The 72,089-nt window shown below is 43.6% G+C and overlaps 2 protein-coding genes and 1 long non-coding RNA gene across 3 annotated transcripts; all 3 read left to right on the top strand.

Annotated features, from left to right (window-relative positions):
• The first annotated feature begins 39,485 nt into the window (after nucleotides 1-39,485).
• LOC145795593 (uncharacterized) lies at nucleotides 39,486-40,471 on the top strand. The gene is made up of 4 exons (XM_082880423.1): nucleotides 39,486-39,879; nucleotides 39,977-40,006; nucleotides 40,095-40,303; nucleotides 40,448-40,471. The coding sequence occupies exons 1-4, from the start codon at nucleotides 39,486-39,488 to the stop codon at nucleotides 40,469-40,471; spliced, it is 657 nt and encodes a 218-aa protein (XP_082736549.1).
• A 25-nt stretch (nucleotides 40,472-40,496) lies between these two features.
• On the top strand, nucleotides 40,497-40,984 carry LOC145794589 (uncharacterized). The gene is made up of 3 exons (XR_014334504.1): nucleotides 40,497-40,632; nucleotides 40,712-40,801; nucleotides 40,897-40,984. It is a non-coding gene; the product is annotated as an uncharacterized LOC145794589 (long non-coding RNA).
• A 75-nt stretch (nucleotides 40,985-41,059) lies between these two features.
• On the top strand, nucleotides 41,060-45,307 carry LOC145794588 (uncharacterized). The gene is made up of 3 exons (XM_082877007.1): nucleotides 41,060-41,438; nucleotides 41,527-41,610; nucleotides 45,126-45,307. Exons 1-3 carry the CDS (start codon nucleotides 41,109-41,111, stop codon nucleotides 45,138-45,140), a joined length of 429 nt encoding a protein of 142 aa, XP_082733133.1. The 5' UTR covers nucleotides 41,060-41,108; the 3' UTR covers nucleotides 45,141-45,307.
• Nucleotides 45,308-72,089: the final 26,782 nt, after the last annotated feature.

The following is a 72,089-nucleotide window of genomic DNA, read 5'->3' as shown; positions in this document are numbered from 1 at the left end:
TTGAACAAATTATTTGTGCAAAATATTATGTTAATCAAATATTAATAGTTATGTAATAGATTTTTAAAAAATGATTTATTCTCACAAATATATATATATTTTTAAAAAATAATTTGATCATGTAATTATCAATATTTAATAAATATAATTTTTGATGTAAATAATCTATTTAAAAAATCTTAAAAAATAAATAATTAGCCTCATAAAATTAATCGGACATAACTTATATGGTTTGGGCACACCATTGACTTTTTCTCCAGTCAAATTTTGGTCCTCAATCTGTTATGTATGATTTGAAAAGGTGTCAAAAACTAAAAGAGAGAACAATGCATAAAAAAATCTAAAAGAGAGAACAATGCATAAAAAAATTACACAAAATAAAACATATGTATCTAATATGTAAATCCGATTTTTTTTGGTCTCACATTTGTATCTTATTTTATAAAATTTTTCTACTCTTAATCCAATTGAAAACTGAAGTATTGAAGCATATGACATATGACTTTGCGTACCTTATAACCAAATGCAGGCTAATATTGGAGAAGTTATTCGGTGGTATTGGAGAAGTTATTAGTTAGTCTTGGAGTGCAGTTATGTGGTGTTCTATGTATGTTTTAATTGGTAGAAAATAGAGCTTACGATTTTGTATTTAGTGATTAAAAAATATGAAAAGAAATAAAAGTTTATAATTGGCCTAGGACATGGCTACGTGGTGCCTTAGGACTAACCAATAATTTTTTTTTCAATATTGGCCTCAAAGCCTAAACAGCAATCACAAGGCAAAAGATGTTACCATGTGTAAGTTATTTTGGAAAAGTTTGAGCCATGAACAATTACATTTGTATATCATATTATATTTATTATACGCGTCATTGTTACATGAATAGTAGATATAAATAGTGAGATTCATTACAATAATAAAATATAAGATAATACGAAAAGTTAATATTTTTTTTAGAATATTAATCTTTATTAACATTAAATTGATCAAAATGTTACACTAATTATTTAATAAATTAACCCCATTGATTCAATAAAATCAGAAAGAAGAAGAAGAAGAAGAAGAAGAAGAAAAAAGGATCCAGGGGTTCAAAAAGAAAATGGAGTCTTACACTATTGAATTGCTATGGTAATTGCATCACTCAAGATGACTACGCTAATTTAGTTAAATTTATTAGATTTTTAATACAGTACAATATTTGATAAAAAAAAAAATGAGTATATATAATATTATTTTAATAGCAACTTTACCATTGCATAAAACGTATTCTAAAAATCAGCTAAATCAAATAGTACAAATCAAGAGGCAACTAAAATGACACAAATTACATATTGTAGATACTCCATTTTTGACCGTCCTCAAGACTTGAACGTTATCGTTTGAACATTCAATGATCATCCATGTTCGTGTTCGTTTTGAGTTCTCGGAGGTCTCGGATGCGCGTCTCGCCTCAAGATCTCTCAACTTGTCTATTTTGTGTTTGGTTATGGACCAAACACTTGTGCTTTTGCTTCTGACGGAAGAGGGTGGTGTAACAACCCTCATACTGTTTACTGATTAATGACCGATTGATCACCGATTACTGTTAAACGAGACTGATAATGGAACTGATAACTGACTGAAATTGAAACTGAATTGACTGAGTATACGTTAGTTAATTGCATTCTATCTGTTTAATTGTCTGATTATCTGTTTATGTTTATATGTTTAAACTGCTAATTGAAGGCCTTACCGACGGCCGAATCCGAAACCGATTAGTGTTCTATGATCCTTAGAATTAAGGTGATTTTATAGTATATTTATCTGAAAATTGATTAGGTATGATTAAATTAGATTAAATTAAGCTAATTAAAGAGTTTGCCATATTTACCATTTTGCCACATGAGTGGCCCACTCAATACACATACTTGAGCCTTGTATGTACACACTTGAAGAACATTCCCAACAGCCATATCTCTTGTTCTAGCCGACCTTGAGGAAGAGAGAGTGAGAGTTTGTGTAGTTCTTGGGATTTGGCTTAAACAACTTGGAGAATTGAAGGTTGATTGTTGCTTTGTGGTCCTACACTAGTAATTGAGGCTCTAGGTAAGAGAACTCAACCTTTATTGATGTGTTTGAGCTAGTTCTTGCATGATTCATGCCTCATTTGTAGAGCTAAGCCATGATTTGGTTCATTAATGGTGGATTGAAGCCCAATCTTTGCATGCATGGTAGTATTGTTGGATTTTGAGTTGTTTTCATGACAAAATGTTACATGCATGTTCATGTCTTGAGTGTAGTCCATGATTTCATCATGTTTTGAAAAGAATTGGCTCTTTAGAGCATCAAATTGAAGCTTTGAAAATGATTTAAGATCATGCATGTCATGTTTGAAGATTGTTCTTGGAAAATGATTTGAAATTGGTTTGAAATTGGGTTTGAATTAAACACCCTTGGGCTTTGATTTCTCGAATTGAGCTTTGAATCATGTTACTCCATGTGTTTATAAGAGTTTTCCAGAAAATGGGCCCAAGAGGATTGGTTTTGATGCTTTTGAGCTTGGTTTTGGACCTGGAGCTCGAATCTGGGATTTCCAGATTTCCGTCGTCCGCTCGAGCGGGGGAAGTGCCGCTCGAGCGGGAAAATCGAGCTTCCAGCATCTTGCACTGTTTTACAGTCCGCTCGAGTGGAGGATTGGGCGCTCGAGCGGAGTCATGTCTCAAGCTCGAGCGGGCGTCGAGCGGGGATTTCACCCATCCAGTACCTTTACAGTACGCTCGAGCGGGAAAGTTTGCGCTCGAGCAAGTACCTTTGTTTGCCTGTACGCTCGAGCGGGGAAACATGAGCTCGAGCGGGACTCTGTTTTTTCTGAAAATCCTGAAAATGCTTTTAAATGTGCATTTTTGCATCCTCATCCCATCCTAGGTATTCTTAGGCCTAGTTTAAGGCATTTAGATGAGGATATCGTTGTAGAACACACCAAGGCAAATTAGGGTTTAAGTTATGATATTTCCCAACTGTGTAGCTTAGTGTGTGTTCAACCTGTGAACTGTGTAGGGTTGGCAACTGGGGAGACACGCTCTAGCATACTGTAGCCCAGAACTCTGTGAGTAACAATTGTGTAAAGATATGTTCAACTGATATCTTTTGAATACTGAACTGAACTGTTTACTGAACTGGTATTATTTACTGAATGAATGTATGTCCTTTATTTCTGAACTGTACTGTGGCATCCTTAGTACTTACTGTTTACTGTTACTGTTACTGCGACAGAATTCTCTGTCGATTCCCTCGTGGAACCACTACTGTTTACTGACTGATGGCCATCATTACTGTTCGGTCTTTTAAGACCTACTGTTACTGTTATGCTAATGGATGTACCACATATGACTGTTTACTGTACTGAACAACTGAAATACTGATTGAATTGAACTGTTTTCATCACTGTAAGGACATTCATTCTAAACCCCTTTACGCATTATGTTATTCACTGGGCTTTAGCTCACTGCTCATATATATATGTAGGTGTACAGGCACCAGATCGGAGCTAGGAGCGTCAGGGTAACTCCAGTTTTGTCAAGCCAGCCTTTGTGCCTCACTGCGAGGTTCCGAGTTGCCATGCTATGGCTTGGGGGTGTTTTGTTTGTTTTCCCCCGTCTGTCTCCATACTGTTTGGACTACTGTACTGTATAGACTGACTGTTTATCGTACTGCTATCAAGGGATTAGGTCCCCGTACTGTGTGACTGTAAATTTTGTATAGACCGTACTGTTTTGTACAGACGGAATGTTTCTGTACTGTTATGTAGGGTTGAGTCCCTAGTTTGAATGGATGTCAATATTGTACATACTGTTCTGTACTGTTTATGTATGAATGCATGAAAAATCTTTTTGGCATACTGACTGTCACAGCTCATTGGACATTGTTTAATTACTGTATTGGCTTCCGCCAGGCCCTGTACTCTGTTTTACTGTATTACTGTTAAGCAGGCCTTCGGTAATCTCGGATTACTGGCCAGTTACGGTGCTAAACCCATAGGGCCGGGTTTGGGTCGTGACAGAGTGGTATCAGAGCGATACTTACCACGAGTTATACCGCACACACGTGTCCAAATGAGCTATAGGGTGTCCTAGAAAAGTGATTAGGGCATCGCATGAGCATGATAAGTGTGTGGTTATGTTATGATTGAATATCTGCTAATGTGTTAAACTGGTAAACAAATGACTGCCTATGTTTAAAACTGTTATAACTGCTTATAGTGAAATGGACAATGCAAATGAACCTGAGTCCTCATCTACTGAGGAAAGAATGGAAAGAATGATAGAACTGATAACTGCTAGACTTGAACAACAACAGAACCAACCGCCCCCACCTCCTCCTCCTCCGGTTCAGCCGGAACCTAATGTGAATGTGAATGATGGGGATATTATTGCTCTGACCCAGAAGTTCGGCAAAATGAAACCGCCATCCTTTCAGGGAGGCCTCGAACCGTTAAAAGCTGAAGCTTGGGTTCTGGAAACAGAGAAACTATTTGAAGTATTTCCGTGCTCAAAAGCAAACAAAGTATTGTTAGCTACCTTCACCCTATAAGAAGAGGCTAGAAGGTGGTGGATGTTGATCCGCGATACAACTACTGTTATGACTTGGGCTCAGTTCAAGGAGTCATTCTTTGAAAAGTACTTCCCGCAGTGTGTTAGGGATAGGAAAGTAACTGAGTTTGAACAACTGAAACAGGGCACCACGTCGGTTGCCGAATATGAAACAAAATTTACTGAACTTGCCCGTTATGCACCGCACATGGTGGATACTGAGTATAAGAAGGCCAGGAAATTTGAGGGCGGCCTTAATGTTGCAATTCTTGATCGAATAAACGTTTTGAAACTACCAACTTTTGTGGGTGTTCTCGACCGGGCATTGATGGCCGAGTCAAACATTGCAGCAGTGAAACAATCTGAGACACCAACAACTGAATGGCATGGTAAAAGGCAGGGTTTCAAATTCAAGAAAGGCAAGCACAACCCAGCCAACAAGAAACAGAATACGGGGTCGACAACTAGCCCCAGTCAAGGGAGTGGGTTCATACCACCCTGTTCTGAATGTGGCAAGAAGCACAAAGGGGTCTGTTACAAACTATCTGGAGCCTGTTACAGGTGTGGCAAGGTGGGCCACATGGTTAAAGATTGTCCTTCCGCTCCTCAGGGCAATAGCAAAGCTGCAGCCAGCGGCGCGGCATCAAATGCTCCACTAAAACCGAATCCTAAAGCTACCGGGAAAGAGCCTGTGAGGCAAGGCCGAGTGTTCGCACTAGTACCGGGAGATGTGCAGAATACCGAGACCGTTGTGTCAGGTATTCTCTCTATTTGTACACAAAATGCATATGTATTGATTGATTCGGGGTCTACACATTCTTATGTATCGCATGCTTTCTCACGGAAATTGAATAGACCCTTAGAACCTATGAACTATCTGCTAGCCGTATCATCACCCGTAGGAGGGTCCATGACATGTGCTTATATGTACCCTGCATGTGAAATCATTGTTGGGGATATGCATCTGTTTATTGATTTACTGCCATTGAACATTGATCATTTTGACGTAATATTGGGGATGGATTGGTTACAAAAATATCATGCCACTATTGACTGTGTGACCAAGCAAGTTGTTTTCCGTCCACCTGGTTTGCCTGAATTTGTGTTTAATGGGAGTGGAGTAGTACCTCCTCCGTATTTGATTTCATCTGTGAAGGCTGTTAAACTGATTAGAAAGGGCTGTAAAGGATATCTGTGTTCTGTACTGACTGTGTCTACTGATGATAGTATTAAAACTGATGTGAATTGTATTCCTATAGTCAGAGAATTTCCAGATGTTTTTCCAGAGAATTTGCCAGGGGATTTGATTGACAGGGAGATTGAATTCACCGTGGATGTGATTCCCGGAACACAGCCAGTTTCGAAAGCTCCTTACCGAATGGCTCCAACTGAACTGAAGGAGTTGAAAGTGCAACTGCAAGAACTGTTAGATAAAAAGTTCATCAGACCCAGTACCTCACCATGGGGTGCACCAGTTTTGTTTGTAAAGAAGAAAGATGGCTCACTGAGACTGTGCATTGACTACCGTGAACTGAATAAGGTAACTGTAAAGAACAAATACCCATTACCGCGTATTGATGACCTGTTTGATCAGTTACAGGGTGCTAAAGTATTTTCCAAGATTGATCTCAGATCCGGATACCATCAGTTGAAGGTTAAACCGGAAGACATTGATAAAACTGCTTTTAGAACAAGGTATGGACACTACGAATTTTTGGTTATGCCTTTTGGAGTCACGAATGCCACTGCTGCCTTTATGGACCTTATGAACAGAATTTTTAAACCATACCTTGATGACTTTATCGTTGTATTTATCGATGACATATTGATTTACTCCAAAAGTGTAGAACAACATGAACATCATCTGAGACTTGCCCTGCAAACCTTAAGAGAACAGAAACTGTATGCTAAACTGTCTAAATGTGAATTTTGGCTTGACCATGTTATGTTTTTGGGGCATGTTGTTAGCAAAGATGGAATTTCTGTTGATCTGCAGAAAATTGAAGCTGTAGTGAACTGGCCTAGACCAACAAATGTGACTGAAGTCCGAAGCTTTTTGGGATTGGCTGGATATTACAGAAGATTTGTCAAGGATTTCTCCAAAATTGCCCTACCATTGACTCAGTTAACTCAGAAGGGGACATCATCTGACTGGACTGACCAAAGAGAATCTGCTTTTCAGGAGTTGAAAACTCGATTAGTGACTGCACCAGTTCTTACCTTACCTTCAGGTACGGATGGTTATACTGTATTTAGTGATGCTTCTCATAAGGGTCTGGGGTGTGTTTTAATGCAGAATGGGAGAGTTATTGCTTATGCTTCCCGACAGTTGAGACCACATGAAAAGAACTACCCGACCCATGATCTGGAACTTGCTGCAGTAGTATTTGCACTGAAAATCTGGCGTCACTATCTGTACGGGGTGACATGTGAAGTATACACCGACCACAAGAGTTTAAAGTATTTCTTCACACAGAAAGAACTGAACATGAGACAGCGGAGATGGCTGGAACTGATTAAAGACTATGACCTACAAATTTTGTACCATCCGGGAAAAGCCAATACCGTTGCCGATGCATTGAGCCGGAAATCGATTGGAAACTTAGCCTGTTTGCTTACAGGACAGAAAGAGTTGCTTTGTGACCTTGAAAAATCTGAAATTGAAATTGTTTTACGAGAACAAGGTGGAACCTTAGCTGCTATTTCTGCTCAACCGGCACTGATTGAAGAGATTAAAGAGAAACAGCAACTGGATGACTTCTTGAAGAAGATCATCGAAGGAAGAGAATCTAAACCGAGACCGGGATTCAAATTTGAGAACAATGTACTGAAATTTCATGAAAGACTGTGTGTACCAAATGATACTGAACTGAAAAGAAGAGTTCTGCAAGAAGGCCACAATTCGAAATTGTCTATCCACCCGGGGAATACGAAAATGTACCAAGATCTGAAACAGAATTTCTGGTGGCCGGGAATAAAGAAAGAAATTGCTGATTTTGTATCCAAATGTCTTCATTGCCAACAGGTCAAAGCTGAACATCAACGACCTGCCGGACTATTGCAACCCCTACCCATACCAGAGTGGAAATGGGAGCATATCACGATGGATTTTATCGTTGGATTACCTCGCTCCAGAAAAGGTATGGATTCCATTTGGGTTATTGTTGATAGACTAACCAAATCTGCTCACTTCTTACCTGTCAAGACGATTTATAATGCGGACAAATTGGCTGTCATCTATATTGATGAAATTGTTAGACTGCATGGAGTGCCTGTGTCTATTGTTTCTGACAGGGATTCGAAGTTTACATCGAGGTTTTGGCAAAGCCTACAGACGGCACTGGGTACTGAACTGAGACTGAGTAGTGCCTATCATCCTCAGACAGATGGACAGTCAGAAAGGACCATCCAAACTCTGGAGGATTTACTGAGAATGTGTGTCCTTGATTTTCAGGGAGACTGGGAAAGTCATTTGCCCTTAGCTGAATTCGCCTACAATAACAGCTACCATTCGAGTATTGGTATGGCGCCTTTTGAGGCATTGTATGGCAGAAAATGTAGATCTCCAATTTGCTGGGCAGAAGTTGGAGATGGGCCTTTGCTTGGGCCCGAGATTGTGTATGAAACAACTGAAAAAGTGAAACTGATACAGCAAAGACTGAAAACTGCACAGAGTAGACAGAAAAGTTATGCAGATGTCAGAAGACGGGACAGAGAGTATGAAGTGGGTGATCACGTTTTTGTGAAAGTGACACCAATGAAAGGCCAGACTCGTTTTGGAGTCAAAGGCAAGTTAGCACCGAGATACGTCGGACCATATGAGATCATTGAGAAAATCAATCCGGTGGCGTATCAAGTTGCGCTCCCTCCTGAAATGGAGCACATGCATAACGTCTTCCACATCTCTATGTTGAGAGACTACCTTCGGGATCCTTTCCATGTAATAGAGCCTACTCGTGTAGTGCTGAGTGATGACTACACTTACGAGGAACGGCCTATACAGATTGTTAACAGACGGATCAAGAAACTGAGGAACAAAGAGATCCCGCTAGTGAAAGTTGACTGGCAGAACCATGGTGGTGTGTATGCCACTTGGGAAAGGGAAGATGACATGGCCAAAAGATATCCTGAACTGTTTCCACTGAATCCTGTTTTCTTCCAGAATGAAGGTAACTCGAGTTTAGAGGACTAAACTCTTTATAAGGAGGGGAGACTGTAACAACCCTCATACTGTTTACTGATTAATGACCGATTGATCACCGATTACTGTTAAACGAGACTGATAATGGAACTGATAACTAACTGAAATTGAAACTGAATTGACTGAGTATATGTTAGTTAATTGCATTCTATCTGTTTAATTGTCTGATTATCTGTTTATGTTTATATGTTTAAACTGCTAATTGAAGGCCTTACCGACGGCCGAATCCGAAACCGATTAGTGTTCTATGATCCTTAGAATTAAGGTGATTTTATAGTATATTTATCTGAAAATTGATTAGGTATGATTAAATTAGATTAAATTAAGCTAATTAAAGAGTTTGCCATATTTACCATTTTGCCACATGAGTGGCCCACTCAATACACATACTTGAGCCTTGTATGTACACACTTGAAGAACATTCCCAACAGCCATATCTCTTGTTCTAGCCGACCTTGAGGAAGAGAGAGTGAGAGTTTGTGTAGTTCTTGGGATTTGGCTTAAACAACTTGGAGAATTGAAGGTTGATTGTTGCTTTGTGGTCCTACACTAGTAATTGAGGCTCTAGGTAAGAGAACTCAACCTTTATTGATGTGTTTGAGCTAGTTCTTGCATGATTCATGCCTCATTTGTAGAGCTAAGCCATGATTTGGTTCATTAATGGTGGATTGAAGCCCAATCTTTGCATGCATGGTAGTATTGTTGGATTTTGAGTTGTTTTCATGACAAAATGTTACATGCATGTTCATGTCTTGAGTGTAGTCCATGATTTCATCATGTTTTGAAAAGAATTGGCTCTTTAGAGCATCAAATTGAAGCTTTGAAAATGATTTAAGATCATGCATGTCATGTTTGAAGATTGTTCTTGGAAAATGATTTGAAATTGGTTTGAAATTGGGTTTGAATTAAACACCCTTGGGCTTTGATTTCTCGAATTGAGCTTTGAATCATGTTACTCCATGTGTTTATAAGAGTTTTCTAGAAAATGGGCCCAAGAGGATTGGTTTTGATGCTTTTGAGCTTGGTTTTGGACCTGGAGCTCGAATCTGGGATTTCCAGATTTCCGTCGTCCGCTCGAGCGGGGGAAGTGCCGCTCGAGCGGGAAAATCGAGCTTCCAGCATCTTGCACTGTTTTACAGTCCACTCGAGCGGAGGATTGGGCGCTCGAGCGGAGTCATGTCTCAAGCTCGAGCGGGCGTCGAGCGGGGATTTCACCCATCCAGTACCTTTACAGTACGCTCGAGCGGGAAAGTTTGCGCTCGAGCAAGTACCTTTGTTTGCCTGTACGCTCGAGCGGGGAAACATGAGCTCGAGCGGGACTCTGTTTTTTCTGAAAATCCTAAAATGCTTTTAAATGTGCATTTTTGCATCCTCATCCCATCCTAGGTATTCTTAGGCCTAGTTTAAGGCATTTAGATGAGGATATCGTTGTAGAACACACCAAGGCAAATTAGGGTTTAAGTTATGATATTTCCCAACTGTGTAGCTTAGTGTGTGTTCAACCTGTGAACTGTGTAGGGTTGGCAACTGGGGAGACACGCTCTAGCATACTGTAGCCCAGAACTCTGTGAGTAACAATTGTGTAAAGATATGTTCAACTGATATCTTTTGAATACTGAACTGAACTGTTTACTGAACTGGTATTATTTACTGAATGAATGTATGTCCTTTATTTCTGAACTGTACTGTGGCATCCTTAGTACTTACTGTTTACTGTTACTGTTACTGCGACAGAATTCTCTGTCGGTTCCCTCGTGGAACCACTACTGTTTACTGACTGATGGCCATCATTACTGTTCGGTCTTTTAAGACCTACTGTTACTGTTATGCTAATGGATGTACCACATATGACTGTTTATTGTACTGAACAACTGAAATACTGATTGAATTGAACTGTTTTCATCACTGTAAGGACATTCATTCTAAACCCCTTTACGCATTATGTTATTCACTGGGCTTTAGCTCACTGCTCATATATATATGTAGGTGTACAGGCACCAGATCGGAGCTAGGAGCGTCAGGGTAACTCCAGTTTTGTCAAGCCAGCCTTTGTGCCTCACTGCGAGGTTCCGAGTTGCCATGCTATGGCTTGGGGGTGTTTTGTTTGTTTTCCCCCGTCTGTCTCCATACTGTTTGGACTACTGTACTGTATAGACTGACTGTTTATCGTACTGCTATCAAGGGATTAGGTCCCCGTACTGTGTGACTGTAAATTTTGTATAGACCGTACTGTTTTGTACAGACGGAATGTTTCTGTACTGTTATGTAGGGTTGAGTCCCTAGTTTGAATGGATGTCAATATTGTACATACTGTTCTGTACTGTTTATGTATGAATGCATGAAAAATCTTTTTGGCATACTGACTGTCACAGCTCATTGGACATTGTTTAATTACTGTATTGGCTTCCGCCAGGCCCTGTACTCTGTTTTACTGTATTACTGTTAAGCAGGCCTTCGGTAATCTCGGATTACTGGCCAGTTACGGTGCTAAACCCATAGGGCCGGGTTTGGGTCGTGACAGGTGGTTTGTTGGCCATTTTCTCAACCCATCCGCCAAGGCTTGAGGCCATTGGCCCCTTTTTCTTGCCATCGGCCAAGAGTGTTGGCCGATCGGCACTATATTTGGTTGGTTGGCCACCTTTGTTGGTCGATCGACCATATTTTCGGCCAATCCCTTTTCATCTGCTTTTGGCAGATATTTTTGTGCCAGCTGGCACAGCTGGCACGCACAATTCCCCCCTTCCATACACGTGTATGGAGGGATTTGAGCCTTGCTTAGTTTCTCCAAGAAGCTTGGCAAAATTAGATTTCTATAAAAGGAGAGCCTCATCTCCCTTTCCAGGGGTTCTAGAAATCTGATATACAAGTTAGATATCTCTCTCTGTCTCTCTCTCTATATCTCCCTCTCTCTAGATTTGTATGTGTGTTTGAGCTCAAAAGTGTGTTTTGTTCTTACTATTGCACACAAACACCTAGCACTACACTATCCTTGGTTGCTGAGGCACTAGAAGGTTGATTTTAGAGTTCTTGGGCTGCTTTTGATCCAAGAAGATTGCTGGAGTTGTGTTCTTGAAGTTGTTCTTCAAGGGTGAGTCAACTTGCTTTTGATACCCCATTTTGGCTTAAGCTTTTACACATACTTCTATATTGTTTTAAGCTTGAATCTAAACTATAAAAAGCTCTGATTTTGTATGCTTGTTATGGTTGTTTAAGGTCACTTTTTGGTTGAGTGTTGTCTACCCCCTCTTAGGCCTTGTTTGGCCTTGTTTTGTGCCTTTACTTTTGAGCTTTGGGATCATCTTATTTTAACCTTCCCACCACTAAAATCCAGAGGATTTTTAGTGGTGGAGAAGTGGTTTTGAGGTCTTGAATAGAGGAGGGACACCCCTCTCCCTTTGTGTCTCATTTGCTTGTGTTGTTGGCTTATAAGAGTAGCATGTTTACTTAGCATGTCTTGGTTCTATTTCAGCACTTTTTAGTGGCTTTTAGGACCTGCCTTAACTTTATTCCATGTTGGTTTGATGGCATCTTGCATGCTTCACATACTTGTAGAGTAATCTTGCATGTCTGCATAACATGCATCTTGTGTTTGGACCACTATTCTTGCATGTTTTGGCTCGACTCCATGGAGCTTTTCCTCATGTTTTACCACGTTTAAGCTCTGTTTGGTGTTGATTTGATCATATATGCATTGTCTTGCATATGCTTGGTTCATTCTAGCTTGTAAGCTTTGTGCCTTGAGTTCATTAGCATGTGTTACTTGAAGTATTTTCATGATTTGGCATCATGTGAAATGTGATTTCAGTCCATATTTCATGGTCACACACTTGCCTTTATCACCTATTCCATGCTTTGGATAGTTTGTGTTTCATGCCTTAAGAATAGGTCATTGTGCATGCCATCATACTTAGATCTTTGGGATGCCATCTAAGTGGGTTTTTGAGCTCATTCTAACATGCCATAACTCTGATTTTATTGGCCTAGGTCATGCCATGTTTGGTTGTAATAGGTGTAGTGCAATTGCCCCTTTTTGGCCTTGTATGCGTCTTGTTTTGTGCTCGTCTTTTTAGCATGTTTTGGCCTCATCCCATGCATGTTCTAGCCTTGTTTTGGTCCGTCTTGGGACTGTTTTGGGTCACCTTGGTCCTTTGGGGCTTGGTTGATATGGCCATGGTTCAAGTACCTCGGCTAGTTTTGAATTTGAAGTCTATTAGCATGCCTTGCTTGTGTTGTGTGTTTGATTTGGCATCACTTTTAACATAATTTCAGAGTTTATGGTGTCACCGTATTGCCATGATTGTTACCCCTCGCTCATGTTTGGGTGTTGTGACCTTGTGCTTTAACTCTTGGACCATTGCATGTGCATGCTCATTGTGCATTTCATCGTGTCATTCCATCACCTTTGGCCATTGTTTTTGGTACGGCTGAGGTCTATCCATCTTTAGTGTAAGTCCATGGGTCATGCATTTGTATATTGTTGTATGCTTATCGCATCGCATGTTGTTGCATCCTTATGGTTGGTGTCATTGTTGCATGCCTATTATTTTGTGTATTTCCATATCTAGGTTGCATTGTAGCATTACATACTTGTTGCATTGCCATGCTATTTGCGTGTTAGGTTGCATCACATTGCACTTGACATGCTCATGTTACATCGCCTTACATTCCCATGTTGCATTGTACTTGATTGCATGCATTGCATTGTGTTTGGCTTGGGGTGTCAAACCAAACATGAGGGCCAAGGGACGTTTCGTACTTGAAGTGACGAAACGTGCCTCAACCCTTGGTCGCCGACGCTCTTGATCAAGCATGATAGAATTCTAGGCATTCATATGTTTTGTTGCATTCATTCCACATTGATTTGCACACATGGCACCTTTGGCCACCATGCATTGAAATGCGTGATTGGTGGTCCGAGGGTCGAGAGCCATACTCCCTTGAGTTTATAGCATGATAGGGAGGGTGGTTGTGCACACATTATCTTGTAAATGCCTTGCCATGCACTGTCTGTCCTCTGTTGCAGCAAAAGCAGGATCCTGCAGGAATATATGGTCGGTTGGCCATCTTCAGTGCCAGCCGGCTACCAAAATCTGGCCGAGAGCCTTACAAATGGTCGATAACCATTTTCCAATGGCCGGTGGTCCTATCCCTTGGCCGGTGACATCCCACAGTGCTTAGGGAGTGGTTCAGAAGCATCCTTGAGACTTAGCAATTTTCAGAGGCATAAAATAGTGCAAACAGAGGCAACATGTGGCATGGCAACGAGTTTCCGAGCGAGGCGATTGAGCATGCATCATTTAATCATTCCAAGGTGGAGCTATGGCGGCCTCCTTTTGTAATTAATTTGTTAATTAATTAAGGGTTTGTAATAATTAATTAGCTAGGATAGTTGATCAATTATTCAGTTTGTATTATTTATTCGGACCCTCCGTCGAGAGGGCGAATTTTGTAATAAGCGTGCGTGCGTGTGTGAATGTCTTTCAACCCCACGTTTTTCTCCCTTTTACTTATCTACTTTCAATGGATAGTTTTAGGCCATGTTTCAATTAGCATACTTATGATAGCATGTTTGCATACATTCATTCGTATTGCACGCACCGGGCTCAGCGCATCATACTAATTGCATAGTATCTCAATTCCAACTTGAATATGTGTATCAAGTTGTCGCATTTCACATGCCATTCTTAGATTAGCCGAGCTTATTCTAGTTGCATTTTGCATGTGTTGCATTAGCCATCTTAACATGAGCCAGGATCATGTATTTGATTACTAACTAGCTATTGTTTTGGCACGGAGTACTAGGTAAGCGTTTATGCTTTAGTATACTGCATGCGTGTAAGTGTTGCCATGATAGCATGCTTGCCATGAGGCAATTTGCTTATGTGCCTGTGGGTGAAGGTTGGATTACTTGAATTGGGACAATTCATTGAAATCCGCGTTTTAACCTACTTGTGAGTAGCAAATTCTAAACCATTTCCGAACAAACGGATATGCGATGCTTTGTTCCAAATTAGGCGATCTAGTTTATACTTGCGTGTTGTATGCATCACATAGTAATTCTAGATAATTAACCGGAATAAGAACGCATGCGTTTTAAAAAACAAGATATCATGCTTAGTACAGGTCGATCTTCGGATCAGGTGAGCGAGGGTGCTCATAGATGACCTTCCCCAATTGTACCCAAGTTCCCGAGCCGAGGTAACTTTGGTGATGACGAACACGTGGCCTTAGGCAACGAGTCAGGGTTTCCTAAATTTCCCTAAAATAAATATTTAGGTGGTGACTCTGTATTTGGCAAAGCAGTCCATGTTTGGCACTTCTTTTTTAAAAATTAGTTTTCTAAAATGATTTGCCGGATTTGGACTCTTTGGTGATTTATCAGTCTTGCATTGCACTTTGCAAGATCAGATTAAGAACCGTGACATTTGAGTCCAAACTGTCCAAATGAACGACGCGAGATTTTTTTTCCTGGGACATTCGGGGACGTCTACAGTTTCTGGCGACTCTGCTGGGGAGTTAGAGAGCTTGACTCGAACTCATAATATCTTGTTTTGTTCACACTTATGTGTTTCTTTGCATTGCATGTGCGCCTAGGACACCGTGTTTGCCGTATGCTATTCCTGAACGGTTTGTCGGAGACTTGCTTTGAGAAGCGTGCCATAAGGCTGACCTGTTGCGGGCTCTGCCACGGTGGGAACACAAGCCCCGATTTTTACCGGGGCACCCTTTTTGACCATTCGACCTAGTGCATATTCGGAATCCATAGTGACTATTCCAAACTAGGACAGGTTGCTTACCTGATTATAGGTTGTTTGAAACTACTGTGTGCGTAGTGAAACCCTAGTTCTTGACGAAACTAGGACAGGGAAACCCTACCCCAACATAGGGGTGTTTTGGCTCTCATTTGCTTGTTATGTGCTTTTTTGAGTTGGCCTCTACAGGGGTATGCACGTATCAGTCTGCAAGTCTAGGTATCAGGCTTGCGGGCATCAATATCAGTGTTTTGAGAATCAGTTATATCTATGGGTATTAGATTCAGATTTTAAGCCAGTGGCTTTCGGGAACAGTGATCAATGGTTGAAAACAGTTCATTCAGCTTGTGTTTACCAACTGCGTGTTGTCTTTATTTAAGCTGTTATGCTATCCGTTTTTCTGTTAATTATTTCCTTATTATGCTTTATTTATCTTTTTGCAAGGTAGTTTAGCACCATTGATTCCGACCAGTTAGATATCCCCTAAGCACTCTAAATCAGAGGTCGTAGACTTAATTAATCTAGGGATCTGATAGACGGACAAGCGGTGTTCCTTTCTCTACCCCCGGTTACCAGATGGAGGTCAAGAAAACGCAGTGCATCGTTACAGCGGTTGTCAGATCAGTGGTCTACCCCATCACTGGATAGTCAGGTTGAGGCCACAGTTTTTACTACAGGAATAGATATACCTGTTGTTTAGCCAGATCAGTATAACATGGCAGGGATGGAGGAAATGATGTGTCAATTCCAGGAAAGTATGAGGGTCATGCAGCAGGACGCTGCCCGTCAAGCAGAATTTGCCAAACAACAGGCCGAGGTCATGGCTCAACAGGCAGAGTTGATTGCCAGGTTACAACAGCAAACCGGGGCATCTACTTCACACCAAGTTCCTCCCCCACCAAGAGTTCCAATACCCGGGAGGGCACCAAATGTCCAGGGAGACACAGACATTCCGACAGGGCCGGCTCTGCCCCCAGTCCTACCCTAGTTATCCAAAACACCCACCAATTTACCGGATTCTCCCTTTGAGTTCGAGGTGGATCCCACAGCATTGAAAGTGAGCAAGCTTGAAAAGCTGTTCAAGAAATCTCAAGGTGTGAAGTTCATTCCAGATATTGAGGATGGGTACACCGACTCGGCCGTGACACTACCAGATCGATTCAAGATGTCACATATCGATCGCTTTGACGGATTCGGGGAACCTATGGTGCACCTACGACTGTTTTCAGACATACTAAGGCCAATGGGCCTTACTAGATTACAGAAGCTTTCTCTGTTTGGTCGAACCCTGTCGGGTGTAGCGGCCATTTGGTATGCAAAATTGGAAGATTCCGTCAAGAGGAGTTAGGAGGAGATGATCGAGGCCTTTATAGCTCAATATTCTTATAATACACAGATCGAGATTACGACCCGTGATCTTAAGACTACTAGGCAGGAGCCAAGGGGAGTTTCTCCGATTTTATGACCCGGTGGAGGGCTAAGGCTTCGATGATGACCATCAGGCCTGTGGATAAGGATCAGATTAGGATGGTTGTGCGTAACCTCCAGCCCAAACTTATGCAGAAGATGATCGTTCTCCTCCTTCCCACCTTTTCAGATTTACATGAGATAGGGGTACAGATCGAGGATACAACGAAACAGGGTCTGATTGACCAAGACAGAGAGCAACTATAGACGTCCCCGAACGCCCCGGGAGGACGAGTCCCTTTCCGTTCGTATTGGGCTCACTACAGTTCGGAATCACAAATTGTCACGGTTCTAAATCTAAACTAAAGAGTCTAAATCCGGCAAATCGTTTTAAGAAAACAGATTTTGAAAGAAGTGCCAAACATGGACTGCTTTGCCAGATACAGAGTCGCCACCTAAATGTTTTATTTTGGGAAAATTTAGGAAACTCTGACTCGTTTGCCTAAGGCCACGTGTTCGTCATCACCAAAGTTGTCTCGGCTCGGGAACTTGGGTACGATTGGGGAAGGTCACTTCGTGAGCACCCCCGCTCGCCCGATCAAAGATCGGCCTCTACTAACCATGATATCTATTTTTGAAAACTTTATGCGTTCTTATTCCGGTTATTAGCCTAGATTTACTCTGTGATGCGCACAGCATACAAGTATAGACTGGGTCGCCTGAATTGGAACAAAACATTTCATGTTTGTTTATTTGAAAATAGTTTGATAGTGCTACCCGCAAGTAGGCTAAGACGTGGATTTGCCACCCTCGGGTGGGCTTAGAAAAACATGATTTTGCCACTATCTAGTGGGCTTAAAAAAAACTCACAGTTAACGAATTGTTCCAATCCAAATAACCCAACCTTCACCCACAGGCATTCAGGCAGATATATCACATAAGCAATTAGCCTCATGGTAAGCATGCTATCATGGCAGTCACTCACACGCATGCAAGGATGCTAAAGCATAAAACTTACTGAGTACTCCAAGCCAAAACAGAAGCTAATTAGAAATCCATGCATGATCCTAATTATACAGAAATGCCTAATGCAACACATGCAAAAGTGCAACTATAGCAGGCTCGACTATTCTAAACATGACATATGAAATGCTACAGCTAACATGTATGCAACTTGGAATTGAAAATACAATGCAGTTAGTATAATGCGCCGAGCCCGGTGCATGCAAGACAGATGAAATGAATGCAAACATGCTATCATACTGTATGCTAATTGAAACATGTCCTAATCTAACCATCATAAGCGGATAAATAAAAGGGAGAAAGACGTGGGGTTGGAAGACATACATCACACACACGCACACGCACACTTATTACAGTTGTGCCCTCGCTCGGAGGGTCTGAATAAACAGTATACAGTCCCAAATGAATAATTACAGTCCAAATATGTACAAAACCCTAATTAATTAACAAATTAAATTAGGAAAGCAATAAATTGGCATGCAAGCCAGGGACTGCCTTAAATCTGCTTCGGATGATGAATGATGCATGCTTGGGTTGCCTTGTGCGGAGAATCCCTCGCGATGCCCCGGTTTGCCTCTGTTTGCAATTGTTCTTGGAATGCGTGTCAAGCTCCGGAAGGCTGTCGATTTCTGATTTGCAGCAACAGAAAGTAACAAAGGGGTATGGCAAAGTATTTTCACATATGTATGCATGACTACTCTTCAGGGAGTGTAGACATCGATCCTCGTGCCACCAATCACGCATATCGATGCATGATAGCCGAGGAGTCGAATTGCACGACTCAATATGAAATGAATGCACATATAAACACAACAAGACCTAAACTCCATCATGGATAATCTGGAGTGTCGGTGACTGGGAATTGAGACACGTTCCGTCACACGAAGTACGAAACGTCTCTCGTTTCCCGTGCTCGGGCTAACTCCTATCCCAAACACAATGCAATATGCATGACATGCATGAATGCAATTCTAACATGCAACCTAGCATACACAATGCTATGAAATGGCATACACGATGTACGAGGTAACATGGTATACACAATGCGCTAACATACAACCTAGCATACACAATGCTATGAAATGAAATGGCACACACAATGCACAATGGACTTACACCAACATGAGTGGACCTCAGCCACACTCACATCAGTAGCCATGAGATGAAAATGAGACACTCGAAATGCGTGCACACATGCACGCAAACCGAGGACCAAGCCTAAGGCATCAAATGCCACTCTACCCAAAGCATGGCAAGGCATGGAACATAATATGCAAACATGCGAATTTCAGCGCTGAAATATGATACAAAACAGCCCCGAAACATGGAAACATGGCACCCGATGCATGGAATGAACCCTGAAATTCGAAACTAGGCACATAGAATGACTTACAGCTATACAAAGCTTGCATTATTTGATCACGAAGAATGAAGACAGATGCAAGACAGTCCCAAAACATGCATATTTTCAGTTTATAACAAGCCTCAAAAATGAACACAAATAGGGCTAACTATCATGCAAAAAATGGCCCTAAAAGAGAGATTAAACACAAGGGATAGTAGATGACCCCAAATGGAAAAGATCCCTTCAACAAAGTTTAAGAGGGGTTCAAAACAAGGCACTTTACAGTTTACATCAAGCCATGAAAATAATCACAAATAAGGCCAAACTATCATGCAAGAAAAGGCCTAAAAGAGGGGTAAAGAGACAAGTGGTAGCTTCTGTTCTCAAACAAAGGAGAGCCCTTCAACAATGTTGAAGAGGGGGCTCAAAAAAAGATATTTCACAGTTTATGGAAAAGTCCAAAACAGCTCAAAAATAAGCCTAAAATACTATGCAAAAAATTGGCCTAAAAGAGAGATAAAGAGGCAAGTGATAGTAGGAGACCTCAAACAGAGGAGAGCCCTTCAACAATATTGAATAGGGGCTCAAAACAAGTTATTTTACAGTTTATAACAAAGTCCAAAACAACTCACAAATAACTCTAAAATACTATGCAAAGATTGGCCTAAAAGAGAGATAAAGAGGCAAGTGATAGTAGGAGACCTCAAACAGTAGGAGGTCCTTGATCAAACATGAAAAGGGACTCAAAATATGACTATTTACAGTTTGGGTCGGAGTCCAAAAAAGCTAGCAAGTATGGCTTAGATACAAAGAAAAATAAGGTAAGAAAAGAGGAGAAGAGGACTTACCCTTGAAAACCAATGAACCAGCAGCTCTTGGGCCAATTTTCTGAGCCTTTAACCTCTTCAAAATAGTCCCAAAGTGCTGGAATGAGGGATGGAGGCCTTGTGCTATGAGGTGTAGGGTAAATGGTGTAGAACTTAAGGGGTTTTGGTGCTTGGTGTAGAGAGAGAGAGAGAGATTGAATGCAAGAGCTCCAAACAAGTTTTTGTAACCCTCAAACAAGGAGCTGAGGGGTTGGTTTTATAGAGGAGAGGAGTGAAGAAAATGAGGGAAAATCAAATTCAAATTTCCCCCCCAAAAGACCCCCCATCGGATACAGGATCTGGGGAGAAATAGAGGGTGCAGCTGTAAGGAACCAGGTGAGAGGGTCATGGTCGGCCAGGTTCAGAAGGTTCAGGGGGCCGGCCGGCCACCTCCCATGGCCGGCCGGCCAAGGGTCAAAAGGGTCAAGGACAATTGCTGGTCAGCCATCTAAAAAAGGTGGCCTCCCATGTGTGCACAACACAACTATGTAGTCAAAACCCAGAAAAAGTGAACCAGGAGAAAGAAAAGACCATTTTTTAGAGGGGTTCAAAAGGTTTAGGCACAATTACTGGTCGGCCACCAAATATTGGTGGCCTCCCAGGTGTGTACAACACAAATATAGGGTTTAGGGTTCAATAAAGTGGCCCCGGGGTGGTCAACATTGGCTTTCAAGTGAGGAAAACGGGCGTCGGAGAGCGATGAAGAAATAAAGCTGGCTTTTCAGAACAATTGCTGGCCTCCCACCCTCCTACAAGCTTCCTAACTATGAAAATATGGTCTCCACCAAAAATGAACCAAAACGGATGCAAAACGGAGGTTCAGGGACCGAAACGCGCGGCCCGGGGCCCTGAAAATGGGCTGTTAAGCACCGGAGGTGGCATTTGACCACGAAGTTGGTCACTCGGGCCACAGTGTTCCTTAAAAGGGAGGAAATAAGGTGTATGCCAAAAACCGGAGCAAACGGAGGTGATTAAGCGGTCCCGAACTGAGGCACACGACCGTCGGCTCTAAAAAAATGGAAACCGGGCTCCAAACGGGAAAAATGGCCTACGACCACAAAACGTAGCCTACGGCCACTGAGAGATTCTCTACGAGACCTCTCCCTCCCTTTGGGAAGAGAAAACAGAGAAAACAGAGCCTGGTTCGCAAACTGAGGCAAGGCACGAAAGAGTCCGGAAGTCCGGAGGCAAGGCTTGCAGCCGGGACTTTGAAACTTCTAGATGAGCACAATATGCAATATCACCGAGCGCTCAACTGGTAACGTCTGAGTCTTAAGGTCGGTCAAAAATGGGGTGTCTACCGTTGCCCCTCTTTGACAGAACTCGGAAGTCATAAGTGACGGGAGTGAATGTCAAAGCCCAGAGACGACCCATTTTCGACAAGGCCGAAGACTTAGACAAACAAGCAAGACAAACAGAGATGTGCCCGCAGGCAGGGGCAAAATGCAACTGACAATGCAAGAAGCCGAAGGTATCTCAATGATCATGCAAATACAGCAAGCTGTAATGAAGCACATATTCACAATAGATGCAACAGTTTTAAGCAAGAATGCAAAGCAACAACTACATTTCATGCAGTTAAGAATGCGGAGAATTGTTCGATTCTCGCCGCGTCTCACATGGAGAAGATACAATACCTGCGCGGTTTGTCTGGTCGCACCAGCCTCAAATGAACCATACATACAATATCGTACCTGCAAAAGAAAGAAACTCGACAAGCACATCATAATCAGCAACACATGTTCAAAGCGATATTGAATGCAGACAATCGCGGCGTCGATAGAAAAGTGCTTCGCAATGCGAGGAGTAACGCGCGTGACAACGCGGGTTAAGCACGAGGATTTGACAACACCTGTGAAACGTGCACAATAGTATGAGTGGTGTGCATGAGAATGCAAGTGACGTGCATAACAATGCAGAATAAATGTGAATTCGAATGCGAATTTGTCGTAAAACGACGAGCAAAGAAATGCGAGTTTTCGATGAGGGTGACTCAATTATGACCTCCGGTTTACCTCCCGGAGGGGTCGCAACATGTTCGAAAAGGATACATCTCACTTTTGACGAGTAACGATGAAAAACGCATCGAAAGTTGGAGCTGAAGTTCCAGTAGAGCGATTTCGCGACGGAAAGTGAACTTCTCTTGTACTTTTTCAGGTCCCGGGGACTCCAATCCTTCCTAAAATTTGCAGAGAGCTTGGTGGGCACTTGGGGAACACCACCGACCAGGTCTCGTCCCATGGAGAGGCCACCGACCAGCATTTTGCAAAGGGGGTGGTCGGCCTGCCACAAAAGGTGGTCGGCCGACCCCCTAGCCCAAATCCGGGGCAGTTCGGTCATTTTGCTCTCATTTCTTTAAATACACTCGGCCAAAGCCTCATTCCTCACAACTTCAGCTCCGAAAACACCTTCTCTTCCTAGACCATTTTCCTCTTTAGATCTGAGCTCTATACGCGTTTTCCAATGCCCCACACAAGTTGTTTTCGTGAAATCTTTCAGTTTTCATCACTTTGGACCGATTAAATTTTGATTTCGGTGCTTCTTTTCTCATTTTCACCACTTGAGGTAAGTTTGTCTCAACATTTGGAAGATTTCCTCGGGGGTTGACTTTTGTTGACTTTTTCATTTCCCGAGAGTTGACTTTTGTCGACTTTTTCCAATTTTGGCTCATTTTGCTCATTTTTGCAGATTTTCTGAAATGGCCGGTCATTTTCCTCACGGTGGAGGTCCTCCGGGCGCCGAGGATGATCCCGATATTATGGCTCTGCCTCCGAGGGTTCGACCCTTCATACCCGAGAGGTACGTCCCTCGAGCACATATCCTTCCGCGGGCTATTTTTTATCACTTCACTGATTTTGATGATCGAGCGCCTGGGGATCTGCTTTTGCAAGAGCCGGAGTCTCACCTCTCTCATGAGGCACGAGAGGTATTTATTTCGCCTTTTTTGCATTTCTGCAACGTATTCCGCATTTTTGCACGTTTCATGCCTCTTGCTATGCATATCTGCTCCTTTTAGCACGTAGCTTGTTCTGACGCTTAGCCCATGATACAATATTCTGTTTGCATTTTGAACGCTTGAATTTCTGATCACGTAGCCCATAACCTGATGGTGAACACACAGCATGCATATATGTTGACAGTTGAACACTCAGCCCAAACTTCGAATTTCTGAACACGCAACCCAAGTTGAAGGTGAACATACAGCACACACTTGTTGAGAGTAGAACACGCAGCCCAAACTCTGAATTTCTGAACACGCAGCCCAGGTTGAAGGTGAACACGCAGCACACACTTGTTGAGAGTAGAACACGCAGCCCAAACTCTGAATTTCTGAACACACAGCCCAAGTTTAAGGTGAACACGCAGCACACACTTGTTGAGAGTAGAACACACAGCCCAAACTTAGAATTTTTGAACACGCAGCCCAAGTTGAAGGTGAACACGTAGCACACACTTGTTGAGAGTAGAACACACAGCCCAAACTCTGAATTTCTGAACACGCAGCCCAAGTTGAAGGTGAGCACACAGCACACACTTGTTGAGAGTAGAACACACAGCCTAAACTCTGAATTTCTGAACACGCAGCCCAAGTTGAAGGTGAACACACAGCACACACTTGTTGAGAGTAGAACACACAGCCCAAACTCTGAATTTCTGAACACGCAGCCCAAGTTGAAGGTGAACACGCAACACACACTTGTTGAGAGTAGAACACACAGCCCAAACTCGGAATTTCTGAACACGCAGCCCAAGTTGAAGGTGAACACGCAGCACACACTTGTTGAGAGTAGAACACACAGCCCAAACTCTGAATTTCTGAACACGCAGCCCAAGTTGAAGGTGAACACACAGCATACACTTGTTGAGAGTAGAACACACAGCCCAAACTTTGAATTTCTGAACACGCAGCCCATGTTGAAGGTGAACACGCAGCACACACTTGTTGAGAGTAGAACACACAGCCCAAACTCTGAATTTCTGAACACGCAGCCCAAGTTGAAGGTGAACACACAGCACACACTTGTTGAGAGTAGAACACACAGCCCAAACTCTGAATTTCTGAACACGCAGCCCAAGTTGATGGTGAACACGCAGCACACACTTGTTGAGAGTTGAACACGCAGCCCGAACACTTGAATTCTGATTTGATTTTGCATATAGCTTATACATTTCATTTGCACGCAGCTTGTATATCTCATTTGCACGCAGCTTGTTTATTTCATTCTGAAACTAAATATATGTATTCACCGTGAATGCAGGTGTCCTCCCGTGTTACACGGGGATACGGCTCCATTGTTGCGAGAGATTGGTACGCGGAGCTCCCAGAGGCCGTCCGCGATTGGGTTGATCTAGCAGGATTCGGGCCTTTTTGTGCCGAGATATCTCGTTATCCAGCTAGCAGGATGTTGATGGGCGCCCTGGTGGAGAGGTGGTGGGACACCACCAACTCCTTTCATTTCTCATCTGCCGGGGATATGACCATGACCCCTTTTGACTTTGCCGTATTGATCGGCCTTGATGTGGGAGGCTGGGCGATCCCATATGACGAGGACATGGGCCAGTGGGAGGCCGCTTGGATCTACTTACTGGGAGCTCGTCCATCGGTCGACCGATCCTCGGGCCGAGTCTGGTACACTTGGTTTTCTTCACATTTTAGGCATACTGAGCCCGAGACTCTGGAGGAGATTACACAGTACGCCCGCGGGTTTCTGATGTTCCTCTTCGGGACTACTCTGTTCTCCGACAGGGGGAACATCGTTGGGCTATATCTGCTGGGTGCCCTGGCAGACCTCACACAGGTTAGTCAGTATGATTGGGGTGGCGCCAGCTTGGCTACCCTTTATTGCTATATGAGCGCGACCTCCCACAGAGGGGGGAACATAGTTGGCGACTACTAGAGAGCCTGGGAGGTACCTTCTGCCCTCTTGATTTACATTTTTGCTTTTCAATGTATGTATATTGCACACACGGCACACTTTATACTCTGTCCTGACATCCTGCACTCAGCATTCTGTATTCTGATGGCTTTTGCCCCGTTTTCCGCAGTTATGGGTTTTCGCATATTTTCCCATACTAGCGCCAGAGCTGGAGGTGGAGGCGCCCCTTATGACCCCTTACTCGCTTGTTTTCGAGGGCCAGTACCGGCCGCGGTCTCGGGAGACTCTTCTCTACCTATGGCAGTACTTCGACACGGTGCGGCCATCAGAGGTAATCCAAAACTCCTAATTCCCAATGTTTTTATCTTTGGTTTATTCCGTACATCTACGATTTCTGATCAGCCTATGCATTGGTTACCCGCAGATTACCTGGCAGCCCTGGTTGCCTTTGGGTGGGGACCTTCGATTTCAGTTTGTCGGAGGATGGGGCTCTTCCCGGTATAGGATCTTGTTCAAGGGGCTAGTTGGTAGGGCCTGGTTCCTGGGGGAACGCTTCCTTCGTCAGACTATGGGCTTTCCTGAGCCGAGTGTTCCCTCAGCACCTCCGGACGGTATGCGGCTCGCTGATAGGCTTACCCCCCAGGGTGTCATTGACGCTAGGCTAGGCACTGATGCACTGTTGTATATAGAGGACGGGGAGTACGCGACCTACCGTCACACCTACTTGATGCCTCCGTTGACAGGTGTCCGTATTCCCTCGAGGAGGTCTACTGACATGCTGTCTTTGAGTCGAGCTTGGGCTGTAGGCGCCCCTTCTACTAGCAGAGCTGGCACATCGAGAGGAGGGGTTGGACTGGTCCCCCCGATTCCTCCGACTCATCATCATGCTGGATGGCCAGACATGCCGACCGAGTTAACAGGATGGCGATATGGGACCTCCTACCCGATTCCGATAGAGCCTCCCATGCCTAATCATCGATATGTCATTGATCCTGACTCACCGCCGGTATGTCCCACTGCTTTTCATCTATCATTCAAATACTTAGACATTCCTTTATTCCTTGATGATTTGAGCTTGTATCTGCAGCCACCCAGAGAGTACATGGAGGGGGTGATCGGATTGGTGGCCTCACTCGAGGGCATGGTCTTGCGGAGAGAGGCGCAGCTGTTTATCATGGGTTTCCAGGTACTCTTTAGTTTTCTCACATTTATCGTACTTCTGACAACATGTTGACCTTGAACATTTTACTGCTTTGATTAATTGTATGTGTAGAGCACATCCGACACATCACATTCATATACTGTATTCGCATGCACCCTCATTTCATGTAGTTTGCTTGCATCTGTATCTGATACACACATTTTGAGCTGATGTATTCAAATTGCACTTTTTATTTTCAGATGCCTCCAGTATATCAGCCACAGACTGGGCCATCTCGACCTTCTCGGGGTGCCGGGCCATCTCGGCCTTCTCGCGGGGTCGGGAGAGGGGAGTCGTCCCGCAGACGCAGAGCACATATCGTAGAGGAGGAGCCTGATGAGGAGGAGGAGGAGGAGGAGGCTACAGATCGTCAGTCAGAGACCTCTGCTGACAGAGAGGAGCGTTCCGACCCTGGTTCCGGGAGTGGAGAGGAGGCTGAGGAGGATCCTGAGGATGACAGTTCCGACTTAGATGGTGCCGGTGGTGCAGAGCCTGTTCCGCAGAAGAGGACGAAGAGGGCCTCTTATTCCTGCTCTTGAGAGCATTGGTGCAGCTGTTTCCTGCTTTATTTATCTTTTTTACTAGTAGTTGTAGCACATTGTACATTATTAGGTAGTTTTATTTTCTGTGAAACTTGTACCTTTGCTGTAAAATGTTGTAACAAAGGAAGCATGATGGAATGAAACAACTTTTCTTTTTTTTTGAAAAAGTGTTGTACTTTATGTTCTCAGCATCGCATCGCATCATTTTGCAAGTAAAGAGATTGAACGGTAAATGTGCATTGTGTATGTGCCAAGTCAGGCAGCGAACCGACACGACAAACTAAACAACCTAATCTTACTGAGAAACAACAAAAAAAACCTCAGCAAGTTTACAACTCGATAAGCAAAACACAACAAAATTGATAAACAAAGAGTAACAACTCAAATGCACAAGACTCGGCGACTCGATTAAACAAGACTCGGTAAACGAAACAACTCGACCAACAAAACAACAACTCGATAAGCAAAACAAGAACTCGATAAGCAAGATTTAACAACAACTCTATAAACAAAGTGTATTTCGGACGATTTGGGCGATGAAATGCATCCGAAACAGAGAGAAATGGAGGCTTTTGACACTCCCGATGCATGGAAATGCTAGGAACTATCTTCTGGAGAGTAAAACAGGGCCAAATACGCAGATTGCAGCATGACCGGCCACTTTTGGGAGTTGGCCGACCAGCTTTTTGCATTTGAAGGGGGGAGAGGTGGCCGGCCTGCTAGAAAAGGTGGCCGGCCGGCCACTTAGCCCAGCCACCACCAAATTTTCGACACGTGTCCCCCCGAACAGTGCTTTATCCCCTTTAAAAGTCCTAGCTCCGTGGCTCATTCATTTCATCTCAGTTTTGCACCAAAATGGAAGCGTTTCTCGTCGAAAATCTCACAGCTTGGATTGCTTCTTTAGACGGCTCGAAAAAGTTGAACTTCCGGGGCTTTGGCTTGAATGCATAATTCATGCTGAGCCGTACTCCGGTACACCTTCCTTTCCTTCATGCCGCGGTAAGGTTTTGGAACTCGGTAACACATGTCTTTAGCTTCGGCGGGCAAGGGGTATGTCCAACTTTCAAAGATTTTCAAGCTTTGATGGAATCCAAAAATTGTGAAGAGATCTTGCCTCAGTTTCGCTTTGGTCACGCCCAAGCTTTAGGGCGGATGTGTGGACTCACCACGCATGACGCTTGGTCTCTGATCTGTAATGGGGAACTGGACATCCTCGGATTGATTTATCGCTTTTCTGACGTCGGTGACCGTGGCGACCATCATTGGCAAGGTTTCTGACAACATGCCCTTTGCTTGTGTATGCTATCTCACTTTCTGCTTGCGTCGGGCTTTGGTGGATCTAGTATTCGCCTGATTGAAGTTGCTCAAGGCTTGAAGGATGGAAAGAGTTGTATTGCGATGACACTGGCTGAAACGCTGATGGGCTTGGATGCTTTCCATTGCCGGGAGACGACCAGATTTGTGGGGAGTCCACTACTGCTGCAGGTAATGTTTCCCACCCAATCTCACATATGTAATGCTCACATCACTCGGCCCTCAGGCTCGATTTTTCTCACAAAACCCTTGTCTTACTTTTCTCTCATCGTACATCTCTCTATTCTTTATTCTCTCATTTTTCATCCCTCCCCAGGTATGGTTGATGGACAAATTGCAAGTCGTGGACTCTTGCCCAGCCTACTCAGCTCGTGGCTACTTCTTTCGACAACGCCTAGTCGATGCCTTTGATGAGGGATGGTGGTTCGACTGGATGTGCAATTTGTCAGTAGATCGCATCGCCTGGCGCTGCCCTTGGCTCAATCTCCTGGCAATGAGCTATAGTATGTTTCGGCAGACCGAGATCCAGTTGGTTGGTTTGACTCACTGTGTATTCTACTTTCCGTTCCGGTTCCAACGCCAGTTTGGTCATGATCAGACTTGCTCGCCAGAGGGAATAGAGTATCCGGCTGCCTTCCCAGTTCGAGGTGCACAGCTTGCCCGATATGCCACAGCATGGAGAATGAGAGAACTCCTGGCCCCCGCTCCAACTTTCAGTTATACTTTGTCTGACGAGTGCTTGGATTGGCTCAATGAAGAGGCACAGATCGAGCCCAGCTTGGCATCAGAGGCTTCGACCAGCTCTGGGAGGGGGCGCAGGGACACCTGACTTGACTATGCCCGGATTTATTGCTTTATTAGTACTTTCAAGTTTTCTTTATGAATGTAATAAAACGCAACTTCGATTGTATGCAAGAGCAGGAGAACTCAAATCAATGAAATTGAAGGTTGTGGTACTGAAAATTTTCCGCTTTGGTCTAAAAATGGTCTTAGTTGTAGAAAGATTAATTTGAACAAAGTCAACTTTTATTAAAACTTTTCAAAACCATTTTCGATATGGATCAGAACTGGACACGCCTGAGATCTGTCACTGAGGTGCACAACCCTGGATCCCTGCAACTGGAAAGTTGCCCCTAGTTTGAAGAGTACCGCGGCACTGCACGGCAACGAAAAGTTGCCCCTAGTCTGAATAGCACTGCATCGGAGATTCAAATAGAAGCTGATAGACAAAGATGACTGAGATGATCAAATGGACAAAGTTGATCGGGGAAAAGTTTATGGCTGAACTTCAGGGTGAAGTTGCCTACGTATCCCGGAGATGGGAATCAAGCCTTACGTAGTTCAGGCTTAGGTTCACTCGAGTATTTTCACTCTCCTTTTACGCTCTAACTTTTGCCAAGGCTGCCCTTTGCGGGTTTTTCAACCTTGCGAGCTCAGTTTTTATGTTTTTCCAATTTTTTTATGCTCTAACTTTTGCCTAGGTCGCCTTTTCGGGTTTTCGGCCTAGCGAGCCTCTCAGGGGTAATATTTCTTAAACTTGTCCATGTTGATCGGTTGTGAAAATTCTAGGCCATCTAGGTCCATCAGAACCACAGCTCCACCTGACCAGATAGACTTGATGATGTAAGGACCAGTCCAATTGGGTTTGAACTTGCCCCTTGGGTCGTGGATGGGAGCTCGGTTGTCCTTGAGCACCAAATCTCATTCCTTTAGATTCCTGGACTTAACTTTTTTGTTGAAAGCCCGGGCAATTCTGCGCTGATAGCCTTGAACATGGTACAGTGCTTTCAGTCTTCTCTCATCAAAGAGCATGAGTTCCTCAAATCTGCTCTGCTGCCAATCTGCTTCGGCTATTTGACACTCTGCCAATACTCGCAATGACGGAACCACAATCTCGATAGGTAGAACGGCCTCCGTCCCATAAACCAATGAATACGGAGTCGCTCCGGTAGAAGTTCTAATTGAAGTCCTGTAGCCCCACAGAGCAAATGGCAGCTTATCTGGCCAATCCCGGTAGGTTTCCACAATCTTCTGCAGTATGTGTTTGATATTCTTGCTGGCGGCCTCGACCGCTCCGTTGGTTTGCGGCCGGTATGTGGATGACTTATGGAAAGCCACGTTGTATTTCTCCAACAAGTCAATCACTTCCTTCTTAAAGTGGGAACCATTATCTGAAATGACCTCGTTCGGGACCCCATAGCGACAGATGATGTTGTTTCTGATAAATTTTGCAACGTGCGACGCCTTCAACACGGCATATGATTGGGCCTCGACCCACTTCGTGAAATAATCTATCGCGACCAGGATGAACTCATGCCCATTCGACCTCTTTGGAGTGACAGCCCCGATCACATCGATTCCCCAAACTAAAAATGGCCATGGTGAAGTCATGTTGTACAGCTTCGACGGCGGGATATTCATGCGGTTTGCATGAATCTGACACTTGTGGCATTGCCGAACAAAACCGATACAATCCTCCTCCATGGTGGACCAGTAGTAACCCTGTCTGAGGATCTTCCGTGCTAACATTACTCCGTTCATGTGTGCACCGCATTCTCCTCCATGGACGGCCTCCATCAGGCGCTTCGATTCCTCGGCTTCGACACACAACTTATGCATTCCCAGATGACCTCTCTTATACAGCTTACCCCCACAGATGATGAACTGAACGGCCATTCTTCTGATTGCCCTTTTATCCTTGGCATTTACCCCTGGCGGATATGCTTCATTCTCCAAGAAGTTCCAAATGTCGTAATACCAGGGGTTTTCGTCCTGAACCTCATCTATAGCAGCAATCGACTCATAGGCTGGCGCAAATATCTGGTCAATGATGACTGGACGCATCTGGATTCCAAACGGGATGTTTATCATGGAAGATAGAGTTGCTAAAGAATCTACGAACCTGTTGTTCTCTCTTGGAAGATGAGCAAAGTTTAGCTTTTCAAACCGAGGAATTAACAAGTCCAAGGTCTGGTGATACATCATCATCTTTTCTTCTTTGACCTTCCAGTCTCCTTTTGCTTGAGACACAACAAGGTTCGAGTCCTCGATGACGTCCAACCGTCTTGCTCCTAGTTCCAGGGCCGCTTCTAGACCGGCAATGCATGCCTCATATTCTGCTTTGTTGTTCGAGACTTTGAACCGGAGTTTGAAGGCTAGAGGGATATGGGAATTGTCGGGTGCTATCAGCAACACTCCTATCCCATACCCGTACTGATTTGACGCTCCGTCAAAGTACATCGTCCAATACTCGTCGTCGATGTGTAAAATGGCTTCATCTGGGAATAAGTATTCAACTTCTTCACCTCCTTCTACTGGATGATCGGCTAAGAACTCTGCCACTGCTCTTCCCTTGACTAACTTGCGTGTCACATATTTCAGGTCGAATTCGGAGAGCAACAGCAGCCAACGAGCTAGCCTACCCGTAAGTGCTGGTTTCTCGAAAAGATATTTGATGGGATCGAGTCGTGAAACCAACATTACGGAGTGAGCTAACAGGTAGTGCCTCAGCTTCCTGGTAGCCCATACCAAAGCTAAGCAAGCCTTCTCCAACGGCGTATAGCGAGTCTCATACTCTAGCATCTTCTTGCTCAGATAGTAGATGTCTCTCTCCACTTTGTCCTCTGATTCTTGCGCGAGCATACAGCCCATTGTGGTCTCGGTCACTGAAAGGTAAAATATCAACGGTTTCCCCAGCTCTGGCGGTGACAACACAGGTGGATTCTGCAAGTATTCTTTGATCTGTTCAAAAGTAGCTTGGCATCGGCCGTCCCATTGAAATTTCTTGCCTTTCTTCAGGAGACCAAAAAGTGGTTCACAAGTCAAGGTTAATTTTGAGATAAACCGTCTTATGAATTGCACTTTACCCAGAAAGCCTCGCACCTCCTTTTCAGTCCTTGGTGGTGGCATTTCTAAGATGGCCTTGATTTTTGAAGGGTCGATGTAGACGTCCCCGAACGCCCCGGGAGAGGAACGAGTCCCCCCCGTTCCGTTCGATATTGGGCCCACTACAGTTCGGACTCTCAAATTGTCACGGTTCTAAGTTTGAACCAAAGAGTCCAAATCTGGCAAATCGTTTTGAGAAAACAGATTTTTTTGAAAGAAGTGCCAAACATGGACTGCTTTGCCAGATACAGATTCGCCACCTAAATATTTTATTTTGGAGGAAATTTAGGAAACCCTGACTCGTTTGCCTAAGGCCACGTGTCCGTCATCACCAAAGTTGCCTCGGCTCGGGAGCTTGGGTACGATTGGGGAAGGTCACTTCATGAGCACCCCCGCTCGCCCGATCAAAGATCGGCCTCTACTAACCATGATATCTAGTTTTGAAAACATTGTGTGTTCTTATCCCGGTTATTAGCCTAGATTTACTATGTGATGCGCACAGCATACAAGTATAGACTGGATCGCCTGAATTGGAACAAAACATTTCATGTTTGTTTTTGAAAGATGGTTTGCTACTCGCAAGTAGGCTTAAAGATGCAGATTTTCCCACCCTCAGGTGGGCTTAAGAAAAGATGATTTTGCCACTATCTAGTGGGCTTAAAACTCACAGTTGATGATTTGTTCCAATCCAAATAACCCAACCTTCACCCACAGGCATTCAGGCAGTTATATCACATAAGCAAATAGCCTCATGGTAAGCATGCTATTCATGGCAATCACTCACACGCATGCAAGGATGCTAAAGCATAAAACTTACCGAGTACTCCAAGCCAAAACAGAAACCGATTAGAAATCCATGCATGATCCTAATTATACAGAAATGCCTAATGCAACACATGCAAAAATGCAACTATAGCAGGCTCGGCTATTCTAAGCATGGCATATGAGATGCAACAGCTAATAAGTACTCAACTTGGAATTGAAAATACAATGCGGTTAGTATGATGCGCCGAGCCTGGCGCATACAAAACAGATGAATGAATGCAAACATGCTATCATACTGTATGCTAATTGAAATATGCCCTAATCTAACACTACAAGAAAATCAGGCAAATAACACGGAGGTTTTTGCGACGGGGTGACTGCCGTCGCAAAAAATGGTTTTTTGCGACGGGGTGTGTTTGCTGTCGCCAAAGAAGTTTTTTGCGACGGGGTGTGTTTGCCGTCGATAAAAAAATGGCCTTTTGCGACGAGGATGATTCCGTCGCTAAAGATTGTAAAAAGAAAATTCCAAAAACATTGGCGACGCACGGTATACTGTCGCAAACGTGTTCTTTAGCGACGGTAAGAAGTTACCGTCGCAAATGGTGGACCATCTGTGACGGCAGAAGCCCATCACCAAAAACGAAGGATAAAACGACGTCGTTTCATTCGTTAATCATGATCATTTGCGACGGTTAAAATATACCGTCGCAAATAAATGAATATTTGGTTTATCCCGCTATTTTTATCCCATTCGCAGTTGAAGTCCCTAAAATCCCCAAATTCCTCAAATCAAAATCCCTGAAACTGAAATCCCTAAAATCCCCGAAATCCCAATCCATTGATCCCCAAAATCCTCAAATCAAAATCATTGAACGACAGCCTTTGCCAGAGTGACGAGTAGCCGCGACGGTATACCGTGCCGGAGTGACGAGCAGCCTTCGCCGGAGTGACGAGCAGCCGCGACGGTGAACGACGAGTGACGAGCGACTGTGAGCGACTGTGAACGGTCATTCTAGGTTCGTCTTCTTCCAAACATACTAAATCATAAATTATTTTGAACGGATTCAAATCATATGCTTTGGTCTGAGTTTTTTAAGGGAACGATTTGATTCTAGTTTGAATAGATTAAGAACTTTTTATTACAGTTTAGTTCAACACCGAATAAAATTGAATCGAAACCGTTGGATTTTTTTTTTCTTATCAAATTTAACATTTATAAAGTATTTTCTGAAGCAACTGTCTTATCTTTTCATCCAGTTCTTTAAACGTTAATCTCACTTCACATTGACAAGGCTTTCATTTATCTTATTTATAAATCATTTTCTCTGTACAAAAAATATGTTTAATTTTTTTTACCATTTATATGATTTTTACACTTCTTGTAATAAAAAAAATTACATTTTTATAATAATTACTTTACATAAATGAAAAACCTTTTTTTGTCTTTTTAAATTTTATAAAAAGTTAGTTTGGAATATATTTTAAAATTTTGAAATATGCTTATGCAAATTTTAGAGCACTTGTAAAATCAATTTTTATTAAAATAGATAATTTAGATATAGTGATATTTTTTTAGTCTAAAACCGTGGAATCAAATTGAAATTGAATTGCTATTTGCGGTTTGGTTTGGTTTAGTTCAGTTCTAAAAATTTTAGGGACAATCTTAGGCCAGTCCTATTGACTGAAATTATTTATCAATAAGTAGTGTTCTACTTCTAATGATAAATTTAACACTATAAAAATATCTTTTAAAAAATACAATTCAACTACTTAAATTTTAGGGACAATCTTAGGCCAGTCCTATTGACTGAAATTATTTATCAATAAGTAGTGTTCTACTTCTAATGATAAATTTAACTCTTGTTGAGTAATCTGTCAACACATCCAACCCAAGTTTAATAAACCTAAAATATTAGTCAAAATTCCAAATCATGCACAACTTCCCTTTATTTATATCCATGAAAGCTGACTAACATCATCCTTTCAAACTCACTGATTGTTTCACAAACACATCTTGAGGCTCCATCTTCAAAATGAACTGGGTTATTGATTGGCTAACTCATACACAACGTGGAATTAGAAAGAACAATTTCAATAGTATTTTTCAAATTGGGTGGAAACTGATACACAAATTTTTTAAAATTCGATCAAAATTCACTATGATCGCTGAAGAAGTAGAAAATTTTAGATTATTGAAAGGCAGCTGGAGAATCAGCAACTCATATGGCAATTGGCAATTCTCACAAGAAGCCATTCATACCTAATCCTCTCGAAGTTATAAAAATAATAAATTAAAAAAAAAAACAAAAACAAAAAACAGTTATATATATATATAGGGGAGTCATGATTCCTGTCACTCATTCATTTGAAAAGGTGGAAGGAAAAAATATTTCTAGGATCCAGAATCATCACATTTTAGGTTATATGAGCCTACATTGAACTATTTTGTTAGATCCTTAAGAAAAGGTACGTGCCATGTTAGTGCAAAGAAAAGGATCCTTTAGCATTACATGCTATTTGTATCTACAATTGCTGAAAAAGTTAATAGAATGTTTTTGAGAATGTAAGGTTCTAAAACATTTGTTTTTCAAATTCATGAATTTGACCTATTTTCAGTATATACTTGGCATGAAATACTAAACTCCAATTCCCATTTAGTGTGGTATGCAAATTATGAAATACTAAACTCCATTTCCCATCACCTTATTTGGTTTTAGAAATTGAATCAATTCTCTGTATTGAATCAATTTTTCAAAAAATTGAATCAATTTTCTGAATTTACGGTTATATTTGTGCGTTTGTTTGGACGGTTATTCTTGGTTGGTGCCTAAGTTAAAGCTATTAATTGTTTAGCTACCAATCCCCTCTTCCCTTAGGATAATTAATATGTGATATTATGTCTTGTAATTATATTTTTACCCTTACATCTCATTATGACTTACATTTGTTGTAATTATATTTTTTTCTAGGGCATATTTGTTTTGTATGTGAGATGTATATCTCCCAGTAAGTTTGCCTGAAGCAAATTAATAGTGGGAAACACATATAAGGGAAGTACAGATGATGGATAAGAGTTGGATTAATTTGCCAAATAGGATGTCGAGGGAATACATTAATGGGATTGATCAATTCCTTGTGTTTGCCTACACCAATAGGGTTGAAGGTTCGATGATTAGTTGTCCGTGTAGAAAATGTGAGAATCGATACCATCTTGTGCGAGAGGGTGTACGGAACCATCTGATTTTGAATGGTTTTTTTAAAAAGTACAAACATTGGATTAATCATGGGGAATCTTACGTATCTCTGCATGCTACTCGAGCGAATGAAACAATGGCTAATTTAGACATCGGCGACGATGTAGTTGGAATGATACAAGGGGCTGTGGGAAATCCACATGTCGGTACAAGTGTTGACGGTAATGAAGCACAGAGCACTGATCCCCATGCATCTGAACCCCAGCTCGGTCCAAATGCAGAGACTGTAAACTATTTCAAACTTCTTCAAGATGCACAAAGTGAATTGTATCCGGGTTGTCAGAAGTTCACTTCTTTGTCATTCATTGTTCGGCTTCTACATTTGAAGGTGCTTAATCAGTGGACAGACAAGTCTGTTGACATGTTGCTTGAGTTATTGAATGAGGCGTTCCCGTTAGGTGTGAAACTCCCGGACTCATATTATAAAGCTCAAAAGGTCACAACAGATTTGGGCTTCACATATGAGACATGGGATGCATGTCCCAACAGTTGCATGTTGTTTCGAAACGAGGACGCAAATCTTGATAAATGTGTCATATGCAACAGTTCAAGATGGAAATCAAATGGTAATTGTGGTTCAAATGCTCCTCACAACGGTGGCAAACAAATAGCTGCAAAACAAATGAGGTATTTTCCTTTAAAGCCAAGGTTGCAGAGGCTGTTTATGTCATCCAAGACGGCTAAGTTAATGAGATGGCATGCAGAGGAACGAACTAATGACGGTGTCTTTAGGCATCCTGCAGACTCCCTTGCATGGAAAGATTTTGATCGTCGGAATATTGACTTTAGTAATGATTACCGAAGTGTAAGGCTTGGCTTAGCATCTGATGGTTTTAACCCATTCAGGACGATGAACATAGTTCATAGCATTTGGCCTGTTGTACTCATTCCATACAACTTGCCGCCATGGATGTGCATGAAATAACCATTTCTAATTTTATCTGTGCTTATTGACGGCCCGAAAGGACCTGGTGACAAGATTGATGTGTATATGCAACCGTTGATTGAGGAGTTGAAAGAACTATGGAATGACAGTGTCTCCACATTTGATGCATCAACAAATTAAATGTTTCAAATGCATGCAGCTTTACTGTGGACAATTAGTGATTTTCCTGCATATGCAAACTTGTCAGGATGGAGTACTAAAGGCGAATATGCATGTCCTTGTTGCAATAGAGAAACTACATCGTGTTGGTTGAAGCATAGTAGGAAACAATCATACTTGGGTCATCGCAGATTTTTACCTAATGGCCATAAATTCCGAAAGGATAAAGTATCATTTGATGGTAGTCGGGAAGTCAGATTCAAACCGAAATTGTTGTCTGGAACTGAGATGCTGCTACAATTAGAATCTGAGGGTATTTTAACCCAATACAAGAGGGATGACCTTAAGGAGAGGCATAGGAGACAAGTAGAGAAAGAGAAAGTTGGACATCGCACCCATAGCTGGAAGAAAAAGAGTATCTTCTATGAACTGCCATATTGGGAGCACAATCTAATTAGACACAACCTTGATGTGATGCATATAGAGAAGAATGTTTGTGATAATGTGTTGTGGACAATATTAGGGGTTGCAGGAAAATCGAAGGATGGTGTTAATGCTCGGTGTGATTTACAAGAAATGAATATTAGAAAATCCCTACATTTGCAATTAAGAGGGTCGAATAAAGCTTATTTACCACCGGCACAATTCACGATGACCAAGGTGAGAAAGATTTGTTCTTGAAAGTATTGAAGGAAGTTAGAGTTCCCGACGGGTATTCATCCAATATATCGCGTCGTGTGCGCTTACATGATAGAAGTATTGGGGGTCTTAAGAGCCACGATAGTCATATTCTGATGCAACAACTAATTCCATTGGCCATTCGAAGATCGTTACCGAAGAATGTAATTGAACCTTTGATTGAATTGAGCAATTTCTTTAGACAATTGTGTTCCAAAGTCAATCGTGCGACAGATTTGCAATATATTCAAGATCGTATCGCCATAACACTTTGTCATCTAGAGAAAATATTTCCTCCTACTTTTTTTGATATAATGGAGCACTTGCCTATACATCTAGTTGACGAAGCATTATTGGGTGGAGCGATTCAATTCCGATGGATGTATCCAATTGAGAGGTATCTTCTTACTTTGAAGCAATATGTGCGTAATAGAGCTCGTCCAGAAGGTTCAATTGCTAAAGGATATCTTATGGAAGAATGCATGAATTTTTGTGCACAATATCTCAATGATGTGGAAACTAAATCTAATCGACCCACGAGAAATTACAGTGGTGATGATAATCTAGGTCGTGTTGTTGGTGAAATCACAAGCTTTTATCTTGATAACACTTCTTGGGTACAAACTCATCGGTATGTCTTATTCAATACAGCCGCGGTTCAACCATTCATAAAGTAAGTTATGTCACTCACTCAATATTTTATTATATTCCATTGAATTTTGAACCAAATTTTGTTTTTATATAAAAATTCAATTTACACAGCAAACACCTTGAAGAACTTAAGGTCAAAATGCCTCGTGTTGACGATCATCAGCTTCGGCGTGAACATTTTGAAACTTTTCACATTTGGTTCAAGGAACATGTATGTATTTAAATCTACAGATTCTATTTACCTAAGTCGAACTATATTTTAAATTTTACAATTTTTATTATTTAAAATAGGTTCAAACTTTGCGAAGGACTAGTGATGTCACATTTTCTGAAGAGATTACTGTATTGGTAAATGGTCCTCATAACCTGGCAAGGAGGTTCAACGGGTATATAATGAATGGGTTTCGGTATCGAGTAAAGGCCATGGATGACCGTCGAGCCACACAAAATTGTGGTGTGGCTTTGAAGGCAGATACTATAAGTTATGCTAGTCGGAAAGACAAGAATCCTCGTGTGGGGTCTGTGTACTATTATGGACAATTGACAGATATTGTTGAGATTCGATATTCCAATGAGAAGAAGCATGTGTTGTTTAAGTGTGATTGGATTGACAACATTCACGGGAAGATACAAGATGTCTTCAATTTCACGTTAGTCAACTTCAATCATTTGTTGTATCGAGATGATAGAATTAGTAATGAACCTTTCATCTTGGCATCCCAAGCAGAGCAAGTTTGGTATGTTGCAGACCCGTTACAACCAGACTGGCAAGTGGCGGTGAAGATGTCTCAAAGAGGTTTATTTGATATGAGTTCGACTGATCCACAAATTGAGCCATATATGAGCCAACAATTGGAAGAAAATATAATGCTTCGTGATGAAGAAGTTGGTTGGGTGAGGGAAGCCGCAGAAGGGGAAATAGTTGATGTTCAAATAGGTTGATATTTAATCAACATCAGTAATTCAGTTAAGGCCAAGGTTGTAGTTAATCATCAGTTTCTTAATTTACTTTGTCTTTGTAATTGTATTAGTTCAATTAATGTCATATTATAGTTGATGACAAACCATTATCTATATTTCTAATTAATGTTATATTGCTTGCAGATTATTATGGGAAGGAAGAGGAAACCTGATCATCCCCGGCGCATGATGTCCGACGTGGTACATAAGAGGACATCAGCAGCACCACCATCAGAGGAGGCATCACATCGACCACCATCAGAAGGGCCATTAGTGCCACCATTAGAGGAGGCATCACAGCGAGCACCATTAGTGCCACCGCATCAACCACCATTAGTGGCACCACAGCAGCTATCATCTACTCAGCTATCACAGCGAGCACCATCAGAGGGGCCATTAGTGCCACCGCATCGACCCCCATCAGTGGCACCACACCAGCTATCAGCTACTCAGCCTCTAGGCTTACCATCGGTGCATCCACCATCAGTGGCACCGCAGCAGCTATCATCCCGACTAGAGTCATCGGCTTATGAGCCATCCGCAGGTATATAAATTTGCTTTGATTTGTATGAAAATTATTTAAATATATATTTATTTGTTCTCATTACATATAACTTGTTTATTTTCATTGTATTTTTCAGATCCTTCGACTTCTTCACAGCCTCACTCAGGTATAAGAAATTGATTTGTATTGACATTATTTAAATTTGCATTTGTTTATTATCATTGCATATTGTTTATTCTTATTGTATCTCACAGGTCATGTTAGTTCTTCATCAACCTCGAGTAGGCGTGGTAGAGGATGTGCCAAGGGCATTAGGGAGTGGGGTACCGGTGCCAAATTGGACATACAATTTGATGAAAATTATTGTCCAATAGGGGATAACGTGTCTAAGTTAACTACTCAACTTGGCATTATTGTGCGAAATGGTAACATTGTTCCTCTTATTTTTCTTGACTGGAACACTGTGCCTGATGATATTCTCGATGCTATCTGGAAGGATGTGAAGGTAAAAGTATATTTTTGTCCAAAAATTTAAATTCCAAAATTGTGTTATTATTGTTTAAACCTTGAAATTGTGTTTTATAGGACAATTTGAATATATGTCCAGAGGAGTACAAGCCACTCTGCATGAAAAACTATAACGGCATATGGAAGGATCACAAGAATAAGATTAAGTGTAAGTATTTCAAGCCTAGAAGTGAAGATCCTAATCTGAAGGATGATGTTCCTTTGCACATTGTGCCAAGCCAGTGGGAAGAACTTGTGGAGTATTGGCGTACTTCCGATGCTGAGGTATACAAATAAGTTATATGTATGATATGTAAACATACAAATCATATTTATATACTTACATTTGTTGAACCTATTATAGAAAATTGCAACTAGGAACGCTAAAAATCGGCGAGCTCACGGCATAGCTCATACCACAGGGCGTACTACTTTCGCTCAGATACGGCATGAGGTTTATATTTTACTGTTTTATTTTTGTATATAAATAAACATTGTATATTTAGAAATTATTTGGATTCTAATTTTCATATTTCTAAAAAAATGTAGATGACCAATAAGGGGGAGTCTACTGATAAGATGAATGTTTGGCTTATGACACGTAGAGTAGATGGCCCAGAGGTTATCCAAACCTTGGTAGTTTCCAAAGACCTTTGATTGTATGTAAAGTTTATTTTTTATTTTTTTGTGTTAACTATCTTAATTTGGCATATACTTGTATCTCTTATTCAATACATGATGAGTTTAATGGCCAACTCTCTATGCTACCTGAGGATTGTCGGACTTTGGAGGCTAGGAATGCCATTTTCCATGAGTTGATAGGTCATGACAATCATGGATATTGTCGCACATACGGGAGAACTGTGCCTCGGAGAGCAGTGTATAAAGATGGTGCGGGGCCATCACAGTCAGCACCCCAGCCATCGACTATTGTTCAGATCACCCAGCAGGTTCGTGCGGAGCTAAGGGATGAGTTGAGGGAGGAGCTGAGGGAGGAGATGAGAGTAGAGTTCTCTACACATTTACAGCAGCTGAGAGCTGAGATGATGGCGTTTGTGTCACAGGGGGCAAGTGTGGATCCTAACAGACAGGTTCGATATAAATTAAATTGTTTGATAGTTAAATTGTCACACAACATTATGTATAAAAGATTAACACATTATGCGTTGACTATCATAGGCTCCTGATGCATCGAGTGGCCACCGGGCATTTAGGGAATCTGCAGAAGACGAGAATCCATATACACCACCACCAGAAGATCAGGTATAAAATGTAACTTTACATTCTAAGCTAAAATGAATTCGAAGTGTTAACGTCCCAAAATCACCAAAAGGGGTCGGTTTAGCACGGAACTTGGCACACACGACCGCCTAGGCACGAGAGACTTGAGGGAGAAGACGGAACTCCAATCGGGTTTCCGGTTTGGGAGTTAGAGACGAATTTCACTCTAGGCAAACTAGTTCTTTAAGAAACTAGAATTCGAGGTGTTAACATCCCAAAATCACCAAAAGGAGTCGGTTTAGCACGGAACTTGGCACACACAACCGCCTAGGCACAAGAGACTTGTGGGAGAAGACGGGACTCGAATCGGGTTCCTGGTTTGGGAGTTAGAGCCATATTTCGGTTTAGGCAAACTAGTTCTTTAAGAAACTTAAATTCGAGGTGTTGACACCCCAAAATCACCAAATGGGGTCGGATTGGCACGAAACTTGGCACACACGACCACTTAGGCACGAGAGACTTGTGGGAGAAGACGGGACTCCAATCGGTTTCCCGGTTTGGGAGTTAGAGCCATATTTCGGTTTAGGCAAACTAGTTTTTTAAGAAACTTAAATTCGAGGTGTTGACACCCCAAAATTACCAAATGGGGTCAGATTGGCACGAAACTTGGCACACACGACCGCCTAGGCACGAGAGACTTGTGGGAGAAGACGGGACTCCAATCGGTTTCCCGGTTTGGGAGTTAGAGCCATATTTCGGTTTAGGCAAACTAGTTCTTTAAGAAACTTAAATTCGAGGTGTTGACACCCCAAAATTACCAAATGGGGTCGGATTGGCACGAAACTTGGCACACACGACCGCCTAGGCACGAGAGACTTGTGGGAGAGGACGGGACTCCAATCAGTTTCCCGGTTTGGGAGTTAGAGCCATATTTCGGTTTAGGCAAACTAGTACTTTAAGAAACTTAAATTCGAGGTGTTGACACCCCAAAATCACCAAATGGGGTCGGATTGGCACGAAACTTGGCACACACGACCGCCTAGGCACGAGAGACTTGTGGGAGAAGACGGGACTCGAATCAGGTTCCCGGTTTGGGAGTTAGAGCCATATTTCGGTTTAGGCAAACTAGTTCTTTAAGAAACTTAAATTCGAGGTGTTGACACCCCAAAATCACCAAATGGGGTTGGATTGGCACGAAACTTGGCACACACGACCACCTAGGCACGAGAGACTTGTGGGGGAAGAGGGGACTCCAATCGGTTTCCCGGTTTGGGAGTTAGAGCCATATTTCGGTTTAGGCAAACTAGTTCTTTAAGAAACTTAAATTCGAGGTGTTGACACCCCAAAATTACCAAATGGGGTCGGATTGGCACGAAACTTGGCACACACGACCGCCTAGGCATGAGAGACTTATGAGAGAAGACGGGACTCCAATCGGTTTCCCGGTTTGGAAGTTAGAGCCATATTTCGGTTTAGGCAAACTAGTTCTTTAAGAAACTTAAATTCGAGGTGTTGACACCTCAAAATTACCAAATGGGGTCGGATTGGCACGAAACTTGGCACACACGACCGCCTAGGCACGAGAGACTTGTGGGAGAGGACGACACTCCAATCGGTTTCCCGGTTTGGGAGTTAGAGCCATATTTCGGTTTAGGCAAACTAGTTCTTTAAGAAACTTAAATTCGAGGTGTTGACACCCCAAAATCACCAAATGGGGTCAGATTGGCACGAAACTTGGCACACACGACCGCCTAGCCACGAGAGACTTGTGGGAGAAGACGGGACTCGAATTGGGTTCCCGGTTTGGGAGTTAGAGCCATATTTCGGTTTAGGCAAACTAGTTCTTTAAGAAACTTAAATTCGAGGTGTTGACACCCCAAAATCACCAAATGGGATCGGATTGGCACGAAACTTGGCACACACGACCACCTAGGCACGAGAGACTTGTGGGAGAAGACGGGACTCCAATCGGTTTCCCGGTTTGGGAGTTAGAGCCATATTTCGGTTTAGGCAAACTAGTTCTTTAAGAAACTTAAATTCGAGGTGTTGACACCCCAAAATCACCAAATGGGGTCGGATTGGCACGAAACTTGGCACACACGACCGCCTAGCCACGAGAGACTTGTAGGAGAAGACGGGACTCGAATTGGGTTCCCGGTTTGGGAGTTAGAGCCATATTTCGGTTTAGGCAAACTAGTTCTTTAAGAAACTTAAATTCGAGGTGTTGACACCCCAAAATCACCAAATGGGATCGGATTGGCACGAAACTTGGCACACACGACCACCTAGGCACGAGAGACTTGTGGGAGAAGACGGGACTCCAATCGGTTTCCCGGTTTGGGAGTTAGAGCCATATTTCGGTTTAGGCAAACTAGTTCTTTAAGAAACTTAAATTCGAGATGTTGACACCCCAAAATTACCAAATGGGGTCGGATTGGCACGAAACTTGGCACACACAACCGCCTAGCCACGAGAGACTTGTGGGAGAAGACGGGACTCCAATCGGTTTCCCAGTTTGGGAGTTAGAGCCATATTTCGGTTTAGGCAAATTAGTTCCTTAAGAAACTTAAATTCGAGGTGTTGACACCCCAAAATCACCAAATGGGGTCGGATTGGCATGAAACTTGGCACACACGACCACCTAAGCACGAGAGACTTGTGGGAGAAGACGGGACTCCAATCGGTTTCCCGGTTTGGGAGTTAGAGCCATATTTCGGTTTAGGCAAACTAGTTCTTTAAGAAACTTAAATTCGAGATGTTAACACCCCAAAATTACCAAATGGGGTCGGATTGGCACGAAACTTGGCACACACGACCACCTAGGCACGAGAGACTTGTGGGAGAAGACGGGACTCCAATCGGTTTCCCGATTTGGGAGTTAGAGCCATATTTCGGTTTAGGCAAATTAGTTCCTTAAGAAACTTAAATTCGACGTGTTGACACTCCAAAATCACCAAATGGGGTCGGATTGGCACGAAACTTGGCACACACGACCGCCTAGGCACGAGAGACTTGTGGGTAAAGACGGGACTCCAATCGAGTTCCCGGATTAGGAACTAGAGACGGATTTCACTCTAGGCAAACTAATTCCTTAAGAAACTTGAATTCGAAGTGTTAACGTTCCAAAATCGCCAAACGGGGTCGGATTGGCACGGAACTTGGCACACACGACCGCCTAGGCACGAGAGACTTGTGGGAGAAGACAGGACTCTAATCGGTTTCCCGGTTTGGGAGTTAGAGCCGTATTTCGGTCTAGGCAAACTAGTTCCTTAAGAAACTTGAATTCGAGGTGTTGACGCTCCAAAATCACCAAAAGGGGTCGGTTTAGCACGAAACTTGGCACACATGATCGCCTAGGCACGAGAGAGTTGTGGGAGAAGATGAGACTCGAATCGGGTTTGTGGTTTGGGAGTTAGGGTCGGATTTCTATTTAGCCAAAATTATTTACTAAACTATCTTTGTAATTATATAATAAATAAATTTTTATGTTTTTTTTGTAATTAAAATATTAATACATAATTATATTGTCACTAATTATTTTTATTTTTTATTTTCAGATATTTCCTGAGTAGCAGTTTGCTTCTTGTGGAATGCAGCCGTGTGAAGATTGCGACGGACTTTTGTTTATGAAGAAAACTTTTATTTTTGATTTACATTATTTAGATTTGTGAACAACATTATGTATGTATTTTGCAAAATTATGTGGTTGGATAATTTTGATGATGTGTTGTTATGAATGGAAGAGTACTTTAATTAAGGATGAAATTTTATTTATATACAGGAATTTTTATATTATTATATAGTTATCGATTTTTTTTAGTTATTTTTATTTAATACAGGTAATTTGCATATTTTTAATAATTTTAAAACTGCATTTTTTGTTAGAAACAGGTTTTTGCGACGGTAGCATAGCCGTTGCCAATGATATTGGCAATATGAACAAAAGGCCTTTAGCGACGGTACTTTCACCGTCGCAAATAATATTTTTAGAGACGGCACACTTTTCTGTCGCAAATAATAGTTTTAACGATGGTATTAAACCCGTCGCAAATAACCATTTTAGCGACGGTATTTTTTACCGTCTCAAATAAACCCTTTTGCGACGGTATTTTCCCGTCGCAAATAACCATATTAGCGACGGTATTTTAGTGCCGTCTCAAAAACTTCAGATTTTTACACATTAACTGCGACAGCATTTTGCCGTCGCTAAAAGGCATCTTTGCCGTCGCCAATGTTTTTGCGACGGCGTTTACCGTTGCTAAAGACCTTTAGCAACCCCTTCTTTTGCGACCCCCCTACTACCGTCGCTAAAGGCTATTTACCGTCGCAAAAAAGCATTTGAGACGGCTTCTTTGGTATTGGCGACGGTACTTTACCGTCGCAAAAAAGCGATTTTTTTGTAGTGTAACCATCATAAGCAGGTAAATAAAAGGGAAGAAGGACGTGGGGTTGGAAGACATACATCACACTAACCCACACTTATTACAATTATGCCCTCGCACAGAGGGTCCGAATAAATAGTACAGTCCAAATAATACAGTCCAAATAATACAGTCCAAATATATACAAATTCCTAATTAATTTACAAATTAATCTAAGAAAGCTATAAACTGGCATGCAAGCCAGGGGCTGCCTCGATTCTGACGAATGATGTATGTTTGGGCTGCCTTGCGCGGAAATCCATTGGGATGCCCCAATTAGTCTCTGTTTTGCAATGATTTCTTGGAAAGCGTGCCAAGCTCCGGAAGACTGCTGATTCTTGATTTGCTGCAACAGAGAGCAGAAAAGGGGCATAGCAATGTATTTTCACATATGTATGCATGTCTTGATCCTCGTGCCACCAATCACGCATCTTGATGCATGATGGCCGAGGAGTCGAATTGTGCAACTCAATATAGAATGAATGCACATGGAAAAAAAACAAAACCTAGACTCCATCATGGATAATCCGGAGTGCCGGCGACTGGGAATTGAGACACGTTCCGTCACTCGGAGTACGAAACGTACCTCGTTTCTCGTGCTTGGGCTAATTCCTATCCCAAGCACAATGCAATATGCATGATATGCATGAAATGCAACTAATATACAACCTAGCATGCACAATGCTATGAAATGGCATACACGATGCACGAGATAACATGGCATACACAATGCACGAGATAACATGGCATACACAATGCGCTAACATACGGCCTAGCATACACAATGCTATGAAATGAAATGGCATACACAATGCGCAATGGACTTACACCAACATGAGTGGACCGCAGCCACACTCACATAAGAGGCCATGAGATGAAAATGAGACTCTCGAAATGCGTGCACGCATGCACGCAAATCGAGGACCAACCCTAAGGCACAAAATGCCACTCTAATGAGACATGGCAAGGCATGGAAAATGGCATACAAACATGCAAGTTTCAGCAGCAAAACATGACCTAAAATAGCCCCGAAACATGAACACATGGCACCCGATGTATGAAATGGTCCCGAAATGCAAGATTAAGCACATGAAATGACTTGTAGCTACCTCAAGCATGCATTATTTGCTCATGACATGTGAAGACAGATTCAAGGCAGCCCCAAAACAAGCATGTTTACAGTTTCAAGCAAGGCCAGACAGCAAACACAAATAGGGAAAAACTAGCATGCAAAAATGGCCCTAAATGTGAGATAAAGAAGTGAGTCACAGCTGCAAACCTCAACTAGATGAGGGCCCTTCAACAATGTTGAAGAGGGGACCACAATATGATGTTTTACAGTTTACAACAAACCCCAAAAACCAACACAGGTATGGCTAAGCTCTCATGCAAGAAATGGGCTAAAAGAGGGACAAAGAAGCAAGTGGTGGTTTCTGGCCTCAAACACAAAGGGACCCTTCAACAATGTTGAAGAGGGGGCCAAAATATTGCACTTTACAGTTGATGGCCAGACCCAAAACAGTATGCAAGAATGCTCAAAATGCCATGCAAAATAAGGCTAAAAAGAGAGATATAACACAAAGTATATAAAGGGTGCCTCAAACTGTGAAAGACCCTCAATGAAACATGTAGATGGAGTCAAAATAAGGTCACTATTAGTTCGGACCAGGACCCAAAAATAGAAGCAAAAGAGGCTAACAAATCATGCAAAAATATGGCGAAAAGAGAGATATAAAGGCAAGTGATAAATGGAAGCCTCAAACAGTAATGAGCCCTTCAATAATGTTGAAGAATGGCTCAAAATAAGTCACTTTTAAGTTCATGACAGAGCTCAAAACAGTTTATACATAGGCTAAAAATACTACACAAGACAATGGCATACAAGGGAGATAATGAAGCAAGTGCAACAAGGAGACCTCAAACAGGTAAAGGCCCTTAATCAAACATGAAAAATGGCTCAAAATAAGCCTATTTCCAGTTAGGGTCGGAGCCCAAAACAGCAAGCAAGAATGACTTATAAATGAATCAAGAAAATGCTAGAAAAGGGAAAATGGAAGCTCACCCTTGAAGACTTGTCTTTGGCAGCTCCTTGGCTTGAGTTGCAGCACTCCTAGGCTCTGGAAAACAACTTCAAATGGCTGCAATGAAGGTTGGAGGTATGGTGCTAGGTGGTGGTGTAGAGAAGGGTGTAGGAACTTGGGAGGTTTTGAGCTTGAGAGTATGGAGAAAGGAAGATACAAAGCAAGAGCTCAGGGGGGATTTTTTGTAACCCTAATAACAGAGCTGGAGCTCCTGTTATATAGGCAAAAAGAGGGGGGAAATGGGGGGAAAAAATGGAGGGAAAACAATCATGTTTCCCCCTAAAAATGCATCCCCCGGATACACAATCTGGGGGGAAAACAGATGCATATCTGCACTGTAGCTGATGCAAGGAGCATGGCCGGCTGCTTATCTAGGTTGCAGGTGGCCAGCCGGCTACTTCCCATTGCCGGCCGGCCAAGGGTCAAAAGGTTCAAGTGTGATTAGTGGCCGGCCACCACAGGAGGAGATCCTCTGATGTGTGCACAACACAACCCTGTGGTTAAACACTGGAAATAGTGAACCAGGAGAGAGAACAACCCACTTTTCAAAGGGGTTCAAAAGGGTCAGGAAGGATTACTGGCCGGCCACCAAATATTGGTGGCCTCCCAGATGTGTACATCACAAATATGTGGTTTAGGGTTCAAGAAAATGGCCCAAGGGTGTTCAACATTGGCTTTGAAGTGAGGAAAATCGGGCGACGGAGGGCGATGAAGGGATAAAGTTGGCTGACAGAACAATTACTGGCCTCCCATCCTTCTACGACCTTCTTACCAATGAAACAGAGGTCCCTGCCAAAAATGAACCAAAACCGATGCAGAATGAAGGTTCAGGGACCGAAACGCGCAGTTCGGGGCCCCGAAAACTGACTGTTAGGCACCGGGAGTGGTGTTCGACCACGAAGTCGGTCTCTCGGACCACAGTGTCCCTCAAAAGGGAGCGAATAAGAAGTATGCCAAAAACCGGAGCAAACGGAGATGGTTAAGCGGTCCCGAACCGAGGCACACGGCCAACGGCTCCGAAAAACCGGAAACCGGACTCCAAACGGGCAAAATGGCCTACGACCACGAAACGTAGCCTACGGCCACTGAGAGATGATCTACGAGACCTCTCCCTCCCTTCGCGAAGAGAAAACAAAGAAAACAGAGCCTGGTTCACAAACCGAGGCAAAGTATGAAAGAGTCCGGAAGTCCAGAGGCAAGGCTCGCGGCCAAGACTCCGAAACCTCTGAACGAGCACGATATGCAACATCACCAAGCGCTCAATCGGTGACGTCTGAGTCTTAAGGTCGGTCAAAAATGGGGTGTCTACAGTTGCCCCTCTTTGACAGAACTCGAAAGTCATAAGTGACGGGAATGAATGTCAAAGCCCAGAGACGACCCATTTTTGACAAGGCCGAAGACTTAGACAAACAGGCGTGATAAACAGAGATGTGCCCGCAGGCATGCCCGCAGGCAGGGGCAAAATGCAATTGGCAATGCAAGAAGCCGAAGGTAACTCAATGATCGTGCAAATGCAGCAAGCTGTAATGAAGCAAGTATTCGCAAATAGATGCAACAGTTTTAAGCGAATGCTAGGCAAGCAAGTAAACTCGAGCCAAACTACACCTCGTGCAGAAAGGATGTAAGAAAATTATGAAATTCTCACTGCGAATACAGCGTGCATGTGTGATAGATACACAGAGCGAACATGTGATTGATACACAAAAAGGTGAGCATAAAGTGTGATAGATGCACTAAGTGAACAAGTATGAGAGATATACTAAATGTGAACACGAAGTGTGATAGATGCACTTAGTAAACAAGTATGATGGATATACTAAAAGGGAACACAAAGTGTGATAGATGCACTAAGTGGACAAGTGTGATGGATACACTAAAGGATAAACATAAAGTGTGATAGATGCACTTAGTGAACAGAGTGTGATTGATATACTGAATGCGAACACAAAGTGTGATAGATGCACTATGTGAACAGAGTATGATTGATATACTAAATGTGAACACGAAGTGTGATAGATGCACTTAGTGAACAAAGTATGATAGATATACTGAAAACGAACACAAGGTGTGATAGATGCACTATGTGGACAGAGTATGATTGATATACTAAATGTGAACACGATGTGTGATAGATGCACTTAATGAACGAGTGTGATGGATACACCGAAAATGAACACAAAGTGTGATAGATGCACTAAATGAAAGAAGTGTAATTGATACACTAAATAAATGAAGTGTGATTGATACACTAAGCGAACGAAGAAAGTGTGATAGATACACTAAGGGTGAATGAGGTGTGATTGATACACTAAAGAAATGAAGTGTGATTGATACACTAACTGAATGAAGTGTGATTGATACACTAAATAAAGGATCTCAAACGGAACTTCTTTGAATGAACCGTACATGCAATATCGTGTATGAACGAGAAAGAAACTTGATAGGTACAGTGCAATACAATGCATGATGTTTGAGGAACGCAATAAACAAGCGTAACGGCGCTTTAGAAAGCACCTCATGAGGTGAGTGGCGGTGAACCGCTCTTCTCTGACGGGGATCTCCCCTTGTGCTCTTCGAACACTTACCTTCAACTTACAATACAAAGGCTCTGAAATACTGACAAGGGTTCTTCATGTAGAACACTTTGGACGTTACCTTTTTTCCTGATTATATTCACAACTTCCCCTATTCTCCAACGGGGTGACAGACTAGGTTGGTTCAGTATCCAGAATTGAGGTGCATACACGCTATCTCAACCTATGGGGCTTCTATATAGACTTCAAGCCGAGGACACGCCTCTGGGTATTTAAACCAGACTTTAGTCTCGGAAATCCCGAACCTTTACGTTCTAGGAATTAGCCATTCGGACTCTAGTTTCCACCTTCGCAGTTGGTCTCCTAGGAACTCATTGTGAACACAGCCAAGATGCCTCTGGCAGGGAATGGTACTCAGGGAGAGCACTTTGGATCGTCATTTTGGCTTGAAGCAGACTTGATCTTGAGCTTGAGGTAGAGGCACACTCATACATCGGAGCTTTGGCAAGACTTGAAGAGGTACACACGGAATGTAGTCTCGGAACTTACTGAAGTTGGAACAAACTCAGATACCCGACATTTCCTCTTTTCTTTTGCTTTGTAGTCTGGAACCCATATAGCTTCAAATAGGTCCTAGTTTTGCTGTTCTGACATGACCTGGGTTGAACCCTGCGGTTTTATGAAAGAACGAATCTTGTTTTGCACAGATGTGGAGAACGGCACGGCACTCGGAGCGCAAAATGATTTTATTTTGGAATTGATAAATGAGATCTCGACCGGGTATTGAGCCCACGACTGAACAAGGAAATAAAAGGCACACAACCTAGATACATCGAGTAACACTCGAAAAGACTCAAAACAAGAATTGAGATAAAACAAAAAGACACGACACTCAGACGTGCACAGGGAGCCTGTTTCACCGGGTAGTGTTTCCCACCCTTTCTCATTTGTGGTTCTCACATCACTCGGCCCTCAAGCTCTGTTTTTCTGGAAAAAAAAAGAGCCCTCTTCTCACTTTTCCTTTCAGCGCACATCTCTCTATTCTTCAATCTCTCGTTTTTCATCCCTCCCCTGGGTGGTTGATGGATAAACAGCAAATTATGGGCTCGCGCCCCTAGCATTCTGCTAGATTCTCTTTCTTCCACTCACAGCTAGTGAATTCCTCCCACGGAAAGGTTGCGCTACAACTGGGTGTGTAGCAAGTCTGCAGCTAACATCAGTTGAGGATGCTTTGCTGGGGAGTTTGGACGTGATAAGATCTGTCCAGATGATGGAGTGGAATACCTTGCCCCATTCTAGTTCATGCTTCGCACTTTGCTTGATACCTCGTTGCTTGGAGGATGTGAGAGCCTTCTGCCCTTTGTTGTGCCCTTTTCTGGCGAATACGGTGTCCTTTCCGACAAGTAGAGTGCCCTTTTTGGCAAGTATTTTGACAAAGGGGAAAAGACAGAGCACCTGACTCAACTGTGCCCCTAGTTCATCATTTTGACCATTTTTGTTTTTGCTTTCTACTAAAACAGTTTTGACCAGCATGAGAGTTAGATTAACGCGCTTGTTCGATTTTCTGATTTGAAATCATGTAAGTTAGGCTGTGAGCACTGAAAATTTTCCTTTTTTGGGTCCAAGAAATGGTCCAGTTTTGGAAAAATGGAATAATTTTTGAGAGAAAATTAGTCGACTTCATTAAAAATTCTTAAAAGCTATTTTTGCAAACGGCCACTGCTCAACGAGCACGGAACCCGCTTTTGAGATGCACAACTTCAGATTCGAAGGAAAATTGCCCCTTGCTTGAGGGGAACTGCATGGCAACGGAAAGTTGCCCCTTGTTTGAACGGCACCGCGACACATTGAATGGCAACGGAAAGTTGCCCCTTGTTTAGATGGCACCGCAGCGCATTGTAGTCAGTCCTCAGAGCGACGAACACAACCAGACTCTCAGATACAGAGAAGACAAAGATGACCAGAACCATCGCATGGACACAGTCAATTTGGAAGTGTTTATGGCTGGACTTCAGAGTGAAGTTGCCTATGTATCCCAAACATAGGAATCAAGCCTTACGTAGTTCGGGGTTAAGGTACACTCGGGTATTAACCTCTCCTTTTTAGGCTCTAACTTTTGCCAAGGCGCCGGTTGCGGGTTTTCGACCTTGCGAGTTTTTTTCTTTTTTTGTTTCAATTTTTGTATCTTTTCATTCTTTTTCATTCTTTTTCGATTTTCTTTTTTTTTCTTCTTTTTTTTTTGCATCTTTCTTTTTTGTTCTTTTGTTCTTTTCTCTTTTTTTGTTCTTTTTCTTCTTTTCTTGCTCTAACTTTTGCCTGGGTCGCCCTTCCGGGTTTTCGGCCTAGCGAGCCTCTCAAGGGTAAAAGTGTAGCTTTGTCCATGTCCAATGGTTTTGAGATCCTGAAGTCGTCTGAATCCAGGAGAACGACTGCTGTATTGATTCGCTGAAGAACCCATCTTCGATTCTTCGAGCACATCAGATATTTTTGCCCCTAGTTAGAGGGGTGCTTCTGTTCTAGCTTTACAAGCTTCTTCTGATGAGATCTGATCTTCTTGATCTGACTTTGGTGCCTCTTGATTGAGGGCTGCTTCCAATCTGGCCACACAGGCCTCCCTTGATGGTCGATTGTTGAACACTTCGAATTGTGGTTCATGGTTTTAAAGCAAGGACTTAAGTCTTGAGGCTGAGAGCGATCTTAAGCTGTACAATCTCAAGAGCGATTCCACACAGGTCTTCGCAAGATCGCGCAAAACATTTTGTTTTTAAAAGTTTTTAAAGAAGCGACAAATCGCTCGCGCTGAAGATAGTGTGGAACCAGTCTGGATCAAGCCAGGGTCCTTCTCAGTACTCACGCTAACAAGCATGATTTCATTCATTAAGGGCTTAGCACGCCTCTCTTTCTCTCAAATGATCAAAGTTTTGCAAATCCCAAGGAATTCCTTCCTCTTCGTTTTCACCGCAGTGCTCAAAAAAGTTTTGAAAAACTTAGGTCGATATAATGATTTCAAGGCACAGAAAAGACAGAGTTCTTTAGTCAAATACTGCCGTCTCATTCAGAACTTCCAGCATAACTGGCACAAGGCAGAAGCAAATGCGAGAGCGTGAAGATCACCGCTGTTTTATTCAAAAAATCTGTTGGCACAACTGGCTCCCTGGCAGAAACAGACTCAAAACAAAACGAAAAGACAAACATAAAACAAAATGGTGACGCCCGAGGTAACACCCCCCGGAATCACCTGACTCCTATACAACAGGACTGACTCGATACAACAAGACAGACCCAAAACAAAAGAGACTGACTCAAAACAAAAAGACAGACTCAAAACAAAACAACAAAATTGACCCAATACCCAAGTCAGAAAGCACAAACACTGGTATTTGCACATTGCTTAGAATAGTGCGTGCCATTCCCACGTCTGGAGTTAATCGAGCACCGCCCGCAGGTGGTTCATCCCCCGATCACATGGTCATATTATCCCCCAAGTTCACCGATCCTCACCGATCCAGTGCCGATAGACTTTGCAGAGCTTGGCGCGACAATGACCCCGTTGTCAATCAGATCTTGCACTTCGTGGTGAAGACGAGAGCAATTGTCAGTACCATGACCGGTTTGTTGATGGAAGGCACAGTATTGGGCAGTATCATGCGTAGCCGGAAGAGGATTCGGGAGAGGCCGAGGCTCAAGGGGTTTGAGATGGCCTTGTCTTATAAGGATTTGGAAAGCTTTGGACAAAGGTATGTGGAGGGCATGGAAGACCCTTTGACCTCGGGGTTGGTACTTCAAAGTTTATGGATTTTTGCTGGACGCACCAGCAAAGCGCTTGGCAGGTGCTGGCCTGGTTTGTTGATCTCTTCTGAGTGCAGGATTATAGCTGAAAAGAGCATTTCTGATACAACGACCCTTCTCCCGGCTTGCCCCTTGATTCAAACTGTCCCCAACTTGAGTGGCAAAAATATCATCCACAGTTTTTGCAAACATTGTAAGCACTTGCTGTTTGTTTAGTCCTTCGGCTTTCAAAGCCTCAACAGCCAACAGAAGATGTTCATGGGGACCAATGCCTGTCCCTACCTTGTTTTTACCGTCTGCCTCCACTTTGCCAAGGGATTGGCATTCCTCAAATACAGCCCGTTCCAAGACTGGGGAGCCTTTTGACATGAACTCCCTGGTATGTGATGTGGTTGATGACGGAGCCGATGTCCCGGAGGCCAAATCTGTCACAGTTCTCTGAAGATCTTCGATCATTCTCTTCAGCTCAGAAGTAGTGGGTTCACGGGTTTGAGATGATTGGGGTCCAGGTGCATCCATCATGCATAAGTCCATGCTTTCTGGAATGAACACCTCAGGCTTGGGTAGATGGGCTGGGGTGATGTATATGCTGGGGTCGAAGGTGGATGGTAGTGTATGGATGAGGTTGAGATGGGGAGGTGATGAATCAGTACTAACCTGAGGTCCTTTTGGTGGAGCTAGGGTCTCTTCATCAATAAGATCCTGAATCTTATGACGAAGGCGGATGCAACGGTTCGTATCATGACCGTGCTGTTGATGATAGGCACAGTATTTAGCTGGGTCATATCTTGGTGGAAGAGGATTTGGAAGGGGTTGGGGTTCTAGGAGTTCTAGGTGCCCTTCTTCTTGCAGCTTTTTCAAAGCTTGGGAGAGACTCATGTAAAAAGGATGGAATTTTCGGGCTTAGGGCCGAATTGAAGTGGTTGGTTCTTGGTCATTGAGGGAAGTGATGATAGTGTCTACTTCTGAGCATTTCGCAGCTGTGCTCCATCAGTAGTAGCATTGGAACTGCGAGCAACATTTCTCTTCGAAGGCTCATTATCTTCTGCAAAGATCCCTTGTCTGATGGCATCCTCGATTTGAACCCCCATTTCATGAAGGGCTGGAAAGGTAAACAGAGGTAGAACGACCATCTTTTGCAGCAACTTGCCATGCAGATTTCGAACAATCATCCTGATCTGATCTTTGTCGGAAGGCCTTGTAGCCATCATTGAGGCCTTTGCTCTCCATTTTGTCACGAACTCTGAGAAACCCTCCTTTGGCTCTTGGCGGGTGACTTCGAGATCACGAGTCGTGACCTCGATTTGTGTGTTATAGGAGTATTGAGCAATAAAGGCCTCAGCCAGCCCTTCCCAGTTCTGTTTCACAGAGTTCTCCAATTTTGCATACCAGATTGCGGCTATCCCGGACAGGGTGCGGCTATCCCAGACAGGGTTCGGCCGAATAGTGACAATTTCTGGGCTGTGGTCAAACCCATTGGCCTCAAGATATCAAAAAACAGTTGGAGGTGCACCATTGGGTCTTCAGAGCCATCAAATCGATCGATATGCGGCATTTTAAACCGCTCCGGCAAGGTCACCACTGAGTCGGTATAACCATCATCTATATCAGGAATAGAATGGGCCCCCTGAGACTTTTTGAACAATTTCTCAAGCTTGCTCACTTTCAATGCTGTGGGGTCTGTCTCAAACTCAAATGGGGAGTCTGGTAGGTTGGTGGGTGTTTTAGACAGCTGGGGTAGTACCGGGGGCGGAGCTGGCCCGCCTGGAATGTCCGTATCATCCTGGACGTGGGTTGCCTCCCCGAGTATGGGAACTCTTGGTGGGGGAGGAGCCTGGTGTGAAGTAGATACTCCAATTTGCTGTTCTAACCTGGCAATTGTCTCTGCCTGTTGGGCTATGACCACAGCCTGTTGCTTGGTGAATTCCGTTTGATGGACAGCATCTTGCTGCATGGCTTTCATACTATCTTGGAGTTGGCGCACCATCTCTTCCAGACCCGACATATTGCCCTGATCTGACTGAGCAACTGGTATACCTGTGTCTGCAGTAGGCTCAGAAATCTCAACCTGGCTGTTCAAAGACCACTGAGCTGGTAGCTGCTGTACTGATGGTCTGTGCTTGACCGACCTTTTCACCCTGCCTCTGGTAAAGGAACACTGATTGCCCTTGAACTGAATCTCTGACCCAACAAAGTCTATCAACACAAGTTCGGTGTACCCGGGGAATATTGGGGCCTTCTGAAGCTATGGTTCCAAGACTGCCTAGCAAAAGAGAAAACAGACAGCATCTCAGCCTGATTTCACCTGAACAGATATGAGCCTATTTGAATGAGTGTGCTCTCTACTGAATTCTGCCCCTAAAATTTAGCCTCAAATCTGATACCCTTGGGTAAACTGAATCCCAAAATACTGAACTGGTGCCCACAAGCCTGATACCCAAACTTGCAAACTGATACATGCATTCCTGTAGAGACGCACTCTAAAAGCACATAACAGATAATTGAGAGCCAAAACACCCCTATGGAGGGGTAGGGTTTCCCTGTCCTATTTTGTCAGGAGCTAGGGTTTCACTACGCACGCAGCGGTTTCAAACAACCTATAAACGGGTAAGCAATCTGTCCTAGTTTGGAATGGTCACTATGGATCCGAATATGCATTAGGTCGAATGGTCAAAAAGGGTGCCCCGGTAAAACCGGGGTTAGTGTTCCCATACTGGTAGAGCCCACAACCGGTCAGCCTTATGGTCATGCCTTGACAAGACAAGCCTCTGGCAAACCGTTCAGGAATAGCAGATGGCAAACACGGTGTCCTAGGCGCACCAATGCACATGCAATGCAAAGAAACACATAAGTGTAGTCAAAAACAGATATCATGAGTTCGAGTCAAGTTCTCTAAATCCCCAGCAGAGTCGCCGGAAATTGTAGACGTCCCCGAACGCCCCGGGAGAGGAACGAGTCCCCTCCGTTCCGTTCGATATTGGGCCCACTACAGTTCAGACTCTCAAATTGTCACGGTTCTAAGTCTGAACCAAAGAGTCCAAATCTGGCAAATCGTTTTGAGAAAACAGATTTTTTTGAAAGAAGTGCCAAACATGGACTGCTTTGCCAGATACAGAGTCGCCACCTAAATATTTTATTTTGGAGGAAATTTAGGAAACCCTGACTCGTTTGCCTAAGGCCACGTGTCCATCATCACCAAAGTTGCCTCGGCTCGGGAGCTTGGGTACGATTGGGGAAGGTCACTTCGTGAGCACCCCCGCTCGCCCGATCAAAGATCGGCCTCTACTAACCATGATATCTAGTTTTGAAAACATTGTGTGTTCTTATCTCGGTTATTAGCCTAGATTTACTATGTGATGCATACAGCATACAAGTATAGACTGGATCGCCTGAATTGGAACAAAACATTTCATGTTTGTTTTTGAAAGATGGTTTGTTACTCGCAAGTAGGCTTAAAGATGCAGATTTTGCCACCCTCAGGTGGGCTTAAGAAAAGATGGTTTTGCCACTATCTAGTGGGCTTAAAACTCACAGTTGATGATTTGTTCCAATCCAAATAACCCAACCTTCACCCACAGACATTCAGGCAGTTATATCACATAAGCAAATAGCCTCATGGTAAGCATGCTATTCATGGCAATCACTCACACGCATGCAAGGATGCTAAAGCATAAAACTTACCGAGTACTCCAAGCCAAAACAGAAACCGATTAGAAATTCATGCATGATCCTAATTATACAGAAATGCCTAATGCAACACATGCAAAAATGCAACTATAGCAGGCTCGGCTATTCTAAACATGGCATATGAGATGCAATAGCTAACAAGTACTCAACTTGGAATTGAAAATACAATGCGGTTAGTATGATGCGCCGAGCCTGGTGCATGCAAAACAGATGAATGAATGCAAACATGCTATCATACTGTATGCTAATTGAAATATGCCCTAATCTAACCATCATAAGCAGGTAAATAAAAGGGAAGAAAGACGTGGGGTTGGAAGACATACATCACACTCACCCACACTTATTACAATTATGCCCTCACACAGAGGGTCCGAATAAATAGTACAGTCCAAATAATACAGTCCAAATATATACAAATTCCTAATTAATTTACAAATTAGTCTAAGAAAGCTATAAACTGGCATGCAAGCCAGGGGCTGCCTCGATTCTGACGAATGATGTATGTTTGGACTGCCTTGCGCGGAAATCCACTGGGATGCCCCAATTAGCCTCTGTTTTGCAATGATTTCTTGGAAAGCGTGCCAAGCTCTGGAAGACTGCTGATTCTTGATTTGCTGCAACAGAGAGCAGAAAAGGGGCATAGCAATGTATTTTCACATATGTATGCATGTCTCGATCCTCGTGCCACCAATCACGCATCTCGATGCATGATGGCCGAGGAGTCGAATTGTGCAACTCAATATAGAATGAATGCACATGGAAACAAAACAAAACCTAGACTCCATCACGGATAATCCGGAGTGTCGGCGACTGGAAATTGAGACACGTTCCGTCACTTGGAGTACGAAACGTACCTCGTTTCCCGTGCCTGGGCTAATTCCTATCCCAAGCACAATGCAATATGCATGATATGCATGAAATGCAACTAATATACAACCTAGCATGCACAATGCTATGAAATGGTATACACGATGCACGAGATAACATAGCATACACAATGCGCTAACATACGGCCTAGCATACACAATGCTATGAAATGAAATGGCATACACAATGCGCAATGGACTTACACCAACATGAGTGGACCGCAGCCACACTCACATAAGAGGCCATGAGATGAAAATGAGACTCTCGAAATGCGTGCACGCATGTAAGCAAACTGAGGACCAACCCTAAGGCACAAAATGCCACTCTAATGAGACATGGCAAGGCATGGAAAATGGCATACAAACATGCAAGTTTCAGCAGCAAAACATGACCCAAAACAGCCCCGAATCATGAACACATGGCACCCGATGTATGAAATGGTCCCGAAATGCAAGATTAAGCACATGATATGACTTGTAGCTACCTCAAGCATGCATTATTTGCCCATGACATGTGAAGACAGATTTAAGGCAGCCCCAAAACAAGCATGTTTACAGTTTCAAGCAAGGCCAGAAAACAAACACAAATAGGGAAAAACTAGCATGCAAAAATGGCCCTAAATGTGAGATAAAGAAGTGAGTCACAGCTGCAGACCTCAAACAGATGAGGTCCCTTCAACAATATTGAAGAGGGGCCCAAAATATGATGTTTTACAGTTTACAACAAACCCCAAAAACCAACACAGGTATGGCTAAGCTCTCATGCAAGAAATGGGCTAAAAGAGGGACAAAGAAGCAAGTGGTGGTTTCTGGCCTCAAACACAAAGGGGTCCTTCAAAAATGTTGAAGAGGGGCCCAAAATATTGCACTTTACAGTTGATGGCCGGACCCAAAACAGTATGAAAGAATGCTCAAAATGCCATGCAAAATAAGGCCAAAAAGAGAGATATAACACAAAGTATATAAAGGCTGACTCAAACAGTGAAATACCCTCAATGAAACATGTATATGGGGTCAAAATAAGGTCACTATTAGTTCGGACCAGGACCCAAAAATAGAAGCAAAAGAGGCTGACAAATCATGCAAAAATATGGCGAAAAGAGAGATATAAAGGCAAGTGATAAATGGAAGCCTCAAACAGTAATGAGCCCTTCAATAATGTTGAATAAGGGCTCAAAATAAGCTACTTTTCAGTTCATGATAGAGCTCAAAACAGTTTATACATAGGCCAAAAATACTACACAAGACAATGGCATACAAGGGAGATAATGAAGCAAGTGCAACAAGGAGACCTTAAACAGGTAAAGACCCTTAATCAAACATGAAAAATGGCTCAAAATAAGCCTATTTTCAGTTTGGGTCGGAGCCCAAAATAGCAAGCAAGAATGACTTATAAATGAATCAAGAAAATGCTAGAAAAGGGAAAATGGAAGCTCACCCTTGAAGACTTATCTTTGGCAGCTCCTTGGCTTGAGTTGCAGCACTCCTATGCTCTGGAAAACAACTTCAAATGGATGCAATGGAGGTTGGAGGTATGGTGCTAAGTGGTAGTGTAGAGAAGGGTGTAGGAACTTGGGAGGTTTTGAGCTTGGGAGTATGGAGAAAGGGAGATACAAAGCAAGAGCTTAGGGGGGATTTTTTGTAACCCTAATAACAGAGCTGGAGCTCCTGTTATATAGGCAAAAAGAGGGGGAAAATGGGAGGAAAAAATGGAGGGAAAACAATCATGTTTCCCCCCAAAAATGCACCCCCCGGATACACAATCTGGGGAGAAAACAGATGCATATCTGCACTGTAGCTGATGCAAGGAGCATGGCCAGCTGCTTATCTAGGTTGCAGGTGGCCGGCCGGCTACTTCCCATGGCCGGCCGGCCAAGGGTGAAAAGGTTCAAGTGTGATTAGTGGCTGGCCACCAGAGGAGGAGATCCTCTGATGTGTGCACAACACAACACTGTGGTTAAACACTGGAAATAGTGAACCAGGAGAGAGAACAACCCACTTTTCAAAGGGGTTCAAAAGGGTCAGGAAGGATTACTGGCCGGCCATCAAATATTGGTGGCCTCCCAGATGTGTACATCACAAATATGTGGTTTAGGGTTCAAGAAAATGGCCCAAGGGTGTTCAACATTGGCTTTGAAGTGAGGAAAATCGGGCGACGGAGGGCGATGAAGGGATAAAGTTGACTGACAGAACAATTACTGGCCTCCCATCCTTCTACGGCCTTCTTACCAATGAAACAGAGGTCCCTGCCAAAAATGAACCAAAACCGATGCAGAATGAAGGTTTAGGGACCGAAACGCGCAGTTCAGGGCCTCAAAAACTGACTGTTAGGCACCGGGAGTGGTGTTCGACCACGAAGTCGGTCTCTCGGACCACAGTGTCCCTCAAAAGGGAGCGAATAAGAAGTATGCAAAAAATCGGAGCAAACGGAGATGGTTAAGCGGTCTTGAACCGAGGCACACGGCCAACGGCTTCGAAAAACCGGAAACCGGACTCCAAACGGGCAAAATGGCCTACGACCACGAAACATAGCCTACGGCCACTGAGAGATGATCTACGAGACCTCTCCCTCCCTTCGGAAAGAGAAAACAAAGAAAACAGAGCCTGGTTCGCAAACCGAGGCAAAGTATGAAAGAGTCCGAAAGTTCGGAGGCAAGGCTCGCGGCCAAGACTCCGAAACCTCTGAACGAGCACGATATGCAACATCACCAAGCGCTCAATCGGCGACGTTTGAGTCTTAAGGTCGGTCAAAAATGGGGTGTCTACAGTCGACCTCGATGCCCCTTTGTGTAATCAGAAATCCCAGCATTTTTTTCGCTGTAACACCGAACGTACACTTCTGAGGATTTAGCCGCAACCGAAATTCTCTGATCCTTTGAAAGAACTTTTGCAAGGCGGTGTAGTGGCCCTCTCTTTCTTTGGACATGACAATCATGTCATCCACATACACCTCAACCTCTTTGTGGATCATATCATGCAATATTGTAGTCGCGGCCCGTTAATATGTAGCCCCAGCATTCTTCAACCCAAACGGCATCACTCTGTAGCAGTAAGTTCCCCACGGGGTGGTGAAAGCAGTCTTCTTCCGGTCTTCTGGTGCCATCACTATCTGATTGTAACCTGAGAAGCCATCCATGAACGAAAGCAAAGCATGCCCCGCTGTGAAATCCACCAACTCGTCAATATGAGGCAAGGGAAAGTCGTCCTTCAGACTAGCTCTGTTCAAATCCCTGAAATCTACGCACACTCAGATCCTGCCATCATTCTTTGGCACTGGGACGATATTGGCCAACCAAGTCGGGTATTCGGATACCAGCAGGAAGCCTGCGTCGATTTGCTTGGTGACCTCTTCCTTAATCTTGAGAGCTCAGTTGGGGCGGATCCTCTTGAGTTTCTGCTTGACGGGTCGGGCCTCGGGGTCAAGAGGGATCCAGTGCTGTACAATCTCAGGATCGATTCCAGGCATGTCTTCGTAGGACCACGTGAAAATATCTTTGAAATCTTTTAATAAAGAGACTAAGCGCTCGCGTTCCTCTGAAGACAACGTGGACCCGATCTGGACCAGTCGCGGGTCCTCCTCAGTACCAATATTTACTGTAGTGATTTCATCAACCAGGGGTTTAACAAATCTTTCCTGCTCTTGTTTAATTAAGCGTTGCAAAATCGGAGAAACTTCGTCCTCGTCGTTTTCATCAAAATTTTGAAAGTCTGAGTTAATGCAATAAATCAAGGGCACAGAAAAGTACTCAGAAACCACAGCTACTTGATTCTCATTAAGCACATCCAAATCGTCCGATTCTTCGGTTACAACAGACTCAAAAGAGAAAGAAAAAGACAACCTAGACAAGACTGTGGCATCCGGGTTATCATCCCCAGGATTACGAGACTCAGACTTAGTCGAGCTGGAACCTGATTCCGACTCACAAGACTCAGTGGAATTAGATTCCGGCTCACTACCTGACTTGGTACTGCTGGACAAAAATCCCTCTTTATACTGCCAAATGAGAGAGGGTGCGATAGATGCATCCAAAATAGTTGCTGGTGGGCCCGCAGCCGTTCCATTCCCGATCACGCATACCGAAAAGTTATCCCCCAAGCACTCCTGGTCGATCAGAGGATCTGAAAGTAGACATGCCAGTGCTACCCCCATTTCAAGTTCGGTGTCCTCAGACTGCACTTTCTTACTCTGTTCAACCTCAGCTGATGGGTCTATCTGCTCCTAGACAACGTCATCCCTGGATAACTGCAGGTCAAAGAAAATCTCAAACCCCGGCACGCGTTTTCTCTCCGCGTTCAGCCACGGCTCTGGGAAGCCACAAAATGTGAAGTCCTCCCCCTCCTGGACGAAGCGTCCGTTTAGGGTACCCTGAATGGGTCGATGCATTAACTCAAAAGGCTTCCCTGCCTTCTTTGCTTTGGCTCTTCCAGCCATCTATTTACCCTTCCTCACCCAGTCCTCTTTGGTGGGCAGATAACCCAAGCCAAAGATATGCGGATTGTGTGGCACTTCGGCCAATGCTGCGACGCCCTTCCGGTCGCTTTTTCCCAATCCCATCCTGGGGATGTGTTGAAGCTTGTTCATGAGGTATACAAATTGAGCACTAACATACACTTCCTCATTAACAGCCATGATGTTCTACACAATTTGGGCCTCAGCCAAAGTAAACCCTGATAAGAACAAATCCTCCGTGCCATGTTCGATTTCCAAGACTGGTGTGGACACTTCCGGCGGCGGATGGGTTGACGAATTCCCAAAAACAATAGCTACCCCTTTCCCGTGAGGGTACTTCAACATCTGATGCAAGGTGGAAGAGACTGCCTTGACCTGGTGCAACCACGGTCGCCCCAAAAGTAGGTTAAAAGTTGCGGGAACGTCCAAGACATGGAATTCAATGTTGTGTTATCTTGGACCAACCTGGGTCTGAATTTTGACAGCCCCCATCACCTCCCTGCTTGTATTATCATAGGCTCTGATCACTTGAGTAGTTGGTACGAAGTCCGCGGGCTTCAACCCGATTGCATATGCCGTCCTTGATGGGCACAAATTAATAGCAGATCCTGTATCGACAAGAACCACTGGTACCTATTTGCCTCTACATTCCACCGAGATGTAGAGAGGCTTGTTGTGATTTGCGCCTTCAAGCGGTAGTTCTTTGTCAGAAAAGGTCAACGTCGGGGAACCTTCTCCCGGAAAAACCAATCCAACTAGCTGCTCTGGTGTGGTGTCTATAGAAAGCTTGGCCTTGTCCATGGCTGAAAGGACAGCCTGCTTGTGTACTCGTGATGCCATAAGCAGTCCCCAGATGGAGATGTCTGCTTGTATCTTCTTTAACTGCTTCAGTACAGCCTCTTCTTCGATTTGCTTTTTTTTCTGTCTCTCAGCTTCCTTATCCGTTCCGGATGCTTCTGGCTGGTCTAGGTGCGAGGGTTTGAAATACCGCCCACTTCTTGTCATATGATCGACCTCGCCGATATTCTAGGTATCATCTGGCTGGTTACTCCCCCAATCTTCATCTGTGTGGGCAAGACATAAATCATCGTCTTCCCACCACATTCCGTCGGCGGCCGACAGACACCTGTCCGGCCCTGGTATGATCGTACTCGCAGTACCTTCAGTCCACATGCCCGCAGCATCTTCTGTTCTTGTGCCCACAGCACCCTCGGCCCCTTCATGGGCTTTTGCCTTCCTGATTCTCTCAGGATCCCAAAACTTTTCTTGTTCTGACTGCGTCAGTGTAGTTTGTTGTTCAACTTTCTCTGCATCCACAATGCTCAAGTCCCGAGCGAAATTCTTCATACCGGCGCTCTCCGGCAATGTATTCTGACTTCCGGCCCCTCCGGCCACAATTGATACTCTCGCCCCTGCGGGGCCCTGTTCTGGCTGGAACTCTTCCGCAATATTCGGTTGATCATCTAGCCATCCGGTAACCTCTGCCGATTCCTCATAATCAAACCAGTTGACTGCCGCGCCCCCTGATTCTTGGTCATTGAAAAACTGTAGGTTGGCAAAGTCCTCTTCTACAGCCGCCACGTTATCTGTTCCCTGCTCAAATCTATCCCCCTGGATCACACACAGCTCTGCCCTCTCTGTCAATTCAATACTTGGCTCAAACTGGCCTGCTGGTAGAATGTAATCACTCGGATCGTAGGCTTTCCCGGCGACACTCCCAGACTGCTCAAACCCTGATTCAGTAATTCCATCCTCCTCTGCAATCTTTCCCATACCGTCTTCAACAGTCGTCACCATTGGCTCGGGTTGGGTTGTGGAGGTGTCTAACATGCACAAAAAGTCAGTGCAGTCAGGAAGGAGCACCTCCGGCTTAGGTAGATGGGAATAAGTGATATAGATACTAGGATCGTAAGACACGACCCCAGTTTGGATAAAATTGACTCTTTTGGGAGGTGGAGCTTGGTTGTGTGTAGGGAGTGGGTTAGTTGTGACATTGGGTTTTTCTGGAGGTAGGATCACCTGTTTGTCAATGAGATCTTGAATCTCATGACGCAGTCGGAAACATTGGTCAGTGTCGTGACCATGTTGTTGGTGATACGCGCAGTATTTGGCTGGGTTGTGAGAGGGGGGAAGTGGGTTTGGTAGTGGCCTCGGCTCCAGGGGTTTTAGATGCCCTTTCCTGATTAATACCCCTAGAGCCTTGGACAGGGGCATATACAATGGGGTGAAGGTTCTTTGGCCACGGGGTTGGTATTTGGTTGTTTGGGTGTTACTTCCGGATGCACCGGAGAAAGGTGTGGCTGCCATGGGTCTTGGAAGGGGAGGGGGAATGGTGGTGACCATACTCACTTCCGAAGCCCTTGTAGTTGCAGCACCACTTGGGCCTGCATTGTTGTTAAGGTTAAAGGTTCTTCTGGGCTGCTTTCTATCTTGGTCAATCAGACCCTGTTTCATTGCATCTTCAATTTGTACCCCCATCTCGTGCAGATCCGAAAAGGTAGGAAGGGGAGTACAATCATTTTTTGCATCAGTTTTGGCTGGAGATTGCGCACAATCATCCTGATCTGGTCCTTATCAGTGGGCCTTAAAGTCATCATCGAGGCCTTCGCCCTCCATCGGGTCACGAAATCCGAGAAACTCTCTTTGTGCTCCTGCCTTGTTGTTTCGAGATCACGAGTTGTAATCTCAATTTGGGTGTTGTAAGAGTATTGCGTAACAAAGGCCTCGGCCATTTCATCCCAACTCCGCTTGACATCATCCTCCAACTTTGCATACCAGATAGCGGCTACGCCTGACAGGGTCCGGCCGAATAGCGAAAGCTTCTGGGGTTTGGTGAGGCCCATTGGCCGTAATATATCTGAAAATAGCCGGAGGTGGACCATGGGATCACCAGATCCATCGAAGCGATCGATCTGCGGCATTTTGAATCTATCTGGCAACGTTACAGCCACGTCGGTATATCTGTCCTTGATATCTGGGATAGCCTTTACCCCCTGGGATTTTTTGAATAGCTTCTCGAGCTTGCTCAATTTCAGTGCTGTATGGTCTACCTCGAACTCGAAGGGAGAGTCCGGTTGATTGACAGGCGTAGGTACCTTAGATAGCTGGGGCAGAATTGGGGGCGGAGCTGGCCCTGTTGGTATGTCCGTATCTGCCTAGACATTTGGTGCCTCCTTGGGTGCTGGGATTACTGGTGGGGGAGGGACTGGGTGTGAAGTAGATGCTCTGTTTTGTTGTTGCAGCCTGGCAATTAATTCTGCTTGCTGGGCCATGATCTCAGCCTGTTGTTTGGCAAACTCATCCCGGCGAACAGCGTCCTGCTGCATGGCTCTCATGGTCTCTTGCATCTGACACATCATTTCCTCAACTCCTGTCGATACCGCCATACTGCCCTGATTTGTCTGAACTATTGGCAGGTCTATTTCTATAGCAACAATCAGGATCTCAATCTGACTGTTTACTGATGGGGTAATCCACTGCTCTAGCAACCTCTGCTCGGATACATTGCGTTTTCTTGGCCTCCGTCTGATAACTGGGGGTAGAGAGTGAAACACTGGTTGTCCGCCAACCAAATCCTCGGATCGATTGAGTCGGCGACCTCTTGTCCAGGGTGCTTGGGGAATATCTACTTGGTCGGATGCAATTGTGCTAAAACTGCCCTAGTAAAAAGATAAATAAAGCAATAAGGAAATAAATAAACAGATAAATGGACATCATAACAGCTTAAAGTAAATGCACAACACACAGCCGGGCATAACAACACACGGTCGGTAAGCTGAACACACACTGTCCTTAATCACTGATCATTATCCCTGAATCACTGTCCCCAAAGACTGAATCTGATACCCGCAGATAACTGATTCTCAAACACTGACTGATGCCTGCAGGCCTGATGCCCCAAACTCGCAAACTGATACATGCAACCCCTGTAGAGATACACTCTGACAGCACATAACAGATAATTGAGAGCCAAAATACCCCTATGTTGGGGGAGGGTTTCCTTGTCCTATCTTGTCAGGAGCTAGGGTTTCACTATGCACGCAGCGGTTTCAAACAACCTATATCGGGTAAGCAACCTGTCCTAGTTTGGAATGGTCACTATGGATTCCGAATATGCACTAGGTCGAATGGTCGAAAAGGGTGCCCTGGTAAAACCGGGGTTTGTGTTCCCATACTGGCAGAGCCTATAACCGGTCAGCCTTATGGTCATGCCTTGACAAGACAAGCCTCCGGCAAACCGTTCAGGAATAGCAGATAGCAAACACGGTGTCCTAGGCGCACCAATGCACATGCAATGCAAAGAAACACACAAGTGTAGTCAAAACAAGATATCATGAGTTCGAGTCAAGTTCTCTAAATCCCTAACAGAGTCGCCAAAAACTGTAGACGTCCCCGAACGCCCCGGGAGGACGAGTCCCGTTCCGTTCGTATTAGGCTCACTACAGTTCGGACTCACAAATTGTCACGGTTCTAAATCTGAACCAAAGAGTCCAAATCCGGCAAATCGTTTTGAGAAAACAGATTTTGAAAGAAGTGCCAAACATGGACTGCTTTTCCAGATACAGAGTCACCACCTAAATGTTTTATTTTGGAGAAATTTAAGAAACCCTGACTCGTTTGCCTAAGGCCACGTGTCCGTCATCACCAAAGTTGCCTCGGCTCGGGAACTTGGGTACGATTGGGGAAGGTCACTTCGTGAGCACCCCCGCTCGCCCGATCAAAGATCGGCCTCTACTAACCATGATATCTATTTTTGAAAACTTTATGCGTTCTTATTCCGGTTATTAGCCTAGATTTACTATGTGATGCGCACAGCATACAAGTATAGACTGGGTCGCCTGAATTGGAATTTTGTTTATTTGAAAATGGTTTGATGGTGCTACCCGCAAGTAGGCTAAGACGTGGATTTGCTACCCTCGGGTGGGCTTAGAAAAACATGATTTTGCCACTATCTAGTGGGCTTAAAAAAAACTCACAGTCAACAAATTATTCCAATTCAAATAACCCAACCTTCACCCACAGGCATTCAGGCAGATATATCACATAAGCAATTAGCCTCATGGTAAGCATGCTATCATGGCAGTCACTCACACGCATACAAGGATGCTAAAGCATAAAACTTACTGAGTACTCCAAGCCAAAACAGAAGCTAATTAGAAATCCATGCATGATCCTAATTATACAGAAATGCCTAATGCAACACATGCAAAAGTGCAACTATAGCAGGCTCGGCTATTCTAAACATGACATATGAAATGCTACAGCTAACATGTATTCAACTTGGAATTGAAAATACAATGCAGTTAGTATGATGCGCCGAGCCCGGTGCATGCAAGACAGATGAAATGAATGCAAACATGCTATCATACTGTATGCTAATTGAAACATACCCTAATCTAACCATCATAAGCGGATAAATAAAAGGGAGAAAGACGTGGGGTTGGAAGACATACATCACACACACGCACACTTATTACAGTTGTGCCCTCGCTCGGAGGGTCCGAATAAACAATATACAGTCCCAAATGAATAATTATAGTCCAAATATGTAAAAAACCCTAATTAATTAACAAATTAAATTAGGAAAGCAATAAATTGGCATGCAAGCTAGGGACTGCCTCAAATCTGCTTCGGATGATGAATGATGCATGCTCGGGTTGCCTTGTGCGGAGAATCCCTCGCGATGCCCCGGTTTGCCTCTGTTTGCAATTGTTCTTGGAATGCATGTCAACCTCCGGAAGGCTGTCGATTGCTGATTTGCTGCAACAAAGAGCAACAAAGGGGCATGGCAAAGTATTTTCACATATGTATGCATGACTACTCTTCAGGGAGTGTAGTCCTCGATCCTCGTGCCACCAATCACGCATATCGATGCATGATGGCCGAGGAGTCGAATTGCACGACTCAATATGAAATGAATGCACATATAAACACAACAAGACCTAAACTCCATCATGGATAATTCGGAGTGTCGGTGACTGGGAATTGAGACACGTTCCGTCACTCGAAGTACGAAACGTCCCTCGTTTTCCGTGCTCGGGCTAACTCCTATCCCAAACACAATGCAATATGCATGACATGCATGAATGCAATTCTAACATGTAACCTAGCATACACAATGCTATGAAATGGCATACACGATGCACGAGGTAACATGGCATACACAATGCGCTAACATACAACCTAGCATACATAATGCTATGAAATGAAATGGCACACACAATGCACAATGGACTTACACCAACATGAGTGGACCACAGCCACACTCACATCAGTAGCCATGAGATGAAAATGAGACACTCGAAATGCGTGCACACATGCACGCAAACCGAGGACCAAGTCTAAGGCATCAAATGCCACTCTACCCAAAGCATGGCAAGACATGGAACATGATATGCAAACATGCGAATTTCAACGCTGAAATATGATACAAAACAGCCCTGAAACATGGAAACATGGCACCCGATGCATGGAATGAACCCTGAAATTCGAAACTAGGCGCATGGAATGACTTACAGCTATACAAAGCATGCATTATTTGATCATGAAGCATGAATACAGATGCAAGAAAGTCCCAAAAAATTCATATTTCCAGTTTATAACAAGCCTCAAAAATGAACACAAATAGGGCTAATCTATCATGCAAAAAATGGCCCTAAAAGAGAGATTAAAGACAAGGGACAGCAGCTGACCCCAAATGGCAAAGAGCCATTCAACAAAGTTGAAGAGGGGCTCAAAAAAAGGCACTTTATAGTTTACATCAAGCCACGAAAATAATCACAAATAAGGCCAAACTATCATGCAAGAAAAGGCCTAAAAGAGGGGTAAAGAGACAAGTGGTAGCTTCTGTTCTCAAACAGAGGAGAGCCCTTCAACAATGTTGAAGAGAGGCTCAAAACAAGATATTTCACAGTTTATGGAAAAGTCCAAAACAGTGCAAAAATAAGCCTAAAATACTATGCAAAAAATTGGCTTAAAAGAGAGATAAAGAGGCAAGTGATAGTAGGAGACCTCAAACAGAGGAGAGCCCTTCAACAATGTTGAATAGGGGCTCAAAATAAGTTATTTTACAGTTTATGACCAAGTCCAAAACAATTCACAAATAAGCCTAAAATACTATGCAAAAATTAGCCTAAAAGAGAGATAAAGAGACAAGTGATAGTAGGAGACCTCAAACAGTAGGAGGTCCTTGATCAAACATGAAAAGAGGCTCAAAATATGACTATTTACAGTTTGGGTCGGTGTCCAAAAAAGCTAGAAAGTATGGCTTAGATACAAAGAAAAATAAGGCAAGAAAAGAGGAGAAGAGGACTTACCCTTGAAGACCAATGAACCAGCAGCTCTTGGACCAATTTTCTAAGCCTTTAACCTCTTCAAAATAGTCCCAAAGTGCTGGAATGAGGGATGAAGGCCTTGTGCTATGAGGTGTAGGGTAAATGGTGTAGAACTTAAGGGGTTTTGGTGCTTGGAGTAGAGAGATAGAGAGAGAGATTGAATGCAAGAGCTCCAAACAAGTATTTGTAACCCTCAAACAAGGAGCTGAGGGGCTGGTTTTATAGAGAAGAGGAGTGGAGAAAAGGGAGGAAAATTAAATTCAAATTTCCTCCCCAAAAGAACCCCCCTCGGATACAGGATCTGGGGGGAAACAGAGGGTGCAACTGTAAGGAACCAGGTGAGAGGGTCATGGCCAGCTGCAGACACCCCATTTTTGACCGACCTTAAGGCTTAGACGTCACCGATTGAGCGCTTGGTGATGTTACATATTGTGCTCGTTCTGAGGTTGCGGAGTCTCGGCTGCGAGCCTTGCCTCCAGACTTCGGGGCTCGTTTGTGCTTTGCCTCAGTTTGCGAACCAGGTCCTGTTTTCTTTGTTTTCTCTTCCCAAAGGGAGGGAGAGGTCTCGTAGACCATCTCTCAGTAGTCGTAGGCTACGTTTCGTGGTCGTAGGCCATTTTTTCCGGTTTGGAGCCCGATTTTCAGTTTTTCAGAGCCGACGGCCGTGTGCCTCAGTTCGGGACCACCTAACCACCTCCGTTTGCTCCGGTTTTTGGTCTACACCTTATTTACTCCCTTTTGGGGGACACTGTGGCCCGAGAGACCAACTTCGTGGTCGAATGCCACCTCCGATGCTTAACAGCCCATTTTTGGGGCCCCGGGCCGCGCGTTTCGGTCCCCGAACCTCCTTTTGCATCCGTTTTGGTTCATTTTTGGTGGAGACCTTATTTTCATAGTTAGGAAGCTTGTAGGAGGGTGAGAGGCCAGCAATTGTTCTGAAAAGCCAGCTTTATTTCTTCATCGCTCTCCGACGCCCGTTTTCCTCACTTGAAAGCCAATGTTGACCACCCTAGGGCCACTTTCTTGAACGCTAAATCCCATATTTGTGATGTACACACCTGGGAGGCCACCAATATTTGGTGGCCAACCAGTAATTGTGCCTGACCCTTCTGACACCCTCTAAAAAATGGTCTTTTCCCTCTCCTGGTTCACTTTTTCTGGGTTTCAACCACATAGTTATGTTGTGCAGACATGGGAGGCCACCTTTTTGAGGTAGCCGACCAGTAATTGTGCTTGACCTTTTTGACCCTTGGTCGGCCGGCCATGGGAGGTGGTCGGCCGGCCCCCTGAACCTTCTGAACCTGGCCGACAGTGATCCTCTCACCTGGTTACTTACAGCTGCACCCTTTGTTTCCCCCC

Source organism: Camellia sinensis, chromosome 7 (genome assembly GCF_055761805.1).
Source record: "Camellia sinensis isolate YWXY chromosome 7, ASM5576180v1, whole genome shotgun sequence".
NCBI classification, from domain to species: domain Eukaryota; kingdom Viridiplantae; phylum Streptophyta; class Magnoliopsida; order Ericales; family Theaceae; genus Camellia; species Camellia sinensis.
Note: the sequence above shows the minus strand (reverse complement) of the source record. Positions and strands in the feature narration are given on the sequence as shown.

Excerpts from the sequence above, each read along its gene's own strand:
- LOC145794588 (XM_082877007.1), top strand. The coding sequence starts at position 41,109 with ATGCTACCTGAGGATTGTCGGACTTTGGAGGCTAGGAATGCCATTTTC. Across the intron at positions 41,439-41,526 it reads GTGTGGATCCTAACAGACAG|GCTCCTGATGCATCGAGTGG; the intron begins GTTCGATATAAA and ends TGACTATCATAG.
- LOC145795593 (XM_082880423.1), top strand. The coding sequence starts at position 39,486 with ATGGGAAGGAAGAGGAAACCTGATCATCCCCGGCGCATGATGTCCGAC. Across the intron at positions 39,880-39,976 it reads GGCTTATGAGCCATCCGCAG|ATCCTTCGACTTCTTCACAG; the intron begins GTATATAAATTT and ends TGTATTTTTCAG. Across the intron at positions 40,304-40,447 it reads TTTTTCTTGACTGGAACACT|AGGAGTACAAGCCACTCTGC; the intron begins GTGCCTGATGAT and ends ATATATGTCCAG.